Genomic DNA, 56,045 nt, shown 5'->3' with positions numbered 1-56,045 from the left:
ACTCTCCTAGCTTGCATGAACAGGATATTAAGAATCTAGCAAGCCTTGGTGCCTGTAGCCATAGGAAATAAAACCATACCTTTGATCCTAAAATGTTTTGTCTCCGGGATCTAGCTCACCCCTCTCTTGGGGTCTCTATCTGCCCCAGTACCCTCTCGATTTCTCTTTCCAGGGTCTCTTCCCACTGCCTCTTTCTTGGTCTTTGTCTCCCCGCCTCCTTTCAGAGTCTCTTCTCTCTAATAATATCACCTCTTCCCATGGGAATTTTGTGTTTCTGTTTCCCCCAGAGAAGTCGAGGGGGGCTAACAGACACGGAGCTCAGGCTTGGACTGAGGAGGCATAAAAACATGGTTTATTCCAAACACTGCAATGTGGAATAGAAGAGTGGGAAGGGAGGTTGGTGAAGTGTGGACTCCCAGACCCTCCCCTCCGCAACCCAGCCCCAGACCCGGCTGGAGATCTGGGAAGAGGAGGCTTTTTGGAGGTCTGCTGGGTCATCACTGAAGGGTCGCAAATAAGGATTGGATTTGGAGAGGATGTGGTTGGTGGCAAGTGGGGTGGTCTAGAGGTGCGACAGGTTGGGAAGTTTTGGCTTGAAGGAGGTTGGGTTCATTGCGGTGCAAGGGTTGGCGGGGCTTCCGTTGGGGACGAGTCCTAGGTCACAGTAAGGAAAAGCGCCCGAGGGTTGAAGAGGAGGAGAGGGTGTCACGGTTTGATGTCAAGGGTCACAGTCTGGTCGGGGCACGGTCTGGGGTTCGGGTCACAGTTTGGGGTCGGGGGTCACAGTCTGGGGTCGGATGACCATTTTAGGAGTCGGATGTCACAGTCTGGGTCAGGGGTTTCTGTGTGGCGGGGCCAAGGTCTGGGGTCACAGTTTGGCGAACGCGTCTCACAGTTTTGAGTCCTGATGGATGAAAGGTTAAAAACGAGCTTCCCCGGAGGCGCGACTGGGGCCGGGGAGCTGCACAGTGATGTGGGGGCCACGGCCCCGGGCATGGAGGTGGGACGCGGGTGTGGCGTGACTCCCCACCTCCCGCCCCATCTGGTGACGTTAAAAAGCCCTTGTCGGGTTTAAAAAAAAAGTCCGGTGGGCTCCGAGGCCCCCGCCCCCTCGCTCTCAGGCTGGGTGATAATTGGGGGACCAAATCCTCTTCGGCTCGCGGTTTCTTCAGAACGAGGGGGCACAGGACGCTGCTCCAGGCGGGGTCCGGCCAGTTCCGTTGCTTTCCTTCCCAACCCACGCGGGTCCTATCCACTGCGGGCGCCCCCTCGGGCCGTGGCCTGCGCTGACCAAGGGGGCAGTGGGGCCCCCGGGGCCGCGTCATACCTCGGACTCGAGGCTGGAGAAGTGCGCCGAGCCCCTGCGGGTGCCCAGGTCCCCGCCCCGGTGTCTCCGGTGGGACGCTGTGGGCAGAGGCTGCCCCCAGTGTGCGGCGTGCGGGCACCTGCGAGCGTGGCGGGAGGGCCCGGTGAGCCTGCGCGCCGGGGCGGCGCGGGGGCACGAGCTGAGGTCCTCGAGCGAGCGCGAGGTGGGCGCGGGCGGCGGGATGTCCCAGCCCCCCGCGGCGCGCCGGTGCCGGTGGTGGTGGGGTGCGGCGGCGGCGGGCGTGCGGTGGGATGCCCGCGGGCGGTGTGGGTGCGACCGTGGACACCCGCAGCGGGCCCGGCGTCGGGGCGGGGGCCCGGCGGCCCAGGGCGGAGGCGGTGGCGCCCACCAGCCGCCGTCCAGGCCGTCGTGCGAGCAACTGAGATGGCGCGGCGGCGGCAGCAGCTCCAGACTGGCGCAGTGGCGGCAGTGCCAGGCGGCGGGACCGCTGCGCGGGGGCAGGTAGTCCCAGCTCCCGGCGCGCCAGCCCCCGAGCTTGTCGACCGACCAGTAGCGGCCGGGCGGGGGCCCGAGGCGTTCGGCGTATGGGTAGGGGAAGTCGGCGAACCACCAGGGCTCCAGGCCTCCCAGCGACGCGCCGCCCAGGCTCTCCGAGTCCTCCGAGTCCGACGGCGACGGCTCGAGGTCGAGGTAAGGGCAGGGGGGCGGCGCGGCGCGGCATGGGGGCGGCGCGGCCGGGGCTCCTCCGCCCGTGCCCCCTGCGCCGCCCGCGCCCCCCGCACCGGGTCCCAGCAGGGGCTGGCTCTCCGGATCCGAGCGTGGCCACCGCGCGGGCGCCGGCGGGCTCTCGTCCTCAAAGGCCAGGCGGCAGAGTGGCGGCCCGACGGCGGTGGCCGCGGCGGCAGGGGGCGCGGGCGGCGACGGGAAGCCGGGGAAGGCGCCGGCAGGGGGCTCGGCGGGCTCCTTGTCGCGCACGATGGCGAAGTAGGAGGGCGGCGGCTTCTGCGGGGGCTGCGCGGCCGGCGGGGAAAGGGGGCGCCCGGCAGCGCCCCGGGGCGCCGCGCGCGCCTCGCCCAGGCCCAGGCCTAGGCCCTGCGGCTCGATGGGGCCGTAGTAGCGGTGGAAGCCGTCGGCCAGGCCCGCACCCCCCGGCGGCCCCGCTCCCTTGGTCCGGCGCCAGCGGTCCACGGGGGCGCGCTCGCGGGGCACGAAAGGTGCGGGCCCGGGCGCCGGCCGCGGCGCGGGGTATGCGGGGCTGGGTAGGGGCTGCGGCGGCGGCGGGGGCTTGGCGGGCGGCGGGGCGGCTTCCGCGCTGCAGCAGCTGTACATGCCCTGCGGGCCCGGGGACAGGACAAGGTCAGCACGGGGTGCCCGGGACGCCTGCCTGCCTCCCCACTTTCCCCGCACCCCCGTGCCTCCCTCCTCTCCATTTCCCCGCCTGCTTCTTTCTTTTCTTTTCTTTGAGAGGGAGTTTTGCTCTGTCGCCCAGGCTGGAGTGCAGTGGCACAATCTCGGCTCACTGCAAACTCCGGGTTCTGGCAATTCTCCTGCCTCAGCCTCCGGAGTAGCTGGGATTACAGGCGCCCTCCACCACGCCCGGCTAACTGTGGTTTTAATAGAGATGGGGTTTCACCATGTTGGCCAGGCTGGTCTTGAACTCCTGACCTTGTGATCCACCCACCTTGGCCTCCCAGAGTGTTGAGAGTACAGGTGTGAGCCACCTCGCCCAGCTTCCCTGCCTGCTTCTCCTGCTCTCTTCTTCACTATCCCTATCTCGAACCGCAACTCCCATCCCCGCCTGGCTTTACCTTCTTCCTTCCCCCTTCCATCTCCCCTTCCATCTCCCCGTTTCCGCCTCCCTCTCTGCCCCGTACCCTGGAGAAGGCCAGCAGGAAGTCCATGCGGTGAGTGGGTCCCAGGCAGTGCCGCAGCCGCCAGTACACCAGGTGCTCCCAGGCGAACACCAGCAGGGACAAGCCCATGGCCACCAGGAGCATGTAGAAGACCCCCGCCATGTTGTCGATGTCCAGCTTGCTGCTCATCACCTCGATTTTGTCATTGTGGCAGATCCCGGAGAGCCACAGCCGCTCCAGCATCTCGATCTCATCTGGGGAGGGGCAGTCAAAAAGCCACCTGCTATATGAGCACCCTCTGACGACCCTCACTGGTGGGGTGGGAATGTAAGCCCTTCCTTAGCCCCTTCCTCCCTCAGACCCTGGTGTCTGAGTTTTTGCCCATTTCTTCCCCGGAACCCAGGGGTCTCGCCCTCCCCCTCTCCGCTGTGGAAATCCCTGCGCGAAGCCACACCGTCCCCCAGGAACTGCAGCAGAGCCAGGTCGATGGGTCGCTTCCAGCGGGAGCCCTTGTGCAGGGCGATGCCATAGCCTGTCGTGGCGAAGACCTTGCCGGAGCCGATGGTGACAAGCTTGCAGCCCTCGTCCTTGCGAGCCATGTAGTTGAGCACCGCAGCATCATAGATGAAGGCATCCAGCTTCCTGCGGGAAGGGGGAGTGGAGGGCAGGGTCAGTCCCACCCAGATGCCCTCACTGCCAGGCCTGGAACCTCCTCACCTCTAACCTCCAACTGCTCCAAATCCTAACTGGCCCTGAGCTCTTGAGCAAATCATTGCACTTCTCTGTGCCTCAGTTTTCCACATCAGAAAAATGGGCATGGCAGCAGTATCTCCCTTCAGAGTTGTTCCAAAAGTATGTTTTGTTTTGAGATGGAGTCTTGCTTGCTCTGTCCAGACTGGAGTGCAGTGGCACAATCTCAACTCAAGGCAACCTCCGACTCCTGGGTTCAAGCCATTCTCTTGCCTCAGCCTCCCAAATAGCTGGGATTAAAGGAACCCACAACCATGCCCAGGTAATTTTTGTATTTTTTAGTAGAGATGGGGTTTCGCGGTGTTGGACAGACTGGTCTTGAACTCCTGACCTCGGGTGATCCACCCACCTCAGCTTCCCCAAGTGCTAGGATTACAGGCGTGAGCCACCGTGCTTGGTCCAGAAGTCTGTATTTTAAGACACAGGGTCTGGCTATGTTGTCCAGGCTGCACCGGAAATCCTGGGCTCCAGCAATCCTCCTATCTCAGCCTCCCCAGGAGCAGGGACTACAGGCAAAGGTTAGATAGTACCTCATGCAAAGGAGGTGCTGGAGAAGTGCTAGCTGTGACTGTTAATGAAAGTTACTCCTTTAGTCCTCAACATGGCCCACCAAAGTTTCCATTTACTCTTGCATTTTAAAAAAGAGGATTGAGACCGGCCATGGTGACTCACAGCTGTAATCCCAGCACTTTACTTTGGGAGGCAAAGGCGGGTGCATCACCTGAGCTCAGGAGTTCCAGACCAGCCTGGCCACCGCGGTGAAACCCCATCTCAACTGAAAATACAAAAATTAGCTGGGTGTGGTGGTGGGTACCTGTAATCCCAGCTACTCAGAAGGCTGAAGCAGGAGAATTGCTTGAACCTGGGAGGCGGAGGTTCCAGTGATTTGAGATCACGCCACTGCCCTGCAGCCTGGGTGACAGAGAGAGATGCCATCTCAAAACAAATAAATAAATAAAGAGGAGGATTGAGGCTTAGAAGGGGAAATGGGAAAAAAAGAATAACGCGAGTGAATGGACACTTACAGTGTGCCACACATTGTTCTATGTAGTCTAAGAACTCTTTTTTTTCCCTGAGACAAGGTCTCACTATGTTGGCCAAGTTGGAGTGCGGTGGCACCATCATGGCTCACTGCAGCCTTGACCTCTAGGGTTCAACCCATCCTCCTGCCTCAGCCTCCTGAGTAGGCTGTGGACGCACACCTGTGCCTCCTGTGGACGCACACCACCACACCTGGCTAATTTTTGTATTTTTTGTAGAGACAGGTTTCTCCATGTTGCCCAGGCTGGGCTCTAACTCCTGGGCTCAAGTGATCCTCCTGCCTTGGCCACCCAAAGTGCTGGGACTATAGGTGTGAGCCTGTAGGGAGATAACCATTTTTTTCAGATGGGGAAACACAGACCCAGACACATACCTTAACTTGCTTGGGTTCTCCCATTAGACCTTGATTTTTTTTTTTTTTTTTGTGATGGAGTCTCTCCCTGTCGCCCAGGCTAGAGTGCAATGGCGTGATCTCAGCACACTGCAATCTCTGCCTCCCGGGTTCAAGTGATTCTTCTGCCTCAGTCACCCGAGCAGCTGGAATTACAGGTGCTCACTACCATGCCTGGCTAATGTTTTGTATCTTTAGTAGAGACCGAGGTTTCACCATGTTGACCAGGCTGGTCTCGAACTCCTGACCTTGTGATCCACCTGCCTCAGCCTCCCAAAGTGCTGGGATTACGGGCATGAGCCACTGTCCCCAGCCTCATTAATTTTTTTCCTTGAGACTGTTTTGCTCTTGACCTCGAGGCTGGAGTGCAATGGCACGATCTCAGTTCACTGCAACAACCTCCATCTTCCAGGTTCAAGAGATTCTCCTGCCTCAGTCTCCCAAGTAGCTGGGATTACCGGCATGTGCCACCACACACAGCTAATTTTGTATTTTTAGTAACTATGGGGTTTCACCATGTTGACCAGGCCGGTCTTTAACTCCTGACTTCAGTTAATCCACCCACTTCGGCCTCCCAAAATGCTGGGATTACAGGCGTGAGCCACCTCGCCTGCCCTAGGCCCTGATTTCTAAGACTTGGTGGGAAGAGGAGCAGGGCTGTGGAGTTAGCTCTCTTGGATGCATTTACTGTGGGACATACCGCGATCACTCTCACTTAAAACTGCTGTCATTTTACCTTTATTTCTGTGGTTGTTTGATTAATCTCAACCTCCCTCATGAGACTGCAAGCCCCTCAGGGTCACAGTTGCTCTCATTCTCAGCTGTGGCTGGGGTACAGTTCCTGGCACATAGGATGGGGCTGATAGATATTTGTGGAATGAATGAATGAGTGAATAAATGAATCCACAGAGAGGAATACTGTGTAACTCTTCTGTGGTATGAGATAAATGCTTATGATCTGACAGGTGAGATATGGGGTACATTTTATATTATTTTTAAAATTTTTATTTTATTTTATTTTACTTTGTTTTTAGAAACGGGGTCTCTGTCTGTTTTCCCAGCTGATCTCAAACTCCTGGGCTCAAGCAATCCTTCCGCTTCAGCCTCCCAAGTAGCTGGGATTACAGGCGTGCACCACCACACCAGGCTAATTTTTATATCTTGAGTAGAGGCAGCATTTCGCCACGTTAGCCAGGCTGGTCTCAAACTCCTGACCTCAGGTGATCCGCCCACCCTGGCCTCGCACAGTGCTGGGATTCCACTTGAGCCACCTCGCCTGGTTACATTTTATGTAATTTAACTAATTTGGACAAGCACAGTTCTGGGGAGACAAGATACATAAAGACGAGTGGCGAGGCCGGGCATGGTGGCTCACACCTGTAATCCCAGGACTTTGGGAGGCCAAGGTGGGTGGGTCACGAGGTCAGGAGTGGAAGACCAGCCTGGCCAACATGGTGGAACCCAGTCTCTACTAAAAGTACAAAATTAGCTGGGCGTGGTGGCATGCACCTGTAATCCCAGCTACTTAGGAGGCTGAGGCAGGAGAATCGCTTGAACCCAGGAGGCAGAGGTTGCAGTGAGCCATGCATGATTGCACCACTGCACTCCAGCCTGGTGACAGCAAGAATCCATCTCAAAAAACAAGAAAAGAAAAGAAAAAAATAGCAGTTGGATGTTGAGTGGCAGAGAAGCCAAAGGATCTTCCAGGCAAGAATACTTAACCTCCAGCCTGTCTGTTGATACAAGTCCTCTTGTGTCCCCAAACCTTCAGAAAAGCCCTATCCACACACTCACAGGCTCACATATAAAAGCCTTTGTGTGGTTGGTTGCGTGGAAATCAGAGAAAAGGACTAAATTAGTCCATACGCTCTAAAGTGGGGAACAGACAGGGAGTGGATTCCCCAATTTGAATGTATCTATAGTGGAAGCAGACTTGGGGGTGGAGGCCGGGCGTGGTGGCTCACGAACGTAATCCCAGCACTTTGGGAAGCCAGGGTGGGCAGATCGCCTGAGGTCAGGAGTTAGAAACCAGCCTGACCAACATGTCGAAACCCCGTCTCTACTAAAAATACAAAAATTAGCCGGGTGCAGTGGTGGGCGCCTATAATCCCAGCTACTCGGGAGGCTGAGGCAGGAGAATTGCTTGAACTCGGGAGGCAGAGGTTGCAGTGAGCCGAGATCTGGCCATCGCACTCCAGCCTGGGCAACAGAGGGAGACTCCGTCTCAAAAAAACCCACTTGGATGTGGATAATGTGAAGCTCCGGAGAATTAGCAGAAAACTGGGGAGGGCGATCATCATCCCACGGCTGGAGAATGGGGTTTGAATTAATATTATATAGATCCTAACAGGGAGTTCCCAGCTGGCATCTGGAAACAAGGATAGACGAGAGAAGTCCGCCAACTGCCTGCAGGCACTTCTGCCTAGTAGGCAAACTGTAATTTTTCTCTACAGTTCTCTTTGTTTAGGAAAATGCCCTTGGGGGCGAAAGGTGAATTGCTATTGATGTTTAAGTGGGAAGAAAGTGGAGTTTCTAGAGTTAAAGTGAGGGGGAGGAACAGAGGGGCTGGGACTGGGAGAAGATGGAAGGAGGGTCTCCAGGGGTCCTTAGAGGACAAATGGGAGTGGAAGGAGAGACTCAAGTTGCATTTTGGAGAAAGCTAAAAATCAAGGCTTCCCGTGGCGGAAACAGTTGAGAGATGTCAGGGAGAGGAGTGCTAACAGCATTCACTTTCGATGGCTTGCTCAGTTGTGCTGGGATATACCGCCTCCCTCCCCTCTCGCATCCACCTCACCATCCCCTCAGGGTCCCTAAATGTCCATTAAAACTCAGCCATGGGCGTGGTGGCTCACCTCTCTAATCCCAGCACTTTGAGAGGCTGAAGTCGGCGGATCACCTGAGGTCAGGAGTTTGAGACCAGCTTGCCCAACATGGTGAAACCCCCCCATCTCTACTAAAAATACAAAAGATTAATAGCTGGGCGCAGTGGCTCACGCCTGTAATCCCAGCACTTTGGAAGGCCAAGAAGGGTGGATCACAAGGTCAGGAGATGGAGACCATCCTGGCTAACACAGTGAAACCCTGTCTCTACTAAAAATACAAAAAATTAGCTGGGTGTGGTCGCACCACCTGTAGTCCCAGTACTGGGGAGGATGAGGTAGGAGAATCACTTGAACCTGAGAGGTGGAGGTTGCAGTGAGTCAGGATCCCACCACTGCACTCCAACCTGGGTGACAGGGCGAGACTCCATCTAAAAAAAAAAAATAATTAGCCAGGCATGGTGCCGGGCATCTGTAATCCTAGCTACTCAAGAGGCTGAGGCAGGAGAATCACTTGAACCCGGGAGGCAGCGGTTGCAGTGAGCCGAGATTGTGCCACTGCACTCCGGCCTGGGCAACAGAGTGAAACTGTCTCAAAGAAAAAACAAAAAAATTCTGATCCCTGAATGCTCAGAGGGACTGCTTTGAGTAATAATAAAACTCCGGTCTCCCGTGCAGCCAGCTCTGCGTTAACTACTTTCTCCATTGTGATCCACCTGTCTTGCTAAATCATCTCTGTCTAGGCAGCAGCAGGCAAGGTGAACCCACTGGGTGGTCACAATCTCTGTCAGGTGTTTGCTCCAAAGACACCTTTCTGAGCACCAATTTGATACTGCAACCTCCAGCCTCCCGCCCTAGTTTCCAAAATGCATTCACCCTGCCCTGTTTTTACCCAGAGCATGTATCCCCTTGGAATGCACTATAGAATATTCTCATTCATTCCGTCCATAGTACATCTCCCTTCACTGGAATTTCAATTCTGTGAGGGCAGGGACTTTGCCCGTCGGATTCACCATTGTATCCACAGACAGGGTCTAGAGGGCCTAGCACACATTAGGTGCTTAATCAGAAGTGGTTTTATCACACCTGTAATCCCAGCACTTTGGGAGGCCGAGGTGGGTGGATCATCTGAGGTTGGGAGTTCAAAACCAGCCCGACCAACATGGTGAAACCCCATCTCTACAAAAAATACAAAATGAGCTGGGTGTGATGCCACATGCCTGTAATCCCAGCTGCTTGGGAGGCTAACTAAGGCAGGAGAATTGTTTGAACCTGGGAGGTGGAGGTTGCAGTGAGCCAAGATCGCACCATTGCACCCCAGCCTGGGCAACAAGAGCGAAACTCCATCTCAAAAACAAAAATTAGCTTGGTGTGGTGGCACGTGCCTGTAATCTCAGCTACTCAGGAGGCTGAGACTGGAGAATCGCTTGAACCTGGAAGGCTGAGGTTGCAGTGAGCTGAGATGGTGCCACTGCACTCTTGCCTGGGCAACAAACAGCGAGACACCATCCCCCCAAAAAAAAAGCAGTGTCTGAATGGACACTTAAAGGGAAGACAAGGTGAAGAGGCATAGGAAGAAGGCAGCTTTATTACAAGCCAAGGAAAGGAGGAAGATCAGAACAGGTCCTCCCACAGACCTCAAAAGTAGCCGCCACTGCTGACACCTTGATTTCGACCTTCTAGCCTCTACAACTGTGGGGCAATGCAATTCTGTTGTCTACACCATTCAGTATATGGCAGTTCGTTATGGCTGCCCTAGCAAATTAATAGAATTGTACATTAAAAATCCCAAAGGATTCACAATAAAAATTACTACAGCTAATAGAAGTTCAACACGGTCCATGATACAAGATCGATATATGAAATAAATTACGAAATATACAAAATAAATTATATTCCTATATACTAGCAATGAACAATTAAAATGAAATTAAAACAATTCCACAGGGCCGGGCGCAGTGGCTCACGCCTGTAATCCCAACACTTTGGGAGGCCAAGGTGGGAGGATCACTTGGTCCTAGGAGTTCAAGACCAGCTTAGGATACATAGTGAGACCCCCATCTCTACAAAAAGGTGGCACACCCCTGTAGTCCAAGCTACTCGGAGGCTGAGGTGGAAGGATTGCCTGAGCCCAGGATGTCAAGGCTGCAGTGAGCTGTGATTGCATCACTGCACTCCAGCCTGGGGAACAGAGACCCTGTCTCTAAACATAAATAAATAAATAAACAAACAAACAGAGAAATGAAGGAGAGGGAGACATTGTACATAAAAGAATTTAAGAACATTCAAGAAATTTTCTCAGAACAAACAACATGAGGATAAGACTGAAAGACCCAGCAATGAAAACAGATCAGCAGCCGCTTGCAGTGTCTCATGCCCGTAATCCCAGCACTTTGGGAGGCTGAGGCAGGAGGATTGCTTGAGCCCAGGAGTTCAAGACCAGCCTGGACAACATAGTGAGAAACCATCTCTAAAAAAAAAAAAAAAAAAATGAAAAGAAAGAAAGCAAAATAGGCCGAGCATGGTGGAACACACCTATAATCCCAGCTTTGGGAGATTGAGGTGGGTGGATCACCTGAGGTCAGGAGTTCACAACCAGCCTGACTAACATGGTGAACCCCTGTCTCTACTAAATACAAAAAAATTAGCTGGGCATGGGGGTGCTGCCTCTAATCTGAGCTACTTGGGAGGCTGAGACAGGAGGTTGCAGTGAGCTGAGATCACACCACTGCACTCCAGCCTGGGCAACAAGAGCAAAACTCCATCTTAAAAAAAAAAAGTCTGGGCAAGGTGGCTCACACCTGTAATCCCAGCATTTTGGGAGGCCAAGGTGGGCAGATCATGAGGTCAGGAGTTCAAGACCAGCCTGGTCAACACAGTGAAACCCCGTCTCTCTCTAAACATACAAAAATTAGCCAGTCATGGTAGCACACATCTGTAATCGTAGCTACTCAGGAGGCTGAGGCAGTAGAACTGCTTGAGCCCCGGAGGCAGAGGTTGCAGTGAGCCGAGAATGTGCCACTGCACTCCAGCCTGGGTGACAGAGTGAGACTCCATCTCAAAAAAAAAGGAAAACAAATCGAGGCATGTCACTGAAAAATGTCAGTCCACCAAGGAAAAGAAACAACAGGTTACATACAAAGGTATAGGTATCAGAATGAGCTTGGATTTCTCTACAGTAGCACTGGATATTAGAAAACAATAGAGTAAGTCTTCCAAATTCTGAAAGAAAATAGGCTCTAATCCAGAATTCTATACCCAGCCAGACTGTCCATCAAGTACAAGAACAGAAAAAAGACTTTTCAGATTTGCAATGTCTCCAAAAATATGCCCCCATGTGCCTCTGTCAGGAAGCTCAAAAGAACAAGGAAGCAAAACCCAAAAAGAGTTAGAATTTGTGCTACAACAGGAACCAGAAGAGATGAAGGGATGAAGGTGAAAGGTGATCCCAAGATGGCGTCTATGCCCCAGGCTGGAGCAGGCTAGAAGGCCACAATCAATAAGATGAAATTGACAAGGCCAGGCACAGTGGCTCACACCTGTAATCCCAGCAGTTGGAAGTCCAAGGTGGGCAGGTGACTTGAGGCCAGGAATTAGACAGACACCAACATGGTCAATATGGTGAAACCCCTTCTCTACAAAAAAAAATGCAAAAATTAGCTAGGCCTGGTGGTACATGATTGTAATCCAAGCTACTTGGGAGGCAGAGGCTGCAGTGAACTGAGATCTTGCCACTGTGCTCCAGCCTGGGTGACAGAGTGAGACCCTGTTTCAAAAACAAAAGAAAAGAAAAGAAATTAACAAGAATATTTGATACTTCTGAACATATTAAGAAGAGATTCAGATAGTTAACAGAGAATTTGGGTTTGAATTAGTTAACCACAAAGAAAACTCAGCCATGAAGCAACTGACAAAGGAAAGAAAAAGCAAAAAGACAAAAAGACATTTACTAACCTCAAGAATAATAGACCTGGCACAGTGGCTCACACCTGTAATCCCAACACTTTGGGAGGCTGAGATGTGCAGATTTCTTGAACTCAGGAGTTTGAGACCACGCTGGACAACATGGTGAAACCCCATCTCAGCTGGGCTCTGTGGCTCACGTCTGTAATCCCAGGACTTTGGGAGGCCGAGGTGGGTGGATCACTTGAGGTCAGGAGGTTGAGACCAGCCTGGCCAACATGGTGAAACCCCATCTCTACTAAAAATACAAAACTTAGCCAGGCATAGTGGCACACGCCTGTAGTCCCAGCTACTAGGGAGGCTGAGGCAAGAAAATTGCTCGAACCTGGGAGGTGGAGGTTGCAGTGAGCCGAGATCACATCACTGCACTCCAGCCTGGGTGACATAGCGAGACCCTGTCTCAAGAAAAAAAAGAAGAAAGAAAAACAAAGAATTGTGTAGGAGAGGAAAGTAATCACGGTTTACTACTGTGGCAGCTGTGAGAGCATTTACATAGTCATAACATGTAAACACTGAATATTCATCTAGTCAGAGTTACAACGTGGGAGGCTGAATTGATTTAAATAAGAGTCTGAATGTGTCTTCCATAGTGAGAAGCGGATGGAAAATGCCTAAAATTGAAAAATCAAGAGGTAGTCATACAAACATGGTATTTAGAGATAGGGAGATAAGTCGCAAAGTGATAGAATAAATGAGGTGAAGGTAGATTCCTCTGGGGTAACAGAAATGGACGGTGCCATTTTTTCCCTTAAAGATAAAATTCCGGCTGGGCACAGTGGCTTGTGCCTGTAATTATGGTGCTTTGGGAGGCTGAGGCAGTAGGATCACTTGAGCCCAAGAGTTCAAGACCAGCCTAAGCAACATAGTGAGAAACCCCATCACTACACACACACACACACACACACACACACACACACACACACACACACACATTAAAATTAGCCCAGATCAGGTGGCTCATGCCTGTAATCCCAGCACTTTGGGAGGCCGAGGCGGGCAGATGTGCGCCTGTGAATTGGCAAGTTGGGTACAGTAGGATACTTTGTTTAGCTAGTTTTTGAGTAAGTTGAAATTGTTAAGTTTGAGACCAGCCTGGCCAACATGGCAAAACGCTGTCACTACAAGGTTGCAAAATGCAAAAAGTAGCTGGGCATGGTGGTAGACTCCTGTAATCTCAGCTACTTGGGAGGCTGAGGCAGGAGAATCCCTTGAACCCAGGAGGCGGAAGTTGCAGTGAGTGGAGATTGCGACCCTGAACTCCAGCCTGGGTGACAGAGCAAGATTCCATCTCAAAAATACTAATAATAAAATAAAATGAGGCTGGGTGCGGTGGTTCACACCTATAATCGCAGCACTTTAGGAGGCCAAGGCGGGTGGATCACGAGGTCAGGAGTTCGAGTCCAGCTTGAACAACATGGTGAAACCCTGTCTCCACTGAAACTACAAAAATTAGCCGGGCATGGTGGCACATGCCTGTAATCCCAGCTACTCGGGAGGCTGAGGTAGGAGAATCACTTGAACCCAGGAGGCAGAGGTTGCAGTGAGCTGAGATCACGACATTGCACTCCAGCCTGGGCGACAGAGTGCAAACTTGACTCCAAAACTACACTGAACTAAACTAAAATTCTTGTGTTGGACTCTCCAAACTATGTGGATGGAGAATTCTGATAAATATAAAACTAACATTAGGGAAAGTAATAAGGGATACTGGGGAAAAGAATTGAGCAGAAGCAGGAAATCGGAGCAAGAGGTGACAGAAACATGGGGGTGTCCTTTGTGAATCTATGAAGCTTCTGGGGAGGGGGACCAAAGGAGTGATTCTTGGTTGCTCAGTGCACATGTCAGGCAGTGTAGCCTAGTGGTGAGAACCTGGGCTGCCAGGGTTCAAGTCCCAGCTCTTCCACTTAGCAGCTGCAGGAAGCTTGCTGTTACTCATGTTTCCAATAATACCCACCCAAGATTTTTATGAATCTTTCTGGGTTTAGTTGTGTCCAGTCTCCAAATTCACATATTGAAGTACTAGCCCCCAGTACCACAGAATGCGACCTTATTGGTAGATAGGGTCCCACAGAGGGAATCCACTTACAATGAGATCATTAGGGTGGGTTATAATCCAGTATGACTAGTGTCCTTATAAAAAGGGGAACCTGGCTGGGTGAGGGGGCTCATGCCTGTAATCCATGGACTTTGAAACCAGTCTGACCAACTTGGTGAAACCCCATCTTTACTAAAAATACAAAAATGTGCCAGGCATGGTGGCGCATACCTGTAATCCCAGCTACTTGGGAGGCTGAGGCAGGAGAATCATTTGAACCCGGGAGGCGGAGGTTACAGTGAACCAAGATTGCACCATTGCACTCCAGCCAGGGAATAAGAGTGAAACTCCATCTCAAAAAAAAAGCAGGGGGAACTTGGCTGGGGGCAGTGGCTCACATCTGTAACATGGGAGGCCAAGGTGGATCCTCTGAGGTCTGAGTTTAGGAGTTGGAGACTAGCCTGGTAAGCATGGTAAAACCCCATCTCTGCTAAGAATACAACAAATAGACGGGGCCAGGTGCGGTGGCAGGTGCCTATAATCCCAGAACTTTGGGAGGCCGAGGTGGGCAGATCACCTGAGGTCAGGAGTTCCAGACCAGGCACGGCTGACATGGTGAAACTCTGTTTCTACTAAAAATTAGCTGGGCGTGGTGGCATGTGCCTGTAATCCCAGCTACTCAGGAGGCTGAGGCAGGAGAATCACAAAACTCCACCTCAAAAAAGAAAAGAAAAGAAAAGAAAAAAATTAGCTGGGTGTAGTGTCGGATGCCTATAATCCCAGCTGCTCAGGAGGCTGAGGCAGGAGAATTGCTTGAACCCTGAGAGCAGAGGTTGCAGTGAGCTGAGATCCTGCCACTGCACTCCAGCCTGGGCAAAACTCCATCTCAAAAAAAGAAAAAAAGAAGAACTTTAGCCACAGAGACGCACACCGAGGGAAGATGATGGGAAGAGGTACAGGGAGAAGACAGTCATCTACGAGCCAAGGAGAGAGGCCTGGACAGATCCTTCCCGCACAGCCCTCTGAGGTAGCCAGGAGGATGCCTAGCCTCCAGAGCCGTGCATCAAAACACTGATTTGATTAATTTTTTGCAAACTGATTGTGAACTTAAATGAGTTAGAACAGGACTTGATACATAAAAAACATCATGGTACGTTAAAAAGACACAGAATGATCCCAAGCCCTGGCAAGGATACAGAACAGGTAGAACTCTCCTGCACTGCTGATGAGAGTGTAAACTGGTACCACCACTTTGGGTTATGGTTTTGTTTTTTTTTTCTGAGAGGGAGTCTCACTCTGTCGCCCAGGCTGGAGTGCAGTGGTGCGGTCCTGGCTCACTGGGACCGCCTCCCGGGTTCAAGCGATTCTCCTGCCTCAGCCTCTTGAGTAGCTGGGATTACAGGCACCCGCCACCACACCTGACTAATTTTCGTGTTTTCTTGTAGAGACAGCGTTTCACCATGTTGACCAGGCTGCTCTTGAACTCCTGACCTCAAGTGATCCACCTGCCTCAGCCTCCCAAAGTGCTGGGATTATAGGCATGAACCACTGCACCCGGCTGAAAAACTGCTTTGGAAGATGTCTGACAGTATCTTTATAACTAGGTATACTCTTCCTATCACCAGCCAGTTCCACCCATGGGAATACAACCAAGGAAATGCATGTGTATGTCCTGCAAACCCTTGTACAAGAACGTTCATAATAGAATATTCACAATGGGTGCGGTGGCTCACGCCTGTAACTCCAGCACTTCGGGACGCCGAGGCAGGTGGATCACAAGGTCAGGAGTTCAAGACTAGCCTGACCAACATGGTGAAACCCCATCTCTACTAAAAATACAAAAATTAGCCAGGCATGGTGGCGGGGCACTTGTAATCCCAACTACTTGGGAGCCTGAGGCAGGAGAATCGCTCGAACCTGGGAGGTGGAGGTTGCAGTAAACCGAGATTATGCCATTGCACTCCAACCTGGGTGACTGAGCAAGACTCTGTCAAAAAAAAAAAAAAAAATGTTCATAATGGGCAAATACCAGCAATAACCCGAATGTCCAGCAGCAGCAGAATGAAAGAATGGTGGTACATTTATATAATGGCATACTCAGTGGTATTCAGCAACGAAGGAACAATCTGGGAAAGCCAGACAGAAAGGTATTATTACATGCACTGTTTGATTCCGTTTAGAGCATGGTCAAAATCAGGGAAAACTAATTTATGTGATATTCTATGGTGACTGGAGGGGCAGGGGAAGCTTTAGGAGAAGCTGGGACGTTCCCCACACCTCATCTGGACCTGGTCACACGGACGGCTATGCGTGTATAAATAATGACTTGCATGCTTTTTGTACCTCATAGCACCTCACTGTATCTATGTATATGTCTCAATAAAAAAAGATGAAAAATACCTATAAAAAGACACGGGATGAGGCCTCAGCTATTTTTACTTATTAAAGGCTGGTGATGTGGCTGACATTTGTATGGGGAAAAAATACAGGTATCCTGCTTCCTCTGAGCTCAAAGAGGGGACAGATTTGGGTTCATTTTGAGAGATGGGGCTGGTCTCTCTTGCTAGCCACATTCTGTTCTCCAAAATGTGGGAACCAAGTAGATTCAGAAAGTGGGATCAGCTGGATTCAGTGTCTCACGCCTTTAATCCCAGCACTTTGGGAGGTCGAAGCAGGAGGATTACTTGAGGTCAGGAGTTCGAGACCAGCCTGGCTAACATGGTGAAACCCCGTCTCTACTGAAAATACAAAAATGAGCCAGGTGTGATGGTGGATGCCTGTAATCCCAGCTACTCAGGAGGCTGAGGCAGGAGAATTGCTTGAACCTGTGAGGCGGAGGTTGCAGTGAGCCGAGATTGCATCACTGCACTGCAGCCTAGGTGACAGAGCGAGACTCCGTCTTAAAAAAAAAGGGAGAGTGGGATCCCCCACCTACCCACTGAGAGTCTGAATTCTTACTCTCTGAATGCAAGGAATGAACAGCATGGAAGTGTGAGGTAACCCTGCAGGGGTAAAAGAGGGAGGTGAGTCTGTTCGCAGCCATCCCTGCCTTCTGAGGAAGGTGTAAGTAAAGTAGGGATAGGAGGTGGCATCCTGGAAAGGCACCCTGCTGTGAGAGAGAGAGAGAGAGAGGGAGAGAGAGAGAGAGAGAGAGAGAGAGAGAGAGAGAGAGAGAGAGAGAGAGAGAGAGAGACGGAGGGAGGGAGGGAGGGAGAGAGAGAGAGAGAGAGAGAGAGAGAGAGAGAGAGAGAATATCTGGAATTCTCAGGGTTTTTCCTGGAGGGAATGGCTAGGGAGGAAAATAACGGAAGAAGGGGGAAGGGGGAGAGATGAGTCAGCAGGCTGGCTGGGGAGAATGCTCTGGGTGAGTTAAGGAAGTAAAAAAGTCCCAGGGGCCTGGGGGGCCAGCAGTGCCCTTTTCTGCTTTCTGTTCACAATGTTCACTAGGAAACTTTTTGCGTTTGGGTGATGTCGACCTGGCTGTCCAATGCGGCAGTGACACACCATTAGGGCTGTGGATCACTTGAAATGTGGTCACTCTGGACAGAGATGTGCTGTGAGTGTAAAATGCACACCATGACTGGGCACAGTGGCTCACGCCTGTAATCCCAACACTTTGGGAGGCTGAGGTGGGCAGATCCCCCGAGGTCAGGAGATGGAGACCAGCCTGGCCAACATGGCTAAATCTTGTCGCCCCTAAAAATACAAAAAGTAGCTGGACTTAATGATGGGCACCTGTAATCCCAGCTACTGGGGAGGCTGAAGCAGGAGAATCGCTTGAACCTGGGAGGTGGAGGTTGCAGTGAGCTGAGATCGCGCCATTGCACTCCAGCTTGGGCGACAGAGTGAGACTCTGACTCAAAAAAAAAAAATTTTTTTTTCAATGCACACCGATTTCAAAAACAGCACGTGCGAAAAAATTATGTAAAAGGTCTCAGCCTCGTTTATACTGAGCGTATGTCAAAATAATATTTTGGACATAGTTAAGTACAATACATTATTAAAAAGTGATTTCACCTACTTTTTGCTGTTGAGACGAAGTCTTGTTTTGTTGCCCAGGCTGGAGTGCAGTGGTGTGATCTCGGCTCACTACAACTGTGAGCTGGTGGGTTCACAGCCTCCTGGGTTCAAGCAATTCTCCTGCTTCAGCCTCCCTAGTAGCTGGGTCTACAGGCACGAACTACCATGCCCAGCTTATTTTTGTATTTTTTGTAGAGATGAGGTTTTATCATATTGGTCAGGCTGGTATCGAACTCCTGACCTCAAGCAATCCACCTGCCTCTGCCTCCCGTAGTGCTGAGATTACAGGAATGAGCCACCTATCTTGGCCTTGCCTGCTTTTTTTTTTTAGACCAGGTTTCACTCTTGTCGACCAGGCTGGAGTGCAGTGGCATGATGTAGGCCCACCGCAACCTCTGCTTCCCAGGTTCAAGCAATTCTCCTGTCTTAGCTTCTCGAGTAGCTGGGACTATGGGTGCATGCCACCACAGCTGGGCAAATTTTTGTATTTTTAGTAGCGACAGGGCTTCATCATGTTGGCCAATCTGGTCTTGAACTCTTGACCTCAGCTAATCTGCCTGCCTCGGCAGCTCCATTGTGCCTGGCCCTTGTTAGATCTTTTTATGTGGCCACTAAAACCTTAGAATCACACTGCAGTGGGTGCAGGTAGAAATACACAGCTCCGAATTCATTTCCAGTCTTCAGTCCAGAGCCTCACTTACCACCAATGCGGATAAAGATTAAGGGAGGGGTGGGTTCCAATTCTGGCAAATAGGGCCTGGAACTGAGAAGACACACTCTGGCCAGTGAGATGGTCCAGAAAGTGAATTAAATTCTGCAGAGAGGAGCTAGAAGCCAGGGTGACCCTGAGAACCCCAGGGATTTGCAGAATTCTCAGGAAGGAAGCTGGGGGTTGGAGCCAACATCATTTAGATCCAGGGCAGGAAGACCCTGAATGACATCAGGGCAAAGGGAAGCAAAGGAAGAGATGATGAAGGGGAAGAAGTACAAGTGAGAGAAAGAAGAGAAGGAGGAAGAGGAAGGAATAAGGGAAGACTTTTATGTGGCCCCTAGAAGAAGGCAAGGAGGGGAAGGAAAATAACAGAAAGGATTTTAAAGACAGAGTTCTAGCTCTACAATCCTGTATGACAGCCACTAGCCAGACATGGTTACGGAACTCTTGAAATACACCGAGTCTGAATTGATGTGTGCCGTGAGGGTAACTATACACTGGATCCCCTGCCAAAAATACCGATAAAAATACAAAACGTCTTATTAAATTTAAAATTTATTGCATGTCAAAATGATAACATTTTGGAACTATTGGAGTACATAAAACATATTTTGAAGGCCAGGTGTGGTGGCTCACACCTGTAATCCCAGCACTTTGGGAGGCCAAGGCAGGTGGATCACCTGAGGTCAGGAGTTTGAGAGGAGCCTGGTCAACATGATGAAACCCCATCTCTACTAAAAATACACACACACAAAATTAGCCTGTGATCCCAGTTACTCAGGAGGCTGAGGCAGGAGAACTGCTTGACCCAGAGGCAGATCGCACCATCGCACTACTGGGCAAGAATGAGACGCCATACCTGACCCCGCTAAAAAATCATGAATTTCAATATGGCTACTAGAAAGAATATTGTAAATGACACAGGCGGTTCCCTGGCTCTGCTGCAGAAAGAGAGAAGGCAAACCACTGACATCAAGGAAGGGGGAGGGAGCATTCTTCATTTTGACAATAAGAAAGTGTGGCAAACAAATCATTTAATGAAAGGGAGAAACGGGAAGTGAGGAAGGAAAAGCTTCATTCCCCAGGCAGGAGAACATGAAGGAAGACTAGGGGTGCCGGGCACAGGGGTGCTCTCCAGATGGGGGAGCCCTGGGAAGAGGGCTGAGGGGCCCGTCAAGCTTCAGAGCTGACAAGAAGTCAGGAGGCAGGTGAAAGAAGGGTGACTGGAGACTCACGTGAGGCTTTTCTCGCCTACAGGGTCTTCACACCTTTGAATGCGGAAGACGCAGCAGCTGGGGGGAGCCACGTGACCGTGCTCTACCCCCACCCCCACCATGCTGCTGATTAGTCCTGGCATGGATACCTGACCCCCAGCTGGACCAATCAGATCCTCACTATGTGGGGCTGCAACACAGAACCGTTTCCCAGAGCCACTTGATGGACTGGAGGGATCGTTGACCTCATAAAAGGGACGGGGAAATTCGGGCTCAGGAGCAAGTAAGGGGTGTAGCTCCCATTGGAACCCAAGACCATCTTGTTCCTTTTTTTTTTTTTTTCTGAGACAGTGTCTTGCTCTGTCTCCCAGGCTGCAGTGCAATGGTGCGATCTCGGCTCACTGCAGCCTCCACCTCCCAGATTCAAGCGATCCTCCAGCTTTGGCTTCTGGAGTGGCCGGGATTACAGGCACGTACCGCCACGCCTGTCTAATTTTTGCATTTTTAGTAGAGACGGTTTCGCCAAGTTGGTCAAGGTAGTCTTGAACTCCTGACCGCAGGTGATCTGCCCCAAAGTGCTGGGGTTGTAGGTGTAAGCCTCCGCACCTGGCCTCCATCTGGTTCTAAACTCACTGCTGCTGAGGGGCGGGGGAGGAGGTGGGAAATAAAAAACAATAACAATAAAAATAAAAAAAAATAAACTCACCGCTGCTAAGCATCCCCAGGATGCTATTAGGAACTCCCAGGCCATGGGGCATCCTATGGGGAGATGTAGAAAACCGTCTTCCAGAGAGAAGGGAATTAGATGGGGTGCAACTTGGAAGCAAACAGAGCTGGACAGAAAGATGGCCAGAGATAAACTCCTTGTGGCAGGATCTGAGATACTTTAAGGGATATTTATAACATCTGTGTGTTTCCACCTCCCTCCTCTAGAAGGGAAGCTACAAGTGACCAGGGACCTAGGCCTCTGGCACAGAGCCGAACACAGCAAGGGAACTCGGTAAGTACTTGTTGAAGTCATGAATGGATGGATGAAAGCGTAACGTAAAAAATAAAATTATTTTTCCCATTCCGTGCTGTGTCTTAACATCTCTGTCTATAAATCTACAAGTTCAATACCTACCTTAGACCTCGGGCTAGGGGGTGTTGTTCTGGGCCCCATTTTTTGGGGGGTGGGGATGGAGACTCGCTCTGTCACCCAGACTGGAGTGCAATGGCATGATCTCAGCTCACTGCAACCTCGGCCTCCTGGGTTAAAGTGATTCTCCTGCCTCAGGCTCCTGAGTAGCTGGGATTACAGGCGCCTGCCACCACTCCCGGCTAATTTTTTGTATTTTTAGTAGAGATGCGGTTTCACTATGTTGGCTAGGCTGGTCTCAGACCCCTGATCTCAAGTGATCTACCCGATGGGTCCCAGGTTTTGAGGTTTCCTCTGCCCCATCGAGGAGCGGAGTATCTGGGGCCAAGGGGTTGTCCCCACCCCGAATCCACACCTGCCTTAGAGATTATGTTCGGGAACTCTGTGGTGGACAGAATAATGTCTCTCTGAAACAAAGATGTCCATACCCTAAAACCTGCAGCTTGTGAATATGTTACCTTACATCACAAAAGTGATTTTGTGGGTGTGATTAAGTTGAGGACCATGAAATGGGGGATGATTCTGGATTACCTGGGTGAGCCCAGAATAATCACAAGTGTCCCTATGTGTCATTTTGCTGGAACTGATGGTGTGATAAATTGAAAAATTTAAAAAAGTCTGTGAGAAAACCCACATCGTGTTAATGATGCTTCAAGGAGAAGGGTGAAGGAGGAAGAGGCAATTGTTCCAAAGGACTCGAGTGGGGCAGAAAGACGAGCAGTTACTGAGGGGAGATAAAGAAAAGGTGACCGGGCTGGGCCTGGGGGTTCAGGCCTGGAATCCCAGCACTTTGGCAGGCCGAGGCAGGCAGATCACTTGAGGTCGGGAGTTCGAGACCAGCCTGGTCAACATAGTGAAACCCCATCTCTACTAAAAACACAAAATTAGCTGGGCGTGCAGGCCTGTAATCCCAGCTACTCAGGAGGCTGAGGCAGGAATATCACTTGTACCCGGGAGGTGGAGGTTGCAGTGAGCCGAGATCATGCCACTGCACTCCAGCTTGGGCAAAAAGAGCAAAACTCCATCGCAAAAAAAAAAAAAAAAAAAAAAAAAAAAAGAGGTCACTGATAAGAAAGTGCTGAAGTCCTGAGTATCAGAAATGAGAGGACTGCAAGGAAAGCACAGATAGGACACACAGATCGGAGACAAGAGACCACGTGTCCCCAGAAATTGACAGAGAGAGACTGAGGATAGAACACTAGAGAAGAAAAATGTGCTAGAGAGAAAAGGCTAGGTGGCAAAATATACTCCACGAGGTCAGGACTCATAGACAGCCTGGCTACCATCTGTCCATTTACAGCCTCTTCCTTGGCTTTTTTCTAGACTAAGGCTGGAAGGCTGACACTCAATTTCCCAGCTTCCCTTGCAGCGAATAGTGGCCATCTGAAACAGCCAGAAGTCTCTGTGAAAGGTGTACTTTCCCCAGTAATAAGGCAAACACTGGCCAGGAGAAAATCCTCCACTATTTTTTTTTTTTGAGACGGAGTCTCACTCTGTCGCCCAGGCTGGAGTGAAGTGGCACAATCTCGGCTCACTGCAACCTCTGCCACCCGGGTTCAAGCGATTCTCCTGCCTCAGCCTCCCGAGTAGCTGGGGTCACAGGCACCTGCCACCGTACCTGGCTAATTTTTGTAGTTTTAATAGAGATGGGGTTTCACCATCTTGGCCAGGGTGGTGTTGAACTTGACCTCGTGATCCACCCGCCTCGGCCTCCCAAAGTGCTGCGATTACAGACATGAGCCGCTGCACCAGGCAAGATCCTCCACTCTTTTACCCTTGCTCCCACTGCTTGCCTTGCAACTACTGTGCCCCACGGAGGGGCAGCCCCCTTTTCATGACCATGAGGTAACCAAAATGAGCAAGGTCTACGCTGCAAGCTCAGTGGAAGAAAAATGTGGAAAGAGTTCATTCAGATTTTTTATTTTTGAGACAGAGTCTCATTCTGTGGCCCAGGCTGGAGTGCAGTGGTGTGATCTCAGCCCACTGCAACCTCCACCTCCTGGGTTCAAGCAATTCTCCTGCCTCAGCCTCCAGAGTAGCTGGGATTACAGGCGTCCACCACCATGCCCCGCTAATTTTTTATATTTAGGAGAGATGGAGTTTCACCATGTTGGCCAGGCCACCCACCTCGGTCTACCAAAGTGCTGGGATTATAGGCAGATTTCAGATTGCTAATGGTATTTTTTTTTTTGAGACAGAGTCTTGTTTTGTTACCCAGGCTGGAGTGCAATGGTGCAATCTTGGCTCACTGCAACCTCCACCTCCTGGGTTCAAACGATTCTCCTGCCTCAGCTCTCTTGAGTAGCTGGGATTACAGGTACCCGCCACCACGCCCAGCTAATTTTTGTAAATTTTAGTAGAGACGGGCTTTCACCTTGTTCACCAGGCTGGTCTCAAACTCCTGACCTCATGATCCACCCACCTCGGCCTCCCAAAGTGCTGAGAGTACAGGCGTGAGCCACCGAGCCTGGCCTGTTAATGGTATTTTTAAGCTATTATGCCAGCCCTGGACTGGCACAATCTCTTATTGTGAGAGATAAAGAACCCTCTGTTAAAGCATTCCTGGCTGATGTGGGGAACTGACCTATTTTGTTAACTATTGTTACCCAGTGCAGGAACTACACCTGGCATAAAGCTGGTGCTCTTAAATATTTTTTTCTTTCTTTCTTTTTTTTTTTGGAGACAGGGTCTAAGGCTCTATTACCAGGGCCGGAGTGTGGTGGTGTGATCATAGCTTACTGCAGCCTCTATCTCCTGGGCTCAAGTGATCCTTCCACTTTAGCCTCCCAAGGAGATGGGACTACTGGTGCACACCAGGATGCCTGGCTAATTTAAATTTTATTTTGTTTGCCAGGCATGGTGGCTCATGCCTGTAATCTCAGCACTTTGGGAGGCTGAGGCAGGTGGATCACCTGAGGTCAGGATTTTGAGGCCATCCTCACCAACGTGGCAAAATCTCATCTTTACTAAAAATATAAAAATTAGCCAGGTGTGCTGGTGGGCACCTGTAGTCCCAGCTACTTGGGATGCTAAGTCAGGAGAATCACTTAAACCTGGAGGCAGCAGTTGCAGTGAGCCGAGATCAAGCCACTGCACTCCAGCCTAGGCAACAGAATGAGACTTTGTCTCAAAAAAATTTTTTTTTTTTTGTTGAGTCAAGGGGTCTCACTATGTTTCACAGGCTGGTCTCGAACTCCTGGCCGTAAGTGATCCTCTCATCTTGGCCTCACAAAGCTTTAGGATTACAGGTATGAGCCACTGCATCTGGCATGAGAAATTTTTTTAGGCTGGGCTTGGTGGTTCATGCCTCTAATCCCAGTACTTTGAGAGGCTGAGACAGGCGGATCATCTGATGTCAGGAGTTCAAGACCAGCCTGACCAACATGTGAAATCCCATCTCTACCAAAAATACAAAAAGTAGCTGGGCATAGTGGTACATGCCTGTAATCCCAGCTACTTAGGAGACTGAGGTGGGAGAATTGCTTGACCCCCCAGAAGGCAGAGGGTGTAGTAAGATGAGATTCAACCACTGCACTCCAGCTTGGGTGACAGAGCAAGACCCTGTCTCAAAACAAACAATAACAACAACAACAAAAAAAAACCAGAAATCAGATCATAGCCTTCCTTCCTTAAAGTCTCCACTCCCCATGGCTTCTCACTGCCCGTAGTATAAAGTCCAGCCCTGACCCTGGCCTCATGCCTGGAATCCTCCCCTCATCTACCCTCTCATCTCAGCTCCTAGCCCTTCAGCCACACTGGCCTTCTTGCTGTTCCTTCACTAAAGCAACGCCACACCTACCTCAGGCCCTTTGCACACCCTGTTCCCTCTACCTGCAAGGCTCTGCTTCCATAAGTCCACCTGGCTAGCTCTTGCACCTCCGGCAGGGCTCTGCACAAATGTCACCTCCTGAGAAACCTGCCGCAAACACCAGGTGAAAATATCCCAGTCCAGCCGCCCTCTAGCTCACCATCACTTTCTGAAAAGATCTTGATTTTTCTGTCTGCATGTTTATTGTTCATTTCCCACCATTTGGCCTACGAAGCAGGTCTATTTGTTCACTGCCTGGCGTAGAATAGAGAAGAAGAAATACACACAGAAGTACCGAGTGAATGCGGGATGGGGAGAGAGTTACTGTCCTCATTCTTATTGGAATCATGGGCTGCACTTTGGGGCCTGAACTCAACGTTTTTTATTTCGTTTTGTTTTTGAGACGGAGTCTTTCTCTGTTGCCCAGGCTGGAGTGCAATGGCACAATGTCGGCTTACTGCAACCTCCACCTCCCAGGTTCCAGCAATTCTCCTGCCTCAGCCTCCCAAGCAGCTGGGATTATAGGTGCCCACTACCATGCCTGACTAATTTTTATATTTTAAGATATAAAAACAGGTAAGGTTTCACCATGTTGATCAGGCTGTACTTGAACTCCTGACCTCAAACGATCTGCCCGTCACGGCTTCCCAAAGTCCTCAGCTGGGATTACAGATGCGCGCCACCACATGCAACCTAACTTTTGTATTTTAAATAGAGATGGTTTCACCATGTTGCCCAAGCTGGTCTCGAACTCCTGACCTGAGGTGGTCTGTCAGCCTCCGTCTCCCAAAGTGCTGGAATCACAGGCGTGAGCCACTGTGCCTAGTCTCTGAATTTAACTTCGTCCCTATGATTCGGCAAAGGGATGTAAAAAGATAAAAAATGCAATCCAAGGACTGATTCCAGTGAGTTCAGTCTAAGGATAATGGAAACAGCAGCAAGCACCTACAGTGCGCCAGGCACTGTTATACATGTTCTGAGTGGATTAACTAGTTTAATTCTTTTTCTTTTCTTTGTTATTAATTAATTTATTTATTTTTTTGAGACGAAGTTTCACTCTTGTTGCCGAGACTGGAGTGCAACGGCACGATCTCAGATCGCCGCAATCTCCACCTCCCGGGTTCAAGCGATTCTTCTGCCTCAGCCTCCGGAGTAGCTGGGATTACAGGAGCCAGCCACCATGCCTGGCTAAACTAGTTTAATTCTTTTTTTTTTTTTTTAACTAGTTTAATTCTTATAACGACCTTATGATCACTACAGCGGAGATACTCTTGTTATCCTCATTTTACAGAGGAGGAAGCAGAGGTTCAGAGAGGCTTAGTAACTTGCTCAAGGTCACAAAGCCAAGAAAGGGAAGAGCAAAGACTGGAGCCCTGGCAGTCTCACCCCAGAATCCAGAACTGTATCCCTGAAAATATCCCAGGGACCCTGCTCCTGGGAGGAGGAGTCCATTTCCACCCTCTGAGCTGACCCCCCCCAGGGCTGACCTCTGGGGCTGAATGAATGAACCTTGACCCCTTGCCATCTTTGAGCATCCTCAGGTCCCCAGTGGCCCCACCTCCACCCCTGGCCCCCGAGTCTGCGCTGACCCTGCCTTGAGCTGAGTGAGAGCTTCCTCTACGCGGGGCTGGTTGTAGCGCACCATGTAGCTGTGCATATCGGGATAGTTGCTGCGGATGTTCTTCTCCGTGGACCCGTTGGGCACAGTCCCAAACTTCAGGGGCGGGTACTGCTCCTGGGGCCTCTGGAACTGGGGCAGAATGAGGAGTGATTAGGGCACCCTCCACAGGGACATCCCTAACATGAATCCCCCATTCTGAGAGACATCCGCTATCTGGTGGACACCCCAGTCCCAGAAGTATTCAGTATTTCTCAAGACTTGCTCACTACGTTAGGAAATGTGCTTTCACTGGCACTCAGCACACACACAGTTGCAGACACATAATCCAAAAGGTCACGAGAAGCCTCCCTGAGGTCCCTGATGTGCCAGGAGTTAAGCCTTCACTTACTGAATCACAGGAGGTCCTGGAGGGAGAGGCTGGCATGGCAGGGGCTGTTGCTATTTACCAATCCGTTCAGAAATAGTTCACTGTTTTAACAACAGATATAGCCAGATGGGTGTGTGCTGGCTCAATGTCAGCTGTGTATATGACTAAAACAAGTTTTATAAAACCAAATGCACCACATAAGATGCAATCAACTATTCCATTCTTCTCCACTCCATTAAAAAATGCTTATTGTTGGCCGGGTGCGGTGGCTCACGCCTGTAATCCCAGCACTTTGGAAGGCTGAGCAGGTGGATCACTTGAGGTCAAGAGTTCAGAGACCATCCTGGCCAACATGGTGAAACTCTACCTCTACTAAAAATACAAAAATTAGCTGGGTGTGGTGGCACATGCCTGTACTCCCAGCTACTCAGGAGGCTGAGGCAGGAGAATCACTTGAACCCAAGAAGCAGAGGTTGCAGTGAGCTGAGACTGCGCCACTGTGCTCCAGCCTGGCAACAGAGTGAGACTGTCTCAAAAAAAAACAAAAAACAAAACAAAAAAATGTATTGCAACCCATCAAACTGATTTCTTGAGCCTCTAATAGGCCATGACACCCGGCTGGAGAATCACTTTAGTCTCAAAGTGTGCTCTACAAACTGCCAGTCCCTCAGCAAACCGCGATTGCAGTGAGGTGCATACAGGAATGGAGGGAGTGAGCATTTAGAGAGCGATTTTACAGGATCGTTTTCTTTTTTCTTTTTTTGAGACAGAGTTTAGCTCTTGTTGCCCAGGCTGGAGTGCAATGGCCAATCTCAGCTCACCACAACCTCCACCACCTGGGTTCAAACAATTCTCCTGCCTCAGCCTCCCAAGTAGCTGGGATTACAGGCGTGAGCCATCACACTTGGCTCATTTTGTATTTTTAGTAGAGACAGGCTTTCTCCATGTTGGTCAGGCTGGTCTCCAACTCCTGACCTCAGTGACCCACCCGCCTCAGCCTCCCAAAGTGCTGGGATTACAGGCATGAGCTACTGTGCCTGGCCGACAGGATTGTTTTTCATCTGTTGAATCTAATAATAAAACTGAGGGTTTGACTTTTTGTTTGTTTGAGGCAGAGTTTCAATCTTGTTGCCCAGGCTGGAGTGCAATGGCCAGTCTTGGCTCACTGCAACCTCTGCCTCCCGAGTTCAAGCGATTCTCCTGCCTCAGACTCCCAAGTAGCTGGGATTACAGGCACCCGCCACCACATCTGGCTAATTCTTTTAATTTTTAGTAGAGACGAGTTTCACCATGTTGGCCAGGCTGGTCTCAAACTCCTGACCTCAGGTGATCCACCCACCTCGGCCTCCCAAAGTGCTGGGATTACAGGCGTGAGCCACTGTGGCTGGTTGGGTTTGACTTTTGTCTGTCTTGGTTTTAGATCTTATTTTACTTTTCTAGTAATTCATTTCCATTGAATTTCACAAAAGCATTGGTCTGCAATGGACTAGAAGTTTCAAAAATGAATCCTTCCTCACAGTTTGAGAGAAGCACCAGTTCTAAAATACCCCATTTGGCACAACTGCCCCTAGAACTTTCAGGGACACCCCTTCCCCTAGGAATATTTTAAATAACTCATGGTGAACCATGTTCTTTCTTCATCTACAACCTTCCTTTCTACCATTCTGGAATTCTCCTTGGGAAGAGACCCCTGCCCCCACCCTCCCACCCCCAAGAATCCTTTCTAATCCACCACATGCCAAGCTCTGTGACCTCCAGCCCCAGCCCAGCCCTGGACCCACACACACCTTGCGGTCACTGAGCCCAGACACGGTATCCACGTACTCCTCCTGGATCATGAAGGCGGCCAGGTTGGCTGTGTAGCTGGCGAGGAAGATGACGGCGAAGAAGGCCCACACCAGCACCATGATTTTGCTGGTGGTTCCCCGGGGGTTCTCCACGGGCACCGAATTATTGAACACCAGGGCCCAGAGCAGCCAGATGGATTTCCCAATGGTGAAGGTTGAGCCACCAGGGCCTGCAGGGGGCCAGGACGCGGACATGGACCCCAAATCCCTTCGCAATAAGGCAGCGGGGGAAAAAAAAGAACTACAATTCCCAGTGGCCCCCAAGGCCTCTGGCACCTCGAAAGGCCCTAGCTTGACCCCAGGGGCCTACTGGGAAATGTAGTTCTCTCTGTGGTTAGGTAGCTCCGCGGCAGGCGGATGGAGGAAGGGGGACTCACGCTTGCCAGTGGCCAGGCTGCGGTTGTAACCGACCGGACTGAGGTACTCGAAGATGAAAACAGTGACGGCGACCACAGTGAGGCACATAACGAACATCATCACCCACACGGCGGGACTGTAGGGCTCTGGGGACAAGGGAGTGCGTGGTCATGGCTCAGCCAAGTAAAAGACTCAGGATCAGGCTGGGGCGGTGGCTCACGCCTGTACTCCTAGAACTTTGGGAGTCTGAGGCAGGAGGATCACTTGACGCCTGAAGTTCAAGACTAGCCTGGCTTGAACATAGTGAGACCCTGTCTCTACAAAAAAAGAGAGAGAGGGAGAGAGAAAGAGGGAGGGAGGGAGGGAGGGGGAGGGAGAGAGAGAGAGAGAGAGAGGGAGGGAGGGAGGGAGGGAGGGAGGGAGGGAGGGAGGGAGGGGGGGAGAGAGAGAGAGAGAGAGAGAGAGGAAGGAAAGAAAGAAAGAAAGAAAATTGAAAAACCTTAGGGTACTACAGCAAGTGAACGAGGTGCAGCCCAGATCTGACTCCATCCTATTCTGGTCCTTTCTCTGGTTCTCCATCTCAGAGAGTCTTATGACCCACCCAGACCCCTAGGAGGCAGCTATTTTCAAAGAGAGCCATGGCAGGCATTTCTGTGGTTTCAGCCACCAAACAGAAACTATCTCCTAAATGTTTCCTAAGCCACAGGCCTGAGCCTCCACCTACCCCAGCCATCCCCCCAGGCCATTCATCATGTCCCATGCTGAGCCCAGACCAGCGCCCATGCTCCCCAAATGGGGGCCTCACCATCCACCCAGTCACAGGCTCAAACTCCATTTGCAGTCCTCCCCCCCACTCCCTCGCTGGCCACAGCCTGTGTCAGTCTCCAACCCATGCTCCCGCCCCTGATGCTATTTGGGCCTCTCCTCTCCATCCTCATGGCCAACAGGGCTCAGGCCTCATCGCCTCCCAGCAACCATCTCCCCAGCTTCCAGAGCTCCTGTCTGTCTCCTATAGCCCATCCCCCACACAATGCAGAGAGGACCTGGCCCCTCCCCTGCTTACAGCTCTCCCCGGGCTCCCTAGCACCCCCAGGACAAAGTGTCTGCCACTCAGCCTTGTCACACTCTCCTCTCTGTCCTGATCACTCTCTGAAGCACCCATGCTTTAACTACTCAGAACTGCTCAGTGGCTCACACCTGTAATCCCAACACCTTGGAGACCAAAGCAGGAGGATCACCTGTGGTCAGGAGTTCAAGACCATCCTAGCCAACATGGTGAAATCCCATCTCTACTAAAATACAAAAAATTAGCTGGGTGTCCTGGCGGGCGCCTGTAATCCCAGCTATTCAGGAGGCTGAGGCAGGAGAATCGCTTGAACCCAGGAGGTGGAGGTTGCAGCGAGCTGAGATCGTGCCACTGCACTACAGCCTGGGTGACCAAGCAAGACTCTGTCTCAAAAAACAAACAAACAAAAAAAACAAAGCAAAAGCCGGCACAGTGGTTCACGCCTGTACTCCCAGCACAATGTATTGTTGGGGCTCACAAAATGATATTCCCAAAGCATGGGATATCACAGCTGTGGATATTTGTCAGGTGGAGTCTTTGAACTAAAGGAGATTAAAGGTCTCATAGGCAGTCTGCCGCGGTGGCTCAGGCCTGTATTCCCAGCACTTTGGGAGGCCAAGGTGGGTAGATCACAAGGTCAGGTATTTGAGACCAGCCTGGCCAATATAGTGAAACCCCATCTGTACTAAAAATACAAAAACTAGCCGGGCGTGGTGGCGGGCGCCTGTAGTCCCAGCTACTCTGGAGGCTGAGGCAGGAGAATCACTTGAACCCGGGAGGCAGAGGTTGCAATGAGCTGAGATTGCAAAACAAAACAAAACAAAAACCTCACAGGTGCCCGAACCACTGACACCCTCTGTTCCTTGTCTCCTAGGTTTCCCTGCTAGAGGTAACACCCTGCCCTGTCCATCAAACAACCTCCCATTCATGTGTCCCCTCCTCACATTTAATGACCGTGTGTCGTCCCTGGAAGCTCACCAACAATCAACCCAAATCACCATTTCCTTGAGATTAGGACCAGGTGATTCAACTTCCTGGGGCCAAGTGTGAGCTGCCAGGACTGCCCCTGTCACAGCAAGGTCAGCACCCTGGACAGTCACTGCGGCAGCTTCGGATCACAGCTGCAGGGCAGCTCGGTGGGGCATAAACAGGACCTTGTCAGTCCCCTGCAGTGTGCTGCCTGCAAGCAGGGACCCCACGTGGTGAGTCTCAGTATGCCCTGCAGAGACCTGGGTGCAAAGAGGAGGCCACAGGAGACACTGCTGGGCAAAATAAACAGAAAACAAAACACAAAGGAGAGGATGGCTCTTCTTCCAGCCCCTCCCCTCTCCTGGGAGCTCTGCTCAGACTTCAGAGAGCAAGTGGAAACTGACAAGAACAGCTGCCCTTGGCGGTGTGCTTCTCCAGCTCAGAAATGGGCCTTCTGCCCAACCCATCTCAAAGCCACCAGCCCTGCTGCTGGGCAGCTCCCTAACCACACCCTGAGTCTGTCTACTGTCACTTCCTAGTGCACACCCCCACTCCGTCTCTGGCATGGACCTTGCAGTAGAATTCCCACCAGCCACTTACTTCCACAGAGAGGGATTTTTTCTTTTTTTAATATATTTATTTATTTATTGGAAACACAGTTTCACTCTTCTGCCCAGGCTGGAGTGCAATGGTGTGATCTTGGCTCACCGCAACCTCCACCTCCCGGGTTCAAGTGATTCTTATGTCTCAACCTTCGAGTAGCTGGGATTACAGGTGCATGCCACCATGCCCAGCTAATTTTGTATTTTTAGTAGAGACAGAGTTTCACCATGTTGGCCGGGCTGGTCTCGATCTCCTGACCTCAAGTGATCCACCCACCTCGGCCTCCCAAAGTTCTGGGATTACAGGTGTGACCACCATGCCTGGCCTCATTTTGTCACACAGCCTGGAGTGCAGTGGTGTCATCTAAGCTCACTGCAACCTCTGCCTCCTGGGCTCAAGCCATCCTCACACCTCAGCCTCCTGAGTAGCTGGGATTACACAAAGATTTAGATTTAGATATCTTAAAAACCTAAATCTGATTATATATCCCCCACACCATGTTCTGTAGTTAAAACTCTTGTCCGGGTGCAATGGCTCATGCCTGTAATCCCAGCACTTTGGAAGGCCAAGGTAGGCAGATCACCTAAGGTCAGGAGGTCAAGACCAGCCTGGCCACCATGGTGCAACTCCCTCTCTACTAAAAATACAAAAATTGGCCGAGTGTGGTGGCACATGCTTGTAATCCCAGTTAGTTGGGAGGCTGAGACAGGAGAATTGCTTGAACCTGGGAGGTGGAGGTTACATTGAGCCAAGATTGCAACACTGCACTCCAGCCTTGGTGACAGAGTGAGACTCCATCTTTAAAATTAAAAAACAACAACAACAGAGGTTATCTTCTGTCTCCTTCACAAGGCTGAGAGATCCTACAGGACAGGGATTTGTGTCTGCCTCATTTACCACTGTGTTCCCAATGTGGAGCCCACCGCCTGGCACATAGTAGGTGGTTAGTAAATACTGATGGGTGGCCGAACGCGGTGGCTCATGCCTGTAATCCAAGCACTTTGGGAGGCCGAGGTGGGCAGATCACAAGGTCAGGAGATCGAGACCATCCTGGCTAACACAGTGAAACCCTGTCTCTACTAAAATACAAAAATTAGCTGGGTGTGGTAGTGCATGCCTGCAGTCCCAGCTACTCAGGAGGCAGAGGCAGGGGAATCGCTTGAACCTGGGAGGTGGAGGTTGCAGTGAGCTGAATTGTGCCACTGTACTCTGGCTTGGGTGACGGAGTAAGACTCCGTCTCAAAAAAAAAAAAATTACAAGGTGCTGGTACTGTGCTAATTTGTTCTCTTCATCTCATACCTGGATACAGGGAAACACTTAGGTTTTGTGGGGCCTGAAGCTTGGACAATTTGGAGGGCTCTCGTTAAGAGAATTCAACCTTATGAATATAAAACCAGCTGCAGTGCAAGAGAAGGCTCTGGGGCTCAAGCTTCTTTAGCATCTTGATAAAATGTCTTCTGGGTAGGGAAATTATTTCTTCCATCTTGCAGATTAGGAAACTGAGGCTCAGAAATGATGTCACTTCACCAACGTTGCACTGTGAGTTCAGTACCGATGATACCGGGAACGAAGGTTTTCTGACCCCAGGGCCCACACGGTTGGGGGTGGCTGTTTTGCCCAGGTCTCGCTCCCTGTCCCAGGGCCCCAGCTTACCGAGGAAAGCGGAGGGGGACACCGTGCCGTTGCTGCGCGCCACCATGACGCTAATGCCTGTCTCCACGAAAGGGACGGAGAAGTCCACGATCTCAGAGCGCTCCTCGTTAATGGTGAGGGAGCCGATGGCCATGTCTGCGCGCTGGTAGAACACCTGGGGTGGGGGTGATGAGAAGTGGGCGAGGGAACCCGGCTCAGGCTGGCAGACTGACACGAACAGCGGGCAGAGACCCCCGGGAGCAGACCAGTGACAGGGTGAGGGAAGGGGCTGAGAAGTGAATTGCGGGGTTGGTGAGGAGGGGGACGCAGAGTGGGGCAGGGAAAGGCGGAGGTGAGAGATGGGGAACAAGATTGGGAATTGGTAGGCTGCGTCCTATCCCGCTGCTTCCAGCAAGTCCTCAAGGCCTTGGTCCACACCTTCCCAGCCCCACGTGATTCCCCCCAGCCCCTCCTCCTCTACCCAAAGTTCCTCCTCCCAGCCCCGCCCCCTTCCTCTAGGAGCCTTGCCCTCCTAGCCCCGCCTCCACTGCCCCAGTCCCTCCCCCTTTCTGTGGGAATTCCACCTTCATAGCCCCACCTAGTCCCGCCCCCTTTCTGTGGGAATTCCACCCTCCTAGCCCCACCTCCTCCACCCCAAAGTCCCTCCTCCCAGCCCCGCCCCTTTCCCCCAGCAGTCCCACCCTCCTAGCCCGCTTCCTCTGCCTCCAAGTCCCTCCTCCAAGCCCCGCCCCGATGCCACCTGACCCCGCCCCTTGTTCCAAGACCTGTCCTTCCCGTAGCCCCGCCCCAGGTCCAGAATCAGGTGTTCCCTCAATTCCGCCGAGCCCCCGCCTCAGCGTGCCCGCCTCTCTGCGTCTTTTTTTGCGGGGGGGATGTAGTCTCGCTCTGCGGCCCAGACTGGAGTGCAGTGGCGCGCGATCTCGGCTCACTGCAACCTCCGTCTCCCGGGTTCAAGCGATTCTCCTGCCCCAGCCTCCCGAGTAGCTGGGATGACAGGGGTGCACCACCACGCCCGGCTAATTTTTTGTATTTTAGTAGAGACAGGGTTTCACCGTGTTGCCCCGGCTGGTCTCGAACTCCTGACCTCAGGCGATCCGCGCCCCTCGGCCTCCCAAAGTGCTAGGATTACAGGCGTGAAGCCACCGCGCCTGGCAGTGCCCGCCTCTTGACTCCGCCCCGAAGACCGCCCGCCTCTCGTCCGCCCCTCACCTCCCCGATCATGCCATTCCAGACGCCATCGATCTTCTTTCCGTGCTTGCCGTTGGTGACCAGATAGAGGTCATAGCTGAAGCCGATGGTCTGCGCCAGCCGCTTCAGAATGTCGATGCAGAAACCCTTGCAGCAGCGCTTTTCCGGGCGGGGGGCATCCGGGGGAGGGCTGTGGGGATTGACCAGGCTTGGGGAGTTTGGGGACCCCCTCCTTAGACTCTCCCATAAAAAGAAGATATGGAGGAACGGACAGACAGCAGCTAAAACTATGGTTAGTGCTTTCAGGGGAAACTGAGGTTCAAAGAATTCTGGGGTTTGCCCAAGGTCATCAAGCTGGAGGGCTTTGTGGGTCCTGGGTCCCAAGAGAGGAAGGGGCTGGGAGCCAGGATTACTGGGCTTCACTGGAGGAGGGTTTTGGAGCCTGAACTCCTGGATCCCAAGCTGTCACCTGTGGGTCCGGTTGAGCTGGCTCCGGCAGGGGACAGAGTCTCGGATGCAGGTGCCACTGATGGGGTCAGCAGGCTCCACGATGACAAACGGCCTCTCCTCCAGCGTGGCCACCGTGAGGTGCTGCGTGTCATCCACTGGCTGCAGGAAGCGACCATAGCGGGACCACAACGGGTACTTGAGGCGGAGCGTCTGCTGCTCCCAGCTGCCCACCTTGGCCAAAGGGAAGGAGAGTTAGGCTTCCTGGGGGACTTCCCGTGGTATCCTCCTCCATCAGACCTAGGCGTGTGGGCAGCAGCTTCCTCCAAGACCCAGGAGCCCCTCCCACCTTCGGACCCTAGGACCCCGGAGTCCAGGCTCCCTGTCCCCTCCACCTTCTTAGTCCAGGACCTCAGGCCCCACCCCCTGCCAGGATGCAGGAGTCCAGGCTGTCTACCATGCCTGTGGTCTGGGCTTTGACTCACCACCTCCCATGTCCTGTCTCTGGTGAGGGAGATGACCACCAGGGAGGGGTTCACTAGGAAGCCATCCTCATTGAAAGAATAATCCCGGTTATCCCAGGTGATGTTCATGAAGTACCTGCCCAGGAGGAAGGGCAGGGGACATGCTGGGGCTTGGGCTGGACCTTGGCAGCTGAAGGAGAGAAAGTCCCCTTCCTACTGACCAGCCCCAGCCCCCCACTGAAATCTCTCCTCCTTTGCCTCCAAGGTCTCAAAAATGCAAATATCCTTCTTCCCTGCTCAGCACCCTGCCCTTGGCTGCTCAATGCCCCCAGGCCCCCAAGGTAAGGTCTCAGAGTCTCAGCCTGATGTTGAGGCCCTAGAGTCCCCTTTTATTCTTTTTTCCTTTTAAAGTAAAGATGAGCTTTGACTGTTTTTTCCATTTTTTGAGATGGAATCTTGCTCTGTTGCCCAGACTGGAATGCAGTGTTGTGATCCTGGCTCACTGCAATCTCTGCTTCCTAAGTTCAAGTGATTCTCCCACCCCAGCCTCCTGAGCTGGGATTACAGGCATGCACCACCACACCTGGCTTTTTTTTTTTTTTAGAGACAGATTTCTCCATGTTGGTCAGGCTGGTCTTGAACTCCTGACCGCAGGTGATTTGCCCGCTTTGGCCTCCCAAAGTGCTGGGATTACAGGCATAAGCCACCTCACTCGGTTGTTTTTGTTTTTTTGGTTTTTTTTAGATAGTCTCGCTCTGTCACTCATGTTGGAGTGCAGTGGGGTGATCTCCGCTTACTGCAATCTCTGCCTCCCAGGTTCAAGCAGTTCTCCTGCCTCAGCCTCCTGAGTAGCTGGGATTGCAGGTGTGTGCCACCACACCCAGCTAATTTTTGTGTGTTTAGTAGAGATGGGGTTTCACCATGTTGGCCAGGTGGGTCTCGAACTCCTGACCTCAAGTGATCCACTCACCTCAGCCTCTCAAGGTGCTGGGATTACAGGTGTGAGCCACCTCACCAAGCCTTTTTTTTTTTTTAACTAGAGATAGGGTCTCACTACTTTTACCAGGCTGCTCTTGAGCTCCTGAGCTCAAATGATCCTCCCGCCTTAACCTCCCAAAGTGCTGGGATTATAGGTGTGGATCACCGTGCTAGACCCCTAGAGTCCGTTTTTGTTCTGATTCTGCCTTCCTCTGAAGCCATATCTCTGAGAGTTTCCCCCTCTCAAACTCTTTGCACCCAGAGTTCTTTGTTTTCCTCTGTTAACATTGGAAGCAAGGTTATTTCCCAAACATGTCAAGTGATTTCGTAACTCTAGGCCTTCGCAAATGCTATTCTCTCTGAAAACTGTTATGCCATCCCTTATGCTGACCAACTCATTATTATTATCATTACTATTATGATTCTTTTGAGGCAGGGTCTCACTTTGTCACCCAGATTGGAGTGCATGGAGTGATCTTGGCTCACTGCAACTGCCGCCTCACAGGCTCAAGTGATCCTTCCACCTTGGCCTCCTGAGAAGCTGCTGGGACTATAAATGCGCACCACCACAACCAGCTAATTTTTGTATCATTCGTAGAGATGAGGTTTTGTCATGCTGTCCAGGCTGGTCTTGAACTCCTGAGCTCAGGTAATCCACCTGCCTTGGCCTCCCAAAGTTCTGGGATTGCCAGCATGAGCTACCGTGTCCAGCCATGACCACCTCTATGTGTCTTAAACACTGAGCTCAAATGTCTCTTCCCCTGGGTTGAAGTGCCCAGGGCAGGAGATGGCAGGGGGTGTCCCTGGACTCCTAGATATCTTCCCTGTGCAACATCACCCTTTATACTTCCACTGCGTCTCATGTCATCCACCCAGTCACTGGGCTAGACTCTCATCTGCCTTCCTCCCTCCCCCCACCCAGCCCATGGGTCCCCAAGTCTCCTGCTTCCTGCCCTGGGGCTCTCACTGCCCCATCTTCTTCTGTGGCTTCCCACAGCCCTCCTGGGCCCTCATCCCAGCCTCCTGCCTGGACTCCAGCCTCCAATCTCTCTTTTGAGGCAAAGCGTCTGCATCCTGTTTCCCACCAGTCCCCAGAGGGGTCTTTCTTCATTCAGACTTACTCTACTCATCCCCTGCTCATCACCCTTGGCTCGCCAGTGCTATGGAACAGATGCAGGCCTCTCAACCTGGCACTGAAGGCAAAGGCCTTGGGCCACCCACCTCCCAGGCTTGTCACTCAGACTCCTTTTTTTTTGTTTTTGAGATGGAGTCTTGCTCTGTCGCCAGGCTGGAGTGCAGAGGCACGATCTCAGCTCACTGCAATCTTGTCAACCAGTTTCAAGCGATTCTCTTGCCTCAGCCTCCCAAGTAGCTGGGACTACAGGTGCATGCCGCCATGTCCAGCCAATTTTTGTATTTTTAGTAGACACAGGGTTCCACCGTGTTGGCTAAGATGGTCTCAATCTCTTGACCTTGTGATCTGCCTGCCTACCTGCCTCAGCTTTCCAAAGTGCTGGAATTACAGGCATGAGCCACTGCACCCCTCCTGTCACTCCAACTCCTAATCCTGTGGCCTTCATCTGCTCTGAACTATGGTGGTCCCCCAACCTGCCCAAGGTTTTCTCCTCTCTGGGCTATTGCACATGCTGTTTCCCCTGACTGGAATACTGTTTCTGGTGAACTCCCCACTACTCTTAGAATCAAGTCCAGGCTGGGTTCAGTGGCTCACACCTGTAATCCCCGCACTTTGGGAGGCTGAGCAGGGGCAGATCACTTGAGGTCAGGAGTCTGAGACCAGCCTGGCCAGCATGATGAAACCCTGTCTTTACTAAAAATACAAAAATTTCCCAGGCATGGTGGCCAGTGTCTGTAATCCCAGATATTCAGGAGACTTGCTTAAACCCTGGAGGGAGGTTGAGGTTGCAGTGACCTTAGATCTGGCCACTGCATTGTAGCCAGGGCGACAGAGCAAGACTCCATCTAAATAAAACAAAACAAAACAAACAAACAAACAAAAAACCAAAAAGGTCAGGTGTGGTGGCTCATGCCTGTAATCCCTTTGGGAGCACTTTGGGAGGCAGAGGTGGGTGGATCACCTAAGGTCAGGAGTTCAAGACCAGCCTGGCCAACATGCTGAAACCCCGTCTCTACTAAAATACAAAAATTAGCTGGGTGTGGTGACACATTCCTATAATCCCAGCTACTAGAAGGGGCTGAGGCAGGGGAATTGCTTGAACCTAGGAGGCAGAGGTTGCAGTGAGCCAAGAACGAGCCATTGCACTCCAGCCTGGGAGACAGAGTAGGAATCTTCTCATAAACAAACAAATAAATAAAATAAGCCCAAACCCCTGTCGCTGGCCTAAAGGCCCCACGTGAGTGAGCTGGGCGCTGCAAGTCTCTCTGTCACCTACTCATACCTTCCTTCCGCTTGCCCGCTATGTTGCAGCCACACCAGCATTTCAGGCTCTCAAACAGGTAAGCTATGATTTGGATGTCTGTCTCCTAAAATTCATATTGAAATTTACAGCCGGGTGCGATGGCTGATGTCTATAATCCCAGCACTTTGGGAGGCCGAGACGGGCAGATCACCTGAGGTCAGGAGTTTGAGACCAGCCTGGCCAATATAGTGAAACCCTATCTCTACAAAAATATAAAAATTAGCTGGGTGCAGTGGCTCATGACTGTAATCTCCCCACTTTGAGAGGCCAAGGTGGGCAGATTACGAGTTCAGGAGATCAAGACCATCCTTGCCAACATGGCAAAACCCCATCTCTACTAAAAATAGAAAAAAATTAGCTGGGGGTGGCGGCGTGTGCCTGTGGTCCCAGCTACTTGGGAGGCTGAGGCAGGCAAATCACTCGAACCCGGGAGGCAGAGGTTGTTGTGAGCTGAGATTGTGCCACTGCACTCCAGCCTGGCGACAGAGTGAGACTCCATCTCAAAAAAAAAAAATTAGCTGGGCATGGTGGCACACATCTGCCAACCAGGCTGAGACAGGAGAATCGCTTGAACCCGGGAGGTGGAGGTTGCAGTGAGCCAAGATCGCACCACTGCACTCCAGCCTGGGCAACAGAAGGAGACTTCGTCTCAAAAATAAATAAATAAATAAACTGTCAGTGTGACGGTGTTGCAAATTGGGAGGTGGAACCTTTAATAAGTGTTTAGGTCATGAGGGCGCCACTGCCTTCACGACTGGACGAACGCCGTGGTCGCAGGAGTGCGTTTGCTTGATCTTCCTCCCACTTCTCCCTTTGCCCTTCTACCATGTGATCCCTTCTGTCATGTAATGATGCCGAAAGAAGACCCTCACCAGACGGTGATGTCTTGATATTGGACTTCCCAGCCTCCCTAACCACAAGCCAACACATTTCTACTTATTGTAAGTTACCCAGCCTATGATATTCTGTCATAGCAACAAAAAACAGACTGAGAGAAGGCAGTTCCGGCCCCAGGGCCTTTGCATCTGCTGTTCTGTCTCTCTTTGCTGAGATCTTCCAGTGAGTGGCTCCTTCTCTTTATCCATTTCTTTTTCTTTTATTTATTTAGTTTTTTTTTTTTTTGAGATAGAGTTTCGCTCTTGTTAGCCAGGCTGGAGTGCAATGGCGTGATCTCGGCTCACCGCAACCTCCACCTCCTGGGTTCAGGCAATTCTCCTGCCTCAGCCCCCCGAGTAGCTGGGATTACAGGCACACGCCACCATGCCCAGCTATTTTTTTATATTTTTAGTAGAGATGGGGTTTCACCATGTTGACCAGGATGGTCTCGATCTCTTGACCTTGTGATCCACCTGCCTTGGCCTCCCAAAGTGCTGGGATTACAGGCTTGAGCCACTGCGCCCGGCCTATTTATTTAGTTTTTTGAGACAGAGTGTCACTCTGTCACCAGGCTGGAGTGCAGTGGCATGATCACTGCTCACTGCAACCTCCGTCTCCCGGGTTCAAGTGATTCTCCTGCTTCAGCCTCCTGAGTAGCTGGGATTACAGGCGCATGTCACCACACCTGGCTAATTTTTGTACTTTTTAGTAGAGATGGGGTTTCACTGTGTTGGCCGAGCTGGTCTTGAACTCCTGACCTCAAGTGATCCACCACCTCAGTTCCCAAAGCACTGGGATTACAGGTGTGAGCCACTGCACCTGGCCTACTCATTTTTTAAATTTTAATTAAAAAAAATTTTTAGGACAGTCTCACTTTGTTGCACAGGCTGGACTGCAGTGAATGATTACAGATCATTACAGCCTCAATCTCCCTGGCTCAAGTGATCCTCCCACCTTAGCCTCCCAAGTGGCACACACCACCATGCCCAACTAATTTTTAAATTCTTTTGTAGAGATGGAGTTCTCATTATGTTACCCAGGCTGGCCTGGAACTCCTGGCCTCAAGCAAACCTCCTGCCTCAGCCTCCCAAAGTGCTGAGATTACAGCCATGAGCCACAGCCTGGCCTATCTATTTTTTTTAACCTCCAAATTTCACCTATTCAGAAAGGCCTTTCCGGACCACCCCGCTTAGCATAGCCCCCTCCGCATTTCTTATCACATTCCCAGTTTGATTTTTATAACAGAAGTTATCATCTGCTTGATATTTTCTTTATGTCTTTGCTCATTGCTTTTCTGCTTTATTAGATTGTAAGCTCTGTGAGAGCAGGGACCTTATTTAACACGATATATACTCTGTGTCTAAAGCAATGCTTGGCACATAGTAGACTTTCTTTTCTTTTTTTCTTTTGGAGATGGAATTTTGCTCTTGTTGCCCAGGCTGGAGTGCAATGGCACGATCTTGGCTCACCGCAACCTCGATCTCTCGGGTTCAGGTGATTCTCTTGCCTCAGTCTCCTGAGTAGCTGGGATTACAGGCATGCGCTATCACGCCCAGTGAATTTTGGATTTTTAGTAGAATTTTGGATTTTTAGCTTTCTCCATGTTCGCTAGGTTGGTTTCGAACTCCCGACCTCAGGTGATCTGTCCACCTTGGCCTCCCAAAGTGCTGGGATTACAGGCATGAGCTACTATGCCAAGTCATAGTATACTTTCAAAAAAGGGCATTTCAATCAATAAATGAATCAATGAGCAGTTCATCCCTCAGGTCACAGCTCAGATATCTCCTCCTAGAAACCTTCCTGACTCCCAGGAGTTCCAAACCATCCTGGGCAACATGGTGAAACCCCGTCTCTACTAAAAATACAAAAAATTAGCTGGGCATGGTGGCGCGCGCCTGTAATCCCAGCTACTCAGGAGGCTGAGGCAAGAGAATCACCTGAACCTAGGAGGTGGAGGTTGCAGTGAGCCAAGATCGTACCACTGCACTCAAGCCTGGGAGACAGAGTGAGACTCCATCTGAAAAAAAAAAAAAAAGAAACCTTCCTGACTCCATAGGCTGACCTGTGACTTGTGCGCCCTGGTGTGGAAGGCTGATTGAGGCTAATACATTTCCTCTCTTGCAATGACATTTTGGAATGAGATCTGGAGGGATGAGTTGTAGCCAACGAGAGCTGAAATTATGAGGGGGCAGAAGTTCTGGGTAAAGAATTGAACAGCCTCTGGGAGAGGCAAGACTGAGAAACAAAGAGAAAGGGAGAGAGAGGGAGGAGACAGAGGGAGGGAGGGAGAAGGCAGAGTAAGAAAGACAGAACCAGCCGGGTGCGGTCACTCACACCTGGAATCCCAGCACTTTGGGAGGCCAAGGTGGGCAGATCATTTGAGGTCAGGAGTTTGAGACCAGCCTGACCAACATGGTGAAATCCCGTCTGTACTAAAAATAAAAAAAAATAAAAAATAGCCAGGAGTGTGGCACATGCCTGTAATCCCCCCTGCTCAGGAGGCTGAGGCAGGAGAATTGCTTGAACCCGGGAGGCGAAGGTTGCAGTGAGCCAAGATCCCACCATTGCACTCCTGCCTGGGCGACAGAGTGAGTCTCTGTCTCAAACAAAACAAAACGAAACAACAATAAAAACAGAAAGAGCTAAAAGAGTAGCTGGCCCCAGGCTTAGCCTCAATTTCTGGCTTCTGCGTTCCTCTGTTTATTTTTCCCAGTAAACCTCCTTTTTCCTAAGGAAACTCGAATGAGACTCTGCTTCACGCAACCAAAAATGTCCTGGCTTAGCCAGTGCTCCTCCCCATGCCCCCGCCATGCCCGTGCGACCTCCATTACTGCAAGAATCACGCTGCGTTGCCATTATCCCCGTCCCTGTCTGCCACCCTTACAAGAAACTGTGTTCTTTGAAGAATAAGTCCATGGTCTCATTCATCTGTGTTCCCAGCGCCCAGCATGAGCCCTAGTTCCTAGCGGGTGCTCAGTAAGTATTTATGAAGAAGGGATGCTTTTCTCACCCTCTTTGAGGGGATCCTGATTCTCAATCCTCCAGTTCTCAATTCTCCTCTCTTAGGTCTTCTTCCCCACCCATCACCTCTTTCCAACTTCACCTTATCCTCATTCAGGATTAAAGGTCTCTCCTTTCACTGTTCTGTCACCAAACTCATCAATTTTTCCACTCCCAGAGCTTCCTATTGTTGAGATGCTGTTTTCCAACAAACTCTGTTCTCCTCTTCTAAAATAATAGTGCGTAAGTTGGGCACACACCTGTCCAGCTAGGGCTGATATTTCCCAGCCTTCCTTGCAGTTGGCCTAGGCCATGTGCAGGAGTGATATTCAAACTATCTAGCAATTGGCAACGCACGGGTGCTAGCCAATCAGAATGGACGTCTAAGCAAATCAGAATGGACGTCTAGCCAATTGGAATGGACGTCTAGTCAATCAGAAGAGACGTCTAGCTAATCAAAATAGACATTTGGCCAATCCCAACAGACATCTAGCCAATCAAAATGGACACCACTGTCAACAACCAGTAAGCCAGCCCTGACCATGTGACTACCTTCTCAACAGTAAGATGTGAGGCATGTCCCTTCTGCCTCACTTACTCAAAAGGAAAGTGCTTGCTGTCCACTTCCTCTCTTCCCCTCCTCATGAGCTACAATTCAGACATGATCACGACCCTGTTTCAACCATGCAGAGAAGACAGAGCAACAAGGTGGGAGGATCTTGGGTCCCTGAATGATCACATGGATCAGCAGTCTCCTGATAACCAGGAATGCTCATCTCTGGGTTGTTATGTGAGAGAGAAACTAACTTCTACCTTATTTGGGCCACGGGATTGTTGGGTCTTTTTGCTACTGAAGCTCAGTTCCTAGTCTAGGTATTTCGGTGAATCTAAAATGCTATCAATTATAAGAGGTACCACAAAGAAAGACAAAAGTGCTGCCAATTAAGCCATGATAAGCCATCAATTATAAGGCACATCTCGTTTTCAAAGACCTAAAAATGTGAAAATTATGCATCTTATGAAATACAGTAATACACTCACTTTGTCTCAGATGCTTTTTCCAAATGACTTGATTTAACCTCGGAAAAGAGACCCAATTACACCTACTTTACATAAAAGAAAACTGAGGCTCGAGGAGCAGATGTGACCCATTTGAGCCACTCATCCAGTGAGTACTCCGGGTAGCTAGGCTCTGGAAGGAGCCCACCCATGCCCCTCCCATTCCAGCCCCACTCACCTATGGAGACTCTCGCCGCGGTGGGTGCGATTCTGGGCACGACAGTCGTGGCCGAGCTCAGGAAGGAAACCATAGTCACGCAGCAGGGCCTGGGCGCCTCTGGCCACTACGGCCACGCCAGCTGCCACTCGCCGAGCCAGGTCATCCCGCCAGCCAGCCGAGCGCACTGCAAACAGTCCGGCAGGCAGCGGGGCGCCTCCTGGCAGAAGAAGGGGCTCGCCAGGGGCCCCAGAACCCCCGCCTCCAGCCAGCTGGGGTCCCACCATGAACCAGACGTAGCCAGACCCAGTGAGGCCAGCCTCCTCAGCAGCCCGGAACACTGGCTCGGCCTCCTCTCGGGCGCAGAAGAGCAGGCGGATCTGCGCGCTGACACTGCGGAGCTGGGCACTGAGCACAGCCTCGCCCGCCCCAGGGTCTAGCGTCAGCGCCCCGCGGTGTTCCCAGCCCACCAGGCTGCCGTCGGTCAGCACCTCGATGTAGGACAGGAAGGCCCGGTGGCCAGGGGCACGCGTGGTCACCGCTACAAAGGACGTCCAGTCGTATTCCTCCAGCACCTCGAAGATGACCTGAAGCTGTTGCTCGGTGGAGGAGCCCAGCTGCAGGAAGGTGGAGCCCTTCTCCTGCCGGGGAGGGAGGAGGATGTCAGGCCTCTCGATGTGGACGCCTCAACTCTCAGCAACGGATAAGGGGACCACAGCTCCCAATAAGGCAGACTGACTAGATAGGTTCACTAAACCCATCTTCTTTTCCTGCCGGGGCACAGGGCTAGATCTGGATTAGCTTTAACTATGTGGCTGAGTTTTTCTAGACTCATCCATAAAACCTTACTTTCTTTTTTGACAGAATCTTGCTCTGTCACCCAGACTGGAGTGCAGTGGCATGATTTCAGCTACTGCAACCTCCACCTCCTGGATTCAAGTGATTTTCCTGCCTCAGCCTCCCGAGTAGCCACCATGTGTGGTTAATTTTTATATTTTTAGTAGAGACTGAGTTTCGCCATGTTGGTCAGGCTGGTCTCGAACTCCTGACCTCAGGTGATGCACCCCCCTTGGCCTACCAAAGTGCTGGGATTATAGGCGTGAATGCCTGTAATCCACACCCAGCCTGGATTTTATATGAATGAAAAATAACCTCCTGTTGGGTGATCCACTGACATTTGGGGGTTCATCTGTTCCAGCAACTAACATCACTGTCATTAATACAACCAGTATCCAGTAAAGGAACTACAGCCCCCAGCAGCCTCTGAGAGGGACTGGATCCCTGCAGGCAGCGAGGAGACTACATCTCCCAGCATGCAATGTGAGTGCTGCCAGTATTTCCCAGCTGGAAGAAGCTTTGGCGAGTGTACTTTCCCTTCTTTGGCTTTCCTCCTACCTTCCTTCCTGTCACCTCTTCCTCTACCTCCTTTGCTGGACCCTATTCCTCAGCCTGAATTCTAAATGTGGGAGTGCCTTAGTGTTCTCTTTTCTTCTCTGTCCTCTCTCCCTGGTGATTTCAACCAGGCCCATGAGTTTTAATACTGTCTCCCATGTTATCCAATATGGTGACTGCTAGCCACTCATAGCTATTCAAGTTTAAAATAATTAAAATTAAATAAAATTGGCTGGGCGTTTTGGCACACGCCTGTAATCCCAGCACTTTGGGAGACCTCGGCAGGCAGATCACGAGGTCAAGAGATCACGATCATCCTGGCCAACATGGTGAAACCCCGTCTCTACTAAAATTACAAAAATTAGCTGGGCATTTAGCATGCGCCTGCAGTCCCAGCTACCTGATAGGCTGAGGCAGGAGAATCGCTTGAACCCGGGAGGCAGAGGCCACAGTGAGCTGAGATTGCCCCACTGCACTTCAGCCCAGGCGACAGAGTGAGACTCTGTCTCAAAAATAAATAAATAAATAAATAAAATTTATCCTGAATCAAGGATCAGAGGAAATAAATATTAAATAGAATTTTAAAATTAGTTTTCTGTTTGTGCTAATCCCATATCAAGTACTCATCAGCCACATGTGGTTTGTGGCTCTCATGTTGAACAGAGCAACTATAGACCACATTTATCCTTGCAGAAAGTTCTATTAGACAGTGCTGGTTATGCTAATGATTCCTGTCCTCAGTCACAACCTCTCGTGTGAGCTCCAGACAAACCTATCCCCCTGCTGTTTTTTGTTTTGTTTTGTTTGAGACAGAGTCTTCTTCTGACACCCAAGCTGGAGTGCAATGTTTCAATTTCTGCTCATTGCAACCTCTGCCTCCCAGCTTCAAGCAATTTTCCTGCCTCAGCCTCTCTAGTAGCTGGGATTACAGGTGCGCACCACCACACCCAGCTAATTTTTGTATTTTTAATAGAGATGGGGTTTCACCATGTTGGCCAGGCTGGTCTAGAACTCTTGACCTCAAGCGATCTGCCTGTCTCAGCCTTCCAAAATGCTGGGATTACAGGCGTGAACCTGCGCCCGGCCCCTATTCCCCTCTTTCTTTATTCAATATCTCCTCTTGGATTTCAAGAGGTGTCTCAAAATTAGCATGTCAAAACCAGAAGGCTTGCTCTTTCCCCTATCTCAAATTTGTTCTGGTTTTTCTCTCTCTCTTTTTGTAAAGGAGCAAAGAATGTAAAGGAATAAAAAGCAGCTGTCTTGGCGGTGCATGCCCATAATCCCAGCCACTTGGGAGGCTGAGGCAGGAGAATGTCTTGAACCCGGGAGGCGGAGGTTGCGGTGAGCCAAAATCACACCATTGCACTCCAGCCTGGGCAACAAGAGCAAAACACCATCTCGCAAAGAAAAGAAAAAAAAAGAAAAAAAAGAGCAGTCGCCATTTCCCCCTGCCCCCGGCTTATTCACCCTGATGCTCAGGTCCCAAATCTAAATCATTGTTTCCTGCTCTTTCCCTGACACTCACATCCAGCCCTCTCCAAGTCTTCTCAGCTCTACGTTCAAACATAGCTCCAGCTGTCCGCTTCTCAGTGCCATCCATCACTGTCACAACTCTCATTGTTATCACTTTCTTGCCCAGCTATTTACAGCTTACCCACCCATCTCTGTCTTCCTTTTATCTTTTTTTTTTTTTTTTTTTTTTTTGAGATGGAGTCTCGCTCTGTTGCCCAAGCTGGAGTACAGTGGAGAGATCTTGGCTCACCGCAATCTCTACCTCCTGGGTTCAAGTGATTCTCCTGCCTCAGCCTCCTGAGTAGCGGGGATTACAGGCATGTGCCACTACGCCCAGCTAATTTTTGTTTGTTTGGTTTTTTTTTTTGAGACAGAGTTTCGCTCTTGTTATCCAGGCTGGAGTGCAATGGCGTGATCTTGGCTCACTGAAACCTCTGCCTCCTGGGTTCAGGCAGTTCTCCTGCCTCAGCCTCCTGAGCAGCTGGGATTACAGGCACGCGCCACCATGCCCAGCTAATTTTTTTTTGTATTTTTGTAGAGACTGGGTTTCGCCATGTTGGCCAGGCTGGTCTGGAACTCCTGACCTCAGGTGATCTGCCTGCCTTGGCCTCCCAAGGTGGTGGGATTACAGGCGTGAGCCACCGTGCCCAGCCCATCTCTGTTTTCAATCTTGGATTTTCCAGTCTCTTCTCCAAACGGCAGCCAGAGTGATTGTTTCAATATACTAATTGGATCCCATCCCTTCTCAGTTGAAAACATTCCAATGATTCTACCTCAGAATCAAAGCCAAAGTCCTCACTGGGGCTCCAAGGCCCTGCATGAACTGGCCCCTGTTGCTTCTCTGACCTCATCTCCTGCCACCCCAACCCCCAATGGGCTCCTGCCACACTCCCTTCTTTCTCTTCCTCAAATACATCAAGCTCCTTCCTGCTTCAAGGGCTTTGTCCTTAGTTTTTGCCTCTCCTGGGGACACTTTTTCCCAGCTCCTCCATACCAGACCTCCACCTGACACCCGCAGCTCAGGTGTCCCTGCCTCAGGATGGCCTCCCCTGACTGCCTGTGACTGAAACTCCATCCTCAGTCATTACAGCATCCTGCAGACTTCCTCTGGGAGGCCAGATTTTACTGTTACTGGTTTTGTCTGTCTCACCATTAAAATGCAAGCTCTATAAGGCAGGGACCTGGTTTCTCTCTCTCTTCCCCTGCCCCCAGAACTGTATTCCCGAGGAATTAAAACAGCCTGGGCACTGAATCAGCTCTCAATAAATCTTCCTGTAATGCAATGAGAACAGCGAGTGGGCTTTCTCCCTAGGTGCATGCCTATGAGAAAATGTGTAGGGGATATCACAGTTGTCCTGAGGGAATAAGGTCTTTCTTGTTTTTGTTTTGAGACTGAGCCTCACTCTGTCCCCCTGGCTGGAGTGCAGTGTCATGATCTCAGCTCACTGCAATCTCTGCCTCCTGGGTTCAAGCGATTCTCATACCTCAACCTCCTGAGTAGCTGGGATTACAGGTGCCCGCCACCACACCTGGATAATTTTTGTATTTTTAGTAGAGATGGGGTTTCACCATGTTGGCCAGGCTGATCTCAAACTCCTGACCTCAGGTGATCCACCTGCCTCGGCCTCCCAAAGTGCTGGGATTACAGGCGTGAGCCACCGCACTTGGCCAGAAATGAGGCCTTATTGTAACAAACGAGAACCTCTTCCTTTAGCAGGTGGAGGTGTGCTGAGGGGACCACATTCCCAGTATTCAATGGGGCACAGATGGAGCTGTGAAGACCACTCTTTCTTCCATCCAGTGGCAGAGAGGGGACTACATTTCCCAGAATGCTATGGGCATAAACCGAGCTGACCACAGTGCCCAGCCAACATTGAAACAGAGCGGACCACACTTCTTGGCAGCAATGAAGGCAGGAGGGACTACGCCTCGGAAATGGTAGTTAAGAAATAAGTTCGCCTCCCAGGGCATCTGCCTACGCATCTCTTTAAAGTACCATGCCAAGGAGAACAAGAAAGTTGGACAGAGGTCCTTCCCAGAACGCTCTGAACAGGAGAGGACTAAGAATCTCTGCATACAATAGTGATGCAGTCACACAACCACCGGACGCACAGCAGGGAATGGGCAGATTGAAGGAAGCTCCACCCACTCAGGTGGCTCCATCCTCTGGGTTGCACTGGCCCCACTTCTGGAGAGGCCCCGCCCCTTCTCAGGCCCCACCTTCTAGCTGACCCATTCTTCTCAATCCACAGAGCAGGCTTGGTCCAGTTTTCTCCTTCTCTACCTGAGGTCCGCTACAACTGCCCCTTCTGTGCTCTTGGGAGTCAGGCCTTTCTCCAGGCTCCGGCTAGCTCCAGCCTCTGCCATCTCTTCCCCAGCAGGCTCCTGGCTTTGACCACTCATTGGCTGGGTCCGCCTCCACCGTAAGCCTTCATTTTCCTGCCCACCCTCTGGACTCGCTTTCCACACCTCACAGTGAGGAATGTCCCTTCTCAAACACTACTCTCAGGACTGGCTTCCTCTCCAGACCCACCCTTTATTAGAGTGCTTAGGCCCCGCCTCCTCCCAGGCCTCGCCCCCAACTGGCTAGCCCCTCCCCCTTTTTTGACTCACTCCTCTGACTGGCCTCGCCCTAAACCTCGATTTTTGCTTCTTGGTTCTTTCCCTTGCCCATCCTCTTCTCTGTAATGACTCCTCCCCTTTTCCAACTCCTCCTCTTAGAAGATGGCTCCTGCATCCCTGGCCGACCTCTAGACCGTGCTCAACCGGCCAACCCCTCCCCAAACTCTGTCCTCCGCTATACCTCTGATATTTCCTGGCTCCCACTTCTCCACAAGACTCGCCCCTTTATTTCTGAACGCCATTCATTTTCTTTCTTTCTTTTTTTTGAGACTAAGTCTCACTGTGTCGCCCAGGGTAGATAGAGTGCAATGGCACGAACACTGCAGCCTCTGTGTCCCGGGTTCAAGTAATTCTCCTGCCTCAGCCTCCTAAGTAGCTGAGATTACAGGCGCCCGCCACCACGCCCGGATAATTTTTGTATTTTTAGTAGAGACGGGGTTTCACCATGTTGGCCAGGATGGTCTCGAACTCCTGTGACCTCAAGTTATCCGACGGCCTCTGCTTTTCAAAGTGCTGGGATTACAGGCGTGAGCCACCGCGCCCGGGTCCCATTCCTTTTCAACTGACTTCTTCCCGCGCTGATCCTAGATCCCACCTTTCCCTCAGATTTTGCCATCTGGGGTTGCTCCCTTTTCGTCCCCAGTCCCTAACCCTTCTCTTGACTTGCCTTTTCCACCGTCCCTTACCTACAATGAATGGGCCCACGTCCTCCCTATACTCTGATCATGGAGGACTGGCCTCTTTCTGACCCTGAAGGCCCATCTTACCCTATAGACCAGCCCCCTCCAAGTCAGCCTGGCCTCTTACCTAGCCCGAAGCCCTGCCTGCTGTCTGGGCCCGCGTTGTCCCAGACGCGGACCCACATAACTGGCCCCGCCCCCTCCAGGCCACGTCCCTGCTGAATGTCCCAGACCCGCCCCCCAGCGGCTTGCCCCGCCTCTCCTGTGGCCCCGCCCCCGCCCCGGTCGCGCGCACCTTGGGCGTGAGCACGAGCGCGGCGCCGCCGTGCACGGCCACGATGGGCAGCGAGGTCTGCGCCGACAGGAAGTCGAGGATGGGCGCGACGGCGGGCGCGCGCGAGTCGTCCTCGAAGACCACGCCGTGCACGCGCAGCCCCGACAGCAGGTCGCAGAGCTGCAGCACGAGGCTGCGGGGGTCCGAGCCGTTGAGCACCAGCGCCACGGGCCGCACGTCCAGGCCCGGGCTGCGCACGGCGGCCGCCACGGCGGGGCCCAGGCGCGCCGCCTCGGCCGCGTATGCGGGCCCGGAGAACACGAGCGCCACGTTGAGCGGCCGCGCCCCGCCGGGGACCCCACCGGGCCCACTGGCCCCGCCCGGCCCCGGCGCCTCCTCCGGGAACGGGCTGGCGCAGGCCAGCGCCAGGAGCAGCAGCATCTTAGCGGGGCCCCGAGGGCCGCGGGGGCCACCGGCGCCGCGCATCGCCTGCGGGCCCCGCGGGGCGGCCTCTGAGCGCCCGGGAGAGACGGGAAGGAGAGGGAGGCACAGACGGGGAGGCGCAGAGACAGGGAGACGAGATAGAGAGACGCACAGAGGAGGAGATGCAGCGAGGGACAGGCGCAGAGAAGGGGAGGACAGGGAGCGGTTGGGGTGATAACAGAGGGAGAGACACGCGGAGGACGAGAGAGATGGAGGGGAGAGAGACAGGCAGAGACACGGGGAGAGACAGACACAGCAGAGGAAGGTGGAGGGGCGAGGTGAGAACAAACGCCAGGCAAAGGAAGAGGTGAAACGGGGAGACGCAGAGATAGGGCGATACAGAGATAGGAAGAAGTGGAGTATGGGATTGGGGGAGACGTAAAAAAGAGGGTGGATGATGGGGTCAGGGGAAGATACAGAGGTAAGGGGAGAGAGAGAGAGGGCAATAGACAGGATGGGGATGGGGAGACCCACAGATTGGAGCAGAGAGATCCAGGGAGATGGGGAGGGAAAGAGCGCCAGGAAGAAGGAGAGAGACGGAAGAAGCAACAGAGACAGGGAGAAGACAGAATGGAGTGGCAGAAACGGGAGTGAGGGAGGCCCAGGGAGAGGATGATAGAGGCGGGGAGAGATGCGGGAAGGCGGGAGAGATACGCGAGACAAGAAAGTTGGACAGAGAAGAAGACAGAAGGCAAGCCAGGAAGAGGGAGACAGAGACTCCAAGTCCACCAAGAGACACACACACATAAGGGATGGGGACACGGAATTGAGATTGAGGGAGGCAGGCAAAGCAGAGTGCAAACAGGAGGACAGAAATAGCGAGGCAAGGCCAAGATGGGGACCCCCACCAGGGAGGTGCCCAGCACAGACATGAAAGTAAGGCGGGGAAGGCGATTGGCAGGAGAGAGCAGAAATAAAAGCGAGGAAAAGGGAGAGAAAAAACGAGAGAGGGAAAAGGGGTCAGGTGTGTGGGGAGAGAGAGAGAAAGAGAAAGAGAAATTAGTGGGGCACCCCAAGGAAAGAAAATGCCCACATGACCTTACCCTTCACCCTGACCACAACCCCTAACCCATTTTGTCCCCTTACTCCTGTCCCTGTCCCCTCATTCTCAAAGCAAGAGAGTCATGGCCCCTGCTGGGATGTGGAGTTGGGGGGCACTGCTGTGGAGAGCTGGGGGCGGGGGTCCCTGGCCCCCAGCCCGGATCAATTTGGTAAATTAGAGGAAAAACAGTCTCTCTTCCTGGGCCCCCTGTTGAATACTAGCTGCCTGGGGTGGTTGGGCTGGGAGCCAGTCTCCTGGGTCCTGCCTGGGACTGAGGGAGGAGGGCACTGGGGGTCTGGACTCCTGGGTCCCAGAGAAGGACTGGCGTCTGCACTAGGGGCTTCCTGAAGGGGTGAGGGTCCAGACGGGGGAGGGTTCTCTCCTGGCTGTCAGTCAGGCTCCTGTCTGGTTGCCATGGTAGCGAAGGCCTCGTCCACCCCACAGACTGCCAGGGTAGGGGAAAGGCCCACAGCCCCTCCCCTCTGTCCACCACCTCACCTTCCCAGAGATCCCGGGCCCCTGTCTTCCCCAGGGAAGGGGATGGGGGCTCCTAGTATGCCCATCCCTCCCAGATCCTGGCTTCTCTTCGCCCCTCCTCTCCCTTGCCCTTCCTCAAGCAGCTGGCTCAATCAGTGCTCAGAATAACCCCCCCACTCCGCCCCAAAATAACCCACAGCTGTGGCCTGGCCCCCGCGGGGTTAACACTCTCGCTCCCCTCCCTTCCCAGTGGCTGCTCACCCTCCAGCCCCTCCTCTGCCTCTCCTAGACCCACCCCTACCTGGCTTCTGCTCTTAGGGACCTTGGGTCCCGCTTCCTGCTGAGGTCCAGGAGGGCAGCCCAGGCCCCACCCTTCTCAGGGGGGCTGCATGCTCAGTTTCTTCCCATAGGGATTAGGGAGAACAGCCTCCCTGGTTCAGGGACTGAGGAGGGGCATCCCCAGTTCTCCAGGACTCTGAAGGCCCAACCCCCAGAACCCACGCCCGCAGGGATCACAGAGTCCAGCCCCTCAACACCCCCCCCACCCTCCCCTCCGTCTCCACCTCTTCTTGAGCCTCCGTTTCCACTTCCATCTGCACCGGGCTAAAGTCCTCGACTCCTGTCCCCTGCCCTGTCAGGGACTCAGGAGACTGAGCTCCTAAGCCTGTCCTTCTTCAGAAGCCCTACCCCCTGCCTCCTTCTGTAAAGACCCAGGAGTCCTGCCGGCAGCCCCTTCCTCCCTCAGCCCTTGGAAGTCTGGGCATTCAGTCCTGTTCTTTCCCAGGACCCAGGAGGCCGGACCCCTCCTGCCCCAAGACTCTGGAACTCCAGTGCCCAGCCTTCTCTCCCCACAGGAACTGGGAGTCCAGGTCCCCAGCTCCTTTCTTTCCCCAAAACCCAGGAGTCGGGGTTCCTGCCCCTCTCCTCCCTTAAGGATCCCCTTTTGGTTTCAAACCCCATCATTCCCAACCTCCTGGGTGCCCCCCCCAGCTCCAGCCTCCCTAGTCACCCCACTTAGATCCTGTACATAGCACAGCCTGTCCCCAAGTGGGGAGGAGGAGGAGGGTGCCAGAAATTCCTAGGATGTCCCTGTCTTCATTGCCCCCCAATACAGCACCCAACACAGAAGGGAGGAGAGGCCACTTTGATCAACAGCTCCCCCCTCCCCGCAACCTCGAGTTGTGCTGCAGACGGCGTCCCGATTCCTCCCCCCGCACCCCCCCAACACACACACACAACACCCATCTCTCCCCACCCGAATCCTGATGCTTGGAAGAGGCTGGAAGGGTGTTCCAGAACCTTGAGGAAGGGGTGGGAGCTTGGGGCAAGGGGTGCTAGGGGCCTGGATGCCCTCAAGGTCCTTGGCAGGGGTATTAATAGCAGACTCATAGCTCTGACATGGGAGGCGAGAGCGAGAGGAGAGAGGGAGAGGACCGGCCGGCGATGGGGGACACTGATGCAGGGATGGGGTGCAGAGAGAGGGTGAGATGAGAGATGGAGGGAAAGGGATATGGGGCATCAGGTATGTGGGGCTGGGGAGAGGGAGCCAAGTGTCAGAGAAATGGGGGGCGGGAAAGATCTGAGGTATGGGGACCCAGGAAAAAGGGGCTCAGAGAGACAGAGAGAGAGAGGGTGGAGAGAATCCCTGAGGGACAGGGTAGCTAGGTGGGGGCCAAGACCCCTGCCCACCATTCTACCCCACTCCCATGAGGCTCCTGGCCAACTTCCCCGTCCTAGATTTGGGGGTCCACATTCCCACCACCACCCCTGCATCCCGTCCCCGCCTTACCTTTTCATGACCCTGTTCTGTGGGGGGGATTGTGGGGAGCCAGGACCGGAACCCGGCATCCAGCGACCCCAAGATTCCGAGTAGGGCTCAGAGAGCCGATGTGGGGGGGCAGGCCCCTGGGCGGCAGCAGCGGTGGTGGTGGCGGCAGCGGCGGCCGGGACCTCCTGTCTGTCCCTGGCTCTGTCTCTCCTTCCTCTTCCTTGGTCTTGTCCTGCCCTGTCTGTCCCCCAAGGTTGCGGCCACCTGGACTAGGGGAGGACGTGGCTACACATGTTGCTTTGGAAGTTGGGCCCCGGACATTGCAGAGGCTGTCGGGGTGTCCTCTTGCTGCCTCGACCCCATGGGGATCCCCCCTCCGCCCACCTGGGGTGCCCCCCTCTGCTGCTTCAGCCCGGGCTCCTCCCCACTTTCCATGTGTCCAGTCCCGCCTCTCTCTGGCTCATTCGCACCCCCACTTTGTGCCCTCAGCGCCCCCCCACCCTCACCTCCAGCGTCTGTGTCTGTCTGTCTGTCTGGGTCACCTCTGAAGCTGGTGGCTGGTGTGTGTGTGTGTGTGTGTGTGTGTGTGAGGAGCGGGAGATTGCCTGCCTGGGGAACTGCTTGCTCCTTCCTCGCTTGGCCACCTCCAGACCCCCCCTCGACGCCCCCACTCTCAAACACAGGCAGAAACACACACATACACTCACGCACACACGCACTACCTCACTTCCCTGGGATTCCCCCTCAACACCCCCAGAGCTTGAGGAGGGACACACACACACACGGGGGGGGGGGCGGTCTAATGGGGGCCAGGCTGCCACTGCCGTTAGGGGCTGTTTGGACAGACAGGAGGACACAGGCAGCCGGGGACGCCCAGACGCCTGGCCGGACGAAGGCAGGAGACACAGAACCCAGGTACACACCACCCATCTGGGTTTGGGGGGCTGGGGTGGGAGGAGTAGGGGCGCCCACGACACCCAGGCAGGCGGCTCAGGGTCGGTACAGACAGACCCCTCCCTCCCTGGGCCGCCGCAGCCCTTACAGACACACCCCCCCTCCACCAGCCAGCCTGACACCCGGACACACAGATCCTCACCGGGCAGATGGCAGACGCTCGAGGGACCCCTGGGGGCCGGGCGGACCCACCCAGGCGACACCCCCCAGCCGGGCACCGGTGGCCGAGGGAGGCTGCGGGAGGCTGCGGGCGAGGGTGGCGGCGGCGGCCGCGGCTTGGAGGAGCCGGAGCGGGAGGGACTCGCACACTCGCTGTATTCTCACACACACACACTCACTCGGGATGCGATTAACATTCAGTCCCCGTCCGCCACTGCCGGGAGACCCATAGCCCCCCCTCCTGGCCTCCCTGGGGACCCCTCCTCCTGCCAGGGCTTGGGGAAGGGGCCGCCCGCCGCCCCAGCTACCAGCCTCTGCCTTCCTCCTGGGACGAGGGAGTGAGGGGGCTGAAAATAAAATGGGAGGAAGAAGTCAGGCTTGGTGGGGGGCAGGCAGAGGCGCAGAACCAGGTATGGAGACATCAGCTTCAGAGCTAGACTCCAGGGCCGGGGGTGGCTGCCCTCTGCCCCCTCCCTGCCTTGAGGCTCTGGAAACAGAAGACCTTTCCCTGACTTCAGGG

The 56,045-nt window shown here is 52.5% G+C and overlaps 1 protein-coding gene across 5 annotated transcripts; it reads right to left on the bottom strand.

Annotated features, from left to right (window-relative positions):
- Nucleotides 1-1,163: 1,163 nt before the first annotated feature.
- Nucleotides 1,164-55,696, bottom strand: GRIN2D (glutamate ionotropic receptor NMDA type subunit 2D). Of its 5 annotated transcripts, none has more exons than XM_054249405.2 (14): nt 54,919-55,696; nt 54,434-54,681; nt 50,664-51,154; nt 44,184-44,803; nt 35,676-35,790; nt 35,213-35,424; nt 34,765-34,933; nt 33,556-33,709; nt 29,284-29,409; nt 28,847-29,076; nt 26,661-26,821; nt 3,635-3,822; nt 3,202-3,434; nt 1,164-2,659 (listed from the first exon to the last, which is right to left on the bottom strand). In XM_054249405.2, the coding sequence occupies exons 3-14, from the start codon at nt 51,126-51,128 to the stop codon at nt 1,322-1,324; spliced, it is 4,011 nt and encodes a 1,336-aa protein (XP_054105380.1). In that variant the 5' UTR covers nt 51,129-51,154; nt 54,434-54,681; nt 54,919-55,696; the 3' UTR covers nt 1,164-1,321. The 5 variants fall into 5 exon arrangements, with proteins under 5 accessions (XP_054105380.1, XP_054105381.1, XP_054105379.1 ...); XM_054249406.2 differs by having other exon boundaries at nt 54,434-54,676; XM_054249404.2 differs by having other exon boundaries at nt 55,509-55,696.
- Nucleotides 55,697-56,045: the final 349 nt, after the last annotated feature.

This window comes from Callithrix jacchus, chromosome 22, assembly GCF_049354715.1.
Source record: "Callithrix jacchus isolate 240 chromosome 22, calJac240_pri, whole genome shotgun sequence".
Lineage (NCBI taxonomy): Eukaryota > Metazoa > Chordata > Mammalia > Primates > Cebidae > Callithrix > Callithrix jacchus.
The sequence above is the reverse complement of the archived record's forward strand: the minus strand, read 5'-3'. Positions and strand labels throughout refer to the sequence as shown.

What these genes read in the sequence shown, in the direction of transcription:
- GRIN2D (XM_054249405.2), bottom strand. Translation starts at nt 51,128, where the DNA reads ATGCGCGGCGCCGGTGGCCCCCGCGGCCCTCGGGGCCCCGCTAAGATG. An exon ending in CGCGGCGAGAGTCTCCATAG is followed by an intron (nt 35,791 to 44,183) that starts GTGAGTGGGGCT and finishes CCTCCTGGGCAG; the next exon opens with GTACTTCATGAACATCACCT. An exon ending in CAGCTCAACCGGACCCACAG is followed by an intron (nt 34,934 to 35,212) that starts GTGACAGCTTGG and finishes CAATCCCCACAG; the next exon opens with CCCTCCCCCGGATGCCCCCC.